General features: G+C 51.9%; 2 protein-coding genes and 1 long non-coding RNA gene across 7 annotated transcripts; 1 reads left to right on the forward strand and 2 right to left on the reverse strand.

Moving 5' to 3' along the window:
- The first annotated feature begins 22,796 nt into the window (after positions 1–22,796).
- Positions 22,797–53,338, forward strand: ASB2 (ankyrin repeat and SOCS box containing 2). Of its 4 annotated transcripts, none has more exons than XM_023205533.2 (9): positions 22,797–23,073; positions 30,592–30,696; positions 32,968–33,134; positions 33,959–34,114; positions 36,219–36,464; positions 39,962–40,133; positions 47,706–48,270; positions 49,500–49,653; positions 52,708–53,338. In XM_023205533.2, exons 1-9 carry the CDS (start codon positions 22,868–22,870, stop codon positions 52,842–52,844), a joined length of 1,908 nt encoding a protein of 635 aa, XP_023061301.1. In that variant the 5' UTR covers positions 22,797–22,867; the 3' UTR covers positions 52,845–53,338. The 4 variants fall into 4 exon arrangements, with proteins under 4 accessions (XP_023061301.1, XP_023061303.1, XP_023061304.1 ...); XM_023205536.1 differs by lacking the exon at positions 22,797–23,073 and adding an exon at positions 30,227–30,256; XM_023205535.1 differs by lacking the exon at positions 22,797–23,073 and having other exon boundaries at positions 30,030–30,696.
- On the reverse strand, positions 23,506–32,075 carry LOC111538252. 2 transcript variants are annotated; one of them, XR_002730277.1, is made up of 4 exons: positions 31,920–32,075; positions 26,438–26,583; positions 24,880–24,951; positions 23,506–23,910 (listed from the first exon to the last, which is right to left on the reverse strand). It is a non-coding gene; the product is annotated as an uncharacterized LOC111538252 (long non-coding RNA). The 2 variants fall into 2 exon arrangements; XR_004228982.1 differs by having other exon boundaries at positions 23,506–24,951.
- Positions 53,339–57,835: 4,497 nt separating the features above from the next.
- On the reverse strand, positions 57,836–62,173 carry FAM181A (family with sequence similarity 181 member A). Its single transcript, XM_023205327.1, has 2 exons — positions 62,067–62,173; positions 57,836–59,219 (listed from the first exon to the last, which is right to left on the reverse strand). Exon 2 carries the CDS (start codon positions 59,135–59,137, stop codon positions 58,259–58,261), a length of 879 nt encoding a protein of 292 aa, XP_023061095.1. The 5' UTR covers positions 59,138–59,219; positions 62,067–62,173; the 3' UTR covers positions 57,836–58,258.
- Between the last annotated feature and the right edge of the window lie 7,956 nt (positions 62,174–70,129).

A 70,129-nucleotide genomic window follows, 5' to 3' on the forward strand; every position in this document is an offset into this window, starting at 1 on the left:
ATGTGTGTGTGGTGTGCTGTCAGCTAAGCACCACCTGCGTGTGTGTGTGTGTGTGTGTGTGTCTGAATGCACCAGCTACAAGCAGGGCTGAGACCTGCCCAGGGCTCCCCTTTCCTGCTTGAAGGAGGACCCCAACCTGCACGTGGTCACTATGGCTGTTCTTTCTGTGCTGCTCAAACCACAGCCACGTGTTCCCCTGCTGGTGGCCTTCAGAGCTGGCTTACGAGCCCCATTCAGTGAATCATCCCATTATATAACAGTCACAAGGCGCTGGAAATCTGCTCAGTTCTCCTGGTGGCAGCTATTCCCGAAATCCAAAGCTACCCCTTTGTCAGCTTGGCCCAGGCCCAGTTCCACTCCCTAAGAGCCACTTCCCACTGCCCCTGCTCTTCAGCCAGGCTTCCTCCCCATGGCACTGTGGACATTTGGGCCCTAATTCTATGGGGTGGGGAGGGGGGCGCAGGCATGGGTCCTGCCTGGTGCATTGCAGGATGTTTAGCAGCATCCCTGGCCTCTGCCTACTAGATGCCAAGAGCATCCTCCCCTTTCCCCCAAGTTGTGGCAACCCAAAATGTCTTCAGGAATTGTCCCCAGTTAAGAACCACTGTCTCCAGCTGACCACCAGCCCCTCTGTCTCTGTCAGCAAGTTTAAGCTAATAACAACCTCTAACATTTATAAGTCTTTATTCTAAGGGATATATACATATATGAATATGAACATACATATATGGATATATACATATATGAATACTATATATAAATTATATATAACTTGTATTGTATACTATATATATTATATTAATATAAACACATATATATGAGTGTATACATATATAATACACATACACATATATATACACAGAATGTTTGGGGGTACTATGTCATATAATTTAATCTTTGCAAACTTCCTGTGAGCTATGGATATTATTCTCCTCCTCCCTGCAATGTATATCAGGAAACCAAGGCAGAGAAGTTAAGTAGGCTTTCCAAGGTCACACGGCTAGCAAGTGGTTGAGCTGGCAGATGACTCCAGAGTCTAGGCTCTTAGCCACTTGGTTCTGAAGAGGGATCTGGGGCAGTCACATTACCAGCAAGTCTGTGCTGGGAGTGGCCCTCAGTCTGATCTCCTGTGGTTGGGAACAATGAGGCTCAATGACATTGACACACGAGTTGCCTGGGCTTGAAGCCCCTGGCTCCTTCCCGAGGTTTGTGATCCGTTGCAAACCACAAGCTCCTCACCCCTAGGCATTTCTGGGAGTCTCCAGGAGGTAGCAGGCATCTTGAATGTGCCCATGAGGAAGTCCAGCCTGCCATCTGGGCTCAACCTTCTCCAGTGTGGTGAGGTTCCTGCCAATGTGCCCCACAACCTGAATTTAAGGTCTATGGCATGATGAGATTACCATGGGAGGAAGCTATGGAAAAGCACTCAGTGGGTTTCTGGAAGTCATGGCTCCTACAAAGGCTTGACAAGCCCCTCTTGTTCTCCAGACTCGCTTCCCCTTTCCTCAGGAAAACGATGTCGGAACATGAACTGCAAGGAGCTCCCAGATCTGACATTCCTGGCTGTTCTGCTCTTTCGGTCCTCTGCAGGATGGAGGCTGCATGGCTGGAGATCCCACCGTCACTGAGTTCAGGCAAGTCCCATGAGGGCCTCAGCTCCTCATCCGTAACATCAGGATGATAAAGCCTCCCTCGCAGGATGGCTGTGCAAGTGCCCAGATCCCAGGAGAGGGCTGGCAAATGGGCGTTCCCTGCCCCATCCCTTCCTACCTGCAGGGAAAAGGAGAAGTGGCCCAGCCGCAGGTCATCAGGACCCTTGACCCAACCCTGCATCCCAGCCCCGCCTCACACCCAGAATGCCAGCCTTCCTCACCAAGGGTCTGGCTGACACCTCTGCGATGCTCACCACTGGTCACTTGGGATTCCCCGGTGATATGGTTTGGCTGTGTCCCCACCCAACTCTCATCTTGAATTGTAGTTCCCATAATCCCCAGGTGTCTTGGGAGGGACGGGGTGGAGATAATTGACTCATGGAGCAGTTTCCTCTGTCCTGTTCTCGTGATAGTGAGTGAGTTCTCACGAGATTTGATTGTTTTATAAAGGGCTTCTTTCTTCATTGGGCACTCATTCTCTCTCCTGCCATCATGTGAAGAGGGTCTTTGCTTCTCCTTCACCTTCCATCATGATTGTAAGATTCCTGAGGTCTCCCCAGCCATGCAGAACTGTGAGTCAATTAAACCTCTTTCCTTTATAAATTACCCAGTCGGGTATTCCTTCACAGAAGCGTGAGAATACACTAGTACACCTGGGGAGCAAGTCCGAGGGTGAAAGGCGAAGCTGAGAGCAGTTACCCTCCAGCTGGAGGCACCCCCCACCCCCCACATAGGTGCCAAATGGGTAACAGCTGCCTGTCTGGAGCAGGTGAATCGTTTTGCTTCCTGCGAGCTCAGGCTCCAGAATGGCTGAGCCAGGGACTATGTCCATGAGGCACCCTCCTTCCCATCTGCCAATCACAGTTAGTGCTGGAGGAGACTGGTCTGACCTCAGCTCTGCCCACATGGCCCGGAGCTGTTGCATCCAGCAGGATGTGTAGGGTCCAACCCAGCTACAGAGCATCCCCGGCAAAGGAGGCTGGGCTGCTGCACTCTAGCCTCCTGTGGGAGAGGCCTTTCCCCCCAGCCAAAGGACAGCAGAGAGCTCCAGCTCATGGAAAACCTTTTCTCAGCAGCTAATTTGGGCCCGTGGGCCACTCAGGGTTTAATTTTGTCCCTGAGTTCCCAAGGGTGATTCAGACAGGATGAGATTGAGCCCTGGAGGGGACCAAGTGACTTGGCTAGACAATAGAGCCAGTGGCCTCCAGGAAAGTGCAGCTCAAGTCCTGAAGATGGCAGGTGGGGAGGAAGAGGTGTGATTAGTGGGTATCTACTACTGAGTCCTGGGATCTCATTTAATCCCCCTAACAACCATGAGAGAGTCATCACTCCCCCATTTTCAGAAGAGGAAGCTGAATCCAGAGAGTTGCAGGGCTGCAGCTGGGGACCCACAGCATTCAAGGAACGGACTGGGATCATCTGACTCCAGTGCCCGGGCTGGAAACGATGGGGTGGTGCTAACTCGGATTGCACATGGGTGGCATCTTCAATAAGGAAGACATCATCTGCACGGGGTTCGCCAAGCACACCCCAAGCGGGAAGCCCAGGACCAGGTAGGCACTCCCACCAGGGGCAAGGTATTCATGAGAGACAGTCCTGGGCTTCACAGGCCAGGGCTCCTGCGGTGGAGGGGTCCTTACCAAGGGCTGAAATGGGCAGGGATAGTGGCTAAATCAGACAACTTACCAGTCGAGGATGGCTGGAGATTTGTACGAGGGGCTGGGGTTTACAGCAGAGGCTTGCAAGGAAGGCTGAGGTCATAGCTCTGCCCATTTTTTCTGTCCCACTCTTCTGTCTTGGCTACTCTTGCCTGAAGGAAACCCCCAGCCAGCTGCAAACAGCCCAGTGTCCTGCAATGGACTTTGCTCCTCAGATCTGCTAACTTGGGTGACACCCTTATGAAATCCTGCTGGTGCCCCCCTCTACATGCATGTGGGTGTTGGAGAGAACAGGGCCAAGGTTAGGCCTGGTGGGGCCTGGGCACAGCAGGAGACACAGGAGGGGAGGCCTCCAATGCCACCCTGAGCCAACTGCAGGCAGCCCTTTGCCGGTCCCTAAGGGACATTGCTGGATAATGGAGCCTCACCCTAGTGGGTGTCCCCCTACATGTAGAGTGCCATAGGCTGGGAGGCTGCCCTGCCCCTTCTCTCCCATCAGAGGCATATGGGTTCTTCCCTCGCTCTGCTCTCGATAAATGGGGAACACTGTCTTCTCTCCCTGGGACCTGGCTTGGCCCTCTGAACTGGGAGGTAAGTTGGGGGCTGCTTCCTGATTGCTCCAGAGCAAAGGCCCATTTTGAAGAAGGAAGAGAGGACATCTCACTCTTTCCCTGGATCCTCTCCTCCCCTTCCATGGACACTCCTTTCTCCCTCCCAGGACCTGGGGCCTCTGTCTGGCTTCCCCCATGCCCTGCTGTCTGCCTCTGCCCATCCCCCTTCAGAACACTGCCCAGGGTGAGGATCAGACTCTTGTCTGTCCATCTTCATCTTGGTTATTTGAAACCCAAATAAACCGATAGCAAGAGGCAGCCAGGGCTGGGAGCCAGGACGCCAGGACCGCAGGGGTGCTTATTTTAGCAGATGATGTTCCATTGCTGGGTTGGAGTCCGCCCAGGACTTGGCACTGACTCACAGCTCAGCTCCAGGGGGCTCTTGGTTGGCTCTTCCTCCACCACTCTCTCCTTCCCTCCTTCTAGAAGAGGTGTCCCTGTCATAGAAACATGTGCTGGTCTTGGTTCCCCCTAGACCCGACTGGGTATGGGGCCCTGCGAATGTCCTCTCCAATACATACATGCACCCCTTTATTCCTGGGCATTCAGGCTGAAATAAACAGAGAAGGATGTCTGGAAGGGAGAGACATAAAGTGTGTGTGTGTGTCTTTGTAGCCACCAGCCAGGCTCGGGCTGGCAGGCAGAATCAAGGCCCTTCCCAATTCTGCCCCAGGGGCCATGGGCTTGAGTGTGAGCACACATGTCCAACAGTTAAGGGAATGAGCATCTCTTATGTGCCAGGCACTGCTATAGGCACCGACACACAGCAGTGAACAGAAGGACCAAGTATTCTAGATGGGAGAAACAGGCAACACACATATGGGAGATAAACATAGAATAGGTCAGCAGGGAGGATAATGCCGGGTGAGGGGGTAGAGTAAGGGAAGCAGGTTCTATTTAGGCTTGGGAGAGTGAAACCCACATTGGTGCCAGGTGTGAGTCCTGGGGCTTTCCTATGGTGGCCACATTCTTCTTCCCATTCCCTTGCAGGTTGATCAGTTGCATAGTTTCTGCCTCTGCATTTTTATTCCTCTTCTATTCCCTTTGTTTCCCCACAAAAACCCTCCCTGGAGGGCTGTTCCCAGGGTGGCCTGTGAGCCTTGTGCAAAGTTAGGGACCCCGGAAAGGCTCCAGAGATCACTGAGGCCAGGGCTGCTCAAATGTTCACTGTAATTTGTCATCAGGGGCATGCAGATTAAAACTGCAACAAGATGCCACGGACGCCCATCAGAATAGATAATATGAAAAAAGATGGAGGTTGGGTGTGGTGGCTCATGCCTGTAATCCCAGCACTTTGGGAGGCTGAGGTGTGCAGATCACCTGAGGTCAGGAGTTCGAGACCAGCCTGGCCAACATGGTGAAACACTGTCTCTAATAAAAATACAAAAAAATTAGCCAGGCGTGGTGGTGGGCACCTGTAATCCTAGCTACTTGGGAAGCCGAGGCAAGAGAATCGCTTGAACCTGGAAGGCAGAGGTTGCAGTGAGCCAAGATCTCACCACTGCAATTCAGCCTGGGCCACAGAGCAGGACTCCATCTAAAAAAAAAAAAAAGGAATCTACCAATTGTTGGTAAGGATACGGAGTGACCAGAACCCTTATGCATGGCTGATGGGAGTGCAAACTGACACAACAACTTTGGAAAGCCATGTGACAGTTTCACTCAAGTTGAACGAAGCCCTAAACTCTGACCCAGTGATCCCCATCCTAAGTGTATACCCAAGAGAAAGGAGTACGAATATTTACCAAAAGACATGTACTAGAATATTCATAGCTACACTCTTCATCATCGCCCAAAACCGGGAACCACACAGATGTCCATCAACGGTAGAATGAATAAACTGTGATATATTCAGCACGGAATACTACACAGCAATTAAAATAACAATCTCCAGTTCCATGAAACAATATGGGCAGGTCTCCCAATGTGTTGTTAAATGAAAGGAGACACAATGATATCATTCACATGAAGTTCAAAGGAACCTGTCCTGCTAGCAGTCAGGAGAGTCGTCACCCCTGGCAGGAGGTGGTGGGTGGTGCGGTAGAGGCTGGGGCTTGTGGGGAAGGGGAGCTCTTGGGGTGCTTGTAATATTCTACTTTTGATTCAGATGTTGGGTGTGTCCAGTCTGTGAAAATGTACTGGGCTGTACATTTGTGAAAGTTGTACTTTTTTGTGGGTATATTGAACTTTAATAAAAAGTTTTTAGAAATTAGTCCTGTTTGGGCCTCGACACAGATGATTTAAATCAGAATCTCTGGGGTGGGGCAGGCATAGGTAAGTGTAATATGATTCTAATGAGCAGCTAGGGCCAGATCCCAGCACAGTTCTCTTTCCGCTGGGTCACACTGCCTGCCCTCCACAGGCTCCAGTCAGGTGCTTGAACGCTGTCCCCACCTTTGTCAGGGAAGGGTCTGTGCTTTAGCACATCACCGTCTGATCCCATGGGGCATGGTTCCTGCTGGCATGGTTTTCAATGTGTGAATTATTCTGCTCCCAAATTGCTGGGTGATGTCAGAGAAGTCACAGAACCTCTTGGGGCCTGAACTAGTAAATGAGGGCTCTGAACATCAGGATAGCCAAGAGTCCCTCCAGTTAGAGGGATCACAATACCCCCGTAAGACAGAATTTCAGCCAAAAGAAGCTTCTGGTCTGATAAACCCAAGAACTGGGAAATGACTTGGGAATATATTCTTTTGTAAAGAGTGAGGTAAAAAAAAAAAAAAAAAAATCAATTTGAATCTGTTTTTCTTTTTGTAAATGGAAACAAAGACAAGTGGAAAGTCAGAAAAAAGCTCATGGATAGCACACAAGAGCTGAGGAGCATGCAGCTGAGACCACAGTGAATATTTGGTGACTGGGTTGACTATTACTACATATCAAACTATCTCAATCCCCAGTGGCACAAAACAACCGTTTTATCATCGCTTGTGGTTTGTGGGTCAGGAAGTTGTGGGTGTTTTGTCTCTGCTCCACGTGGCATTAGCTGTGGCAGCTTCAGGTGGGGGATCCACCTCCAAGAGGGCATCTTCACCCCTCTGTCTGGTGCCGGATGCTCCAGGGGTCCTGGGTGTTGCTTGCTTGGGCTTCCTCACAACATGGCAGCTACAAAGCATCTCATGACCTAGCCTTGGAAGTCTCAGGACATCATTTCCACTGCATTCTATTGTTAAATCAGTCACTAGACCACCCAATATTCAAGGGGAGGGAAGGAATACAGTCACCTCTTGGGTGGAGTTTGGGGTGTGCATGTGCGTGTGTGTGTGCATGTGTGTGTGCCCACGCACAGGCACGCATGCATGCATACATGTGAAGGGAAGGAATGGATGGCAGCCACCTTGGAGATAAGCTATTATGTTGGTGCACCAACCCAATACCAATGTAAGTTGATGAATATCTTTCTTTCCCCTGGTCTTCAACTCATCCCGGTCTTAGGAAGCTTGCTGCTGCCAGTAAACGTCCACAAAACTCAAGACAAAGACAGGATTGGCCTGTCTGTTGACAGTCACAGAGGGAATTATTGAAATAGACTCTAGGAGGACACCCTTGTGAACGATGGTCCATCTTGGTAAGAGCTGGGCCCTACTGCCCAACCAGAAACTCAAATCCAATCAATTACCTAAATAATATTGCCATTTTTTTCCACACTGTAATTGCTGAAAATTTTGAAAACACAGAGGTGGCTTATTAACAGGAAGCATTTCCTTCTAGATATTTTTCTATGCATACTTGCACAAAAGAGGGAAGCTTTGTCTTTTCCATTTAACATATTGTGACTGTTTCCCTGTATATTTCATTTTAATTTGATAAACACTCTGCTGTTTCCCCACGGATTTTGTTCCAACTTCATCACTTTGGGAAAGCCACATGTACTTTTGGATAGAGTTCGGATTTACCAGGGACTTGGAGGGGCAGTAAACGTGGGGAAAGGCTTGGTCGTGGTTGAGTAAGACGATAAACCCTATTCTCCCATTTAAGAGTGGGCATTGGGGTCCTCGATTGTGGTCACTTTTCTGATACCTCTCAGTGGCCTGTGGTTTGGCCCCTTCTGCGGAAAGGCTCGGATGGGAACGTGACTCAGTGAAGGAGGCGGGGTCTTGGCTCATCCCCTGTGGCATACTTGATCTCCTTATCTGGACACTGGGGATAACACACCCAGCCTGTCCACCTGACAGCTGCCCTCCGTCTCAGATGAGGAAAAGAATGTGAATGGGCTGGGCGAGGTTTTCATCCCTACGTGATGCACCCCGGCAAAGGTCCTTCCTGCTTGAATTGACAGCCCTGGCTGCAACCCCACTGCTGAATTATGAGCATGGGAGGAGCCCAGAGGAGAAGAGGACACGGTGATGCGGGATCCCTTGGTATGGGGACAGGGGAACAGAAGTCCTCATCCAGAGGACATGTTGTCTGCTGGTCTACAGGACAGTTATCCAGGGCACTCTTCTAGCAGCTTCTTCCCAAAGGAACCACTATCAGCAACCTAGACCTTCAGGGATTTTTCCATCCTCCTTGCGGGGTTCCTTGTTCTGCCCCTTTGGGTCGTAGGAGATATAGCTATGGCTAAAAGCAGTGGTCTTTGTGTCAGACATAACTGGGTCAGATAAGCTAAGCCATCATTTACGAATTGTGGCACCATAGACAAACCATCCAACCTCTCTGAGCCTCGGTTTCCTCATCTGTCATATGCGGTGATGCTTGGAAGGTTGTTGTGAGTGTGGCAAGATGATGCCTTCATGTTGCAATCAAAGTGTGTCCAGCAAGCCCCCATCTTCTGCTATCCACCCCCAGCCCCATGGGCATTTTCTGTGCTCTGTGACTCTTATCCACAACTTGGGTCTTGATTTTCTAAAGCTGAGTCCAAGTGTAAGACTCGGGATCTGGAGTCTGAGTTTCTCTGGCTCTGTTGACCACAAGAGCTTTGTCTGGACTGAGCGGGTAAGGCAGAGGGCAACCTAGGAAGGGCCTTGTGTGACTATGGCCCACCTTCCAGGTCGGACTGGGGAGGGGCAGGTGGTGGGCAGGAAGCGGAGGAACCTGTGTTTTGCCTCCAGCAAGGAGCCCAGGAAAGCAGCCCGGCCTCGGGGAGCTGTCTCACAGAGGCCACTGGAACGTCCTACCAGGGAGGAAATACCCCCAAAAGTAAAAAAATCTGACAGCCCCTTCTCTGCCCTTCTCCTGCACTCCCTCTGTAGCACATGGGTCTGGAAGGGACTGAACCTGAGCTAACTTTGAGGGGCCACCCAACCACAGTGGCCTGGGAAGACTGTCGTAGCTGGGGTGATGAGCAACTTGGCAGGTACCAGGGAAGCTGGGGGACTGCCTGGGGACCACTAGTGTCCCTCCTGTCTTTAGCACCAGTCATACCTCCAGAACCTTGACCCAACCCCATGGCACCTTGTATATTGAGATGTATTTCCTTATGGAATATTCGAAGTGCATGTAAAGGCATCCTGAGGTTTCCTGAGTTTTAATTGGTGAGAAATCATGCTGTGGCTGTCATAAATCCCACATCCTTCAAGGGGAATGGGCCACTGAAATGAAAATGATTCTCCACATAGAGGAACAGACCAAGTCATGTTTCTGGACCCCCAACCCTGAGGCATGAGATGTGAACACACAGGTGGGAGCGTAGGTGCCTGGCTGAGTCCCATGACATCCCGGACGCTCAGTGTGTGTGGCTGTGTGTGTGTTGTCTTTGACATTCGACCTATTCCAGAAATGGGACATTCTTCCCTAGACCAGGAAGAAGGGCTCCCTTCTGCTGTGTATCTCTGCCCAGGGCTTGCCCGTATGCCTCTCTGTTTGTTGGCTCATTTGTACCTTGGCCCTTTGTATCCCCAGCCCCACCCCACAGTATCCAGCAGCCAGACACCTGGTATCCCCAAATGCTGCCACAGGTTCAGCACCGAACCTTGATTTCTCCAAAGCCCTTTCACATCAACTCCTTCATCTCCTCTCTCCCCTACTTCCCTCCTCTTTCACTCCATCCTCTTCCTTCCTGCTGTCTTGCCTTCCCTCCTTTGTTGCCTTTTCTTCTCCTCTTCCCCTTTCTTCCTCCTCCCCTGCTCCTCACTCTTTGTCTCCCAACTCTGCGTCTCCTCATCCTCTTTCCCTGCCTCTGTCTCTGACCCACTGCATCTCTCTCCTGTTTGGCTCCCTCCTGGGTAGTTCCAGAAACATACCCATATATGGCCTCCATGTCAAGGATCACAAATGATGACATCACGTGAGGGCCAAAGCTCCGGGATCCTCTCTGAAGTGAGAGTCTGTATTCGATGCACCCAGAGGAACGGAAGGCAGGATCGCAGCTTCCTCGGTGCAACCTCCAAACAGGAAATCTGAGATGCATAACATCTTATAGTTTGGCTTGTCAACGTTGGTCATGCGGTGGCCCCAAAATAAACTCTCTGCTTCAAAGGACAGCGTTTTAGAACTGCCCGGCAGAGCAGCCAGAAGCTTGGGGCCAGGGCAGAAGGAAAACTCGGGGAGCATGTTCTGAATTCAGACACTCTCAAGAAAATCCCTTGTATTACCCCTGAATTGTACCCTTGTTTCAGAGCCTAACAGGTAATGCATGCTTTCAACTTTCTTATATAGATCTTGCAAAAGATTGTTTGGCTGGCTGGGATTTTCAGCTGCAGTACTTACTGGAAACCTCTTGTAGTCAAACTGCGATGTTGCTTTTCCCTCTCGTATTTTCTTGAGTTGTACAGCATGCTGGTGACTTTCATTTTGGATGCAATGAACAGAGACTCAGCAATTTGCACGTACTCACCCACTCTTCTGGAGGACTCTTGCTCAGAATATCACTCTGCTGTGCACTTCTAAAAATGGAAATGCAAAAGGAGTTATCAATGATGCTATTGTTGGGTCCGTGTGTAGGTCTTGGGCAGTATCTGTCAGACAAATGACTTTCAGAAATGCTTTCAGGTCAGGCGCACAGATAGAGGTTTTCATGAGTGGGAGTTAATTTAATGTAACTGTTGCAGAGTGCCTAGGCATGCATGGTATTGTGGGAGACCATAGCAACCAAGGTGCCATGGGCTCTGCTTTCAACCGTTTGGGGTTAGGAGAGGAAATGGAGGAATGTTATTTATGTGAGATCTAACAAAGCTGTGGAATGCAGGGACGCAAGAATACCATGCGTGTGTGTGCACACGCATATGCATGACGCATTTAAGGAGGCCATGGCCTTTGAAAGGATAGGTGGGATGCCTCAGGGTGGAACCAGCGACCTCCAGTTGGAGGAGCAGCTTGGGCAAAGGCAGGGAAGTCAAGGGACCTGGGGTGATGGTAGAAAGTGAAATGTGGCTCTGGCAAAGGGTCCTGCATGTGAAAAATGGGGGTGAGGCTGGAAGGGGAGGCCAGAGGGAGAGGCAGATGCTTCCAGGCCAAGCAAGAAGTTGGAACCCTTCCTGAGAGTTTTTGAGCAGAGGACAGCACACACATAGCCACACGCATTGAGTATCCGCGATATGACGGGACACAGCCAGGCACCTACACTGCCACCCGTGTGTTCACATCTCAGGCCCCAGAATTGGAGGCCCAGAAATATTACTTGGTTTCTGGTGCCTGTAGGTGGGGAATCATTTTCATTTCAGTGGCCCATTTCCCTTGGAGGATGTGAGATTTGACTTCGGTGGCTCTTCGGGAAGCCAGGGGTATGAACTGGAATGAGCAGGCAAGGAGGCTGGTGACTCCAAGGGAGGGCAGGTAAATGAGGAGGGCCTGAAGCAGGGCAGAAGCTGAGCCCCTGCACAGGACAGGAGTGCTCTTCTAAAGATAAGCTTGTTTCGTGAGGTGAGGGCTTGAGGGGGCTCCGAGGGGCGCAGACAGATCCAGCTGGGGCCAGCACCCCCGCCACAGCCCTGAACTCTGCCTGGGCAGAAGCACCATGAGGCAGCCAGTGGCAGATGCTGGAGGCACTTCCAAAACAGTTGGACGGGTCCTGACAGCTGATGGCAGGCCCATGTGCTGCACAGTGTCCCCAGAAGAAGCTGGCAGCGGCTCCACTGGGCGCCATGGTAGTTTGCATCATCTGTTCTTGCACAAACAGGCCGGGTCATGAGTGCCTTGTGGTGGTAGGGGTGGGGGACGCTGTATAATCCACCCACGGTGACCTTACAGTGACAACACAGGCCACACCAGCAAGCATTCGTTGAACACTAACCCAAGCATGTGTGCAGGTTTCTCTCATTGACCTCTGTCAAGGCAGCCATGAGTTACAGGTGATTGTTACTCCCATTCTCAGGTCTGTAAACAGGTTGTGAGAGCTTAAATATCTTGGTTAAAGCTGGACGGCCGTAAGTGTTGGAGTCAGGAATCTGACCTCTTGGTCTGCAAGGTCCACATTCAAAGCCACAGTGTCCTGTGGCCTCTCGAGGTGCTGTGGCAGTGGTAAACAGGACCATCGTGCACCCACGGGAAATGTCTCTGGTACAGTCAAGGCATCATAAGGTGCCCGTATGTTGTGGACAGACTAGATCCAGAGTCTTCCCAAAGGAGGCACAAAAATATCTCTGGGTCCGCCCAGTGTCCTTCCATTTCTTCGCTGCAGAGGGTCAGTCTGCCCACAGGAGGCGGCTGTCGCAGGAGTGGCTTGTGCCTGTGGTTCTCTTTCCTTAGCACCATCTTTTGGAATAATTAATGCCCAGGAATATAAATGAAGTTATTAAGAGCTTTGTGGTTGAGAGGAATGTTTTGGGGAGGTGGTGCTGAAATAAAAGTAAATTGATTCCTAAACTGCCTGTTTTTTAAAAGAATGGGACATAGAGGAGTAAAAAAGGAGAGAGGAAAGCAGAGACAAGAGAAGAGAAAGATTTAAATAAAGGCGGAGTCAGGGGAACTCAGAGGAGAGAGGATAAAAAAAGGAAAAAGCACCTCGCCGATTTGGGTGAGATCTAGCTTAAAAGATTTCCAGCCAGCCCTGCAGGTGAGGGGGGCGCTATGGAGGATTCCCCCTGCCCTGCCCAAGCCTTCCCGCTCTGCTGCCTGGAGTTATAGCTTCCAGAACCTCCATGTGTTGTACCACTAAGGAACCAAGGTGAGGGTTCACCGTCTTTGGGTGCCCAAGGGACAGAACAGGGCTAGGTGGGCTGCACTAGGACAGGGGTGCTGGGGAGGCTCAGAGGTGGACTGACCAGCCCCGTCCACCCCGTCACCCCCACCTCCGGTCACTGGCACAGATGACAGAGCCTGGCATTTGTAGAGCCCAGGCAGAATATGGGTCAGGGACCTGGAGTCCTGTGTCCTGAGCTGTGAGTGTCTGAGCCACACAGATGCGGGGAGGGGCCAGCCTCTGGCACCAGGAGGCAGCAGAAGGGCCCTTCACTCAGGAGGTAGAGAAGAAGGTGACCCGTGGGCCTGGAGACTCAATAGCTCAGGGACCCAAAGAAGTAAACTGGAAGCTTGGCCTTTGTGGGTGCTTTTCTTAGCTGGTGGTGGCATTTGGGCCTGTGCAGAATGGATGCTCATCGTTGCAACAGGGCACTTTCCACATAAAAACGGGAGGTTTCTCCTGAGTTTTTCCTTCTTCCCTCTCTTCCTCTCACCATCATTCTTGCTTTCTTTTTGTAGTGGCATCGTCAATGTACATCAATAAGTAAATAAACTACCAAGACTTTTCGTTAGGGTCTTAGACTATGCGGGAGAGATTCACCCAGATTTGGGTCAGCAAGAGGCGCTCCATTTCAGATGGAGCCTCAGTCTCCTCCTCTATACAATGGGCACAGAGTGTCTGCTGGCGTGGGAGCAGAGCCAGCTTTGGACAGGTTCAAATCCCCGGTTGTCACCTCCTACAGGGTGATGTAGGGGCAGTCAAACCCCCACTCCATACAGAGGGGAGAAGAGCCCTGTCTTGTGGAGTCAGCTGGGCCTGCAGCCCTGAGCGCACCTCTGGAGTTACCTCCAGCAGCCCCAGCCCAGCCTTGGAAGCCACAAGGCCCTGACTTGAAAGTCTGGAGCTTGAAATCAGCATCAAAAGGTCTGAGATGACAGAGCCAGTGGTGGTGGTGGCCAGGGGTAAACTTGGCCTTTGTGGGTGCTTTCCTTAGCTGATGGTGTGGGTCCGAGCAAAGGCTCAAACTCCTAGCAGCTGTGAGGCCCTAGACACCAGGCCCCAGGGCAGCCGGAGGCTTGAGGGCACTGCCCCCACAGCCAAAGACCCACCCTGGCTATGACTTGGCCACTCATGGGGGTCAAGGGCAAGGTGGCTGGGATTCCATTTCCCCTTCCTTACCAAGGTCAGACCATTTCTTAGCCAGAACAGAGAGGAAACCTCCACAGGGATGAGGTTTAGGGTCACAGAGGAACTGACTCCTTGCCATGGCCCTTAATGTTGTGTCAGAGGGCCTGATGAAGACGGGGCAGGCTGGCGTGGTCTCAACCTCTGTACCACATACATTCCAGGGCTTAGTCTCCTCATCTGCACCGTGGGAAGACCACTCTTCTCCCTGGTACTGAAAAAGTAAAATGAGGCAACCTGTGAAAGTGGCTTGGATGGAAACAGGAGGAGGACCCACAGGCACCAGCTTAATTTTTATTGATTAGGTTTTAAAACAATAGGACCCGGGAAGGGGAGAGAACAATGTCCTACACCCCCGAGGCCCCCAGCTGGAAGCATTTCCTTGGGTTTCCTAGGACCACTCTGGATCCTGGGGGGAGAGGCAGATCAGAAAGATAAGTTTTGGCAGAAGGAGAGAGCACTGCAAGGAAGGAGGTCGAGTGCCCTGGGTGCCAAGTAACAGCCTGGTTAATTCCCCACTCCTCATGTATCCCCAGGCTGGCCCAAGCAGCCAAGTTTTAGGATTGCCTCAGCTAAGGGTCATGTGATACTTGGGAGACCCTGAAGCTTTTGGAGTACATTTATAGAGAGTGTGTATATGTATTATAATATATAATATATGATCATATTAATTATATATTATATGATTATACATTAATAATTATGTATACTTATATATAAATTATATCACATATTATAATATATAATATATTAGTATTTTAAATATATTATAATATGATATTAAATATATATTATATGATTATATATTAATATTATATATACTTATATATTATTATTATATATTATTATGTTTTATATATTTTATATTAATATGTAATAAATTATTATGTGTATATTATAATATATATAATACACGTAGCGTGTATGTAGTCTTTTTGAATATGAATACACACACACACACACACACACACACACACACACACACAGTCTTCAGTTTGATTCTGGACTTCGCTCAAATCTTGAAAAACATCCAGAGGTTGCTATTCGTTGTGTGGGATGAAAACTTGGTGTAAAATCAGATGTAGCCTCTAGTCTCTTCCTTGTCACTTTCTCCCTCAGCGTGCCTCAGTTTCCTCATCTATCGAATAGGAACAAGAATGCCCTTATCATAGATTTATTATGTGGTTCAAACTAAAAACAAAGCTGAGAGAGAAATTCACTGCAAGGGACAGTGTTGTGGTTCCGATTCTCCCCATACCTGCTGCAGTTGGACGTAGTGACCTGAGGTTGACACGTGGCTCTGAACTGCAGGCTTTGCATAAGAACTAAAAAGGTACAAGTGAACCCTAACCAAAATACTCATGCAGCACTTGCTCTGTGCCCAGCACTGTTAAATGAATTAAATGCTCACGAAATGGCCACTCTTGTCATTTGTCGGCAGTCACCTCGTGCAGAAATTCAAGCTTCCAAAGTCTAGGGCAGCAGATGATGTGAGCAGAGAGGGCGGGGGAACAGGAGGGTTCCTGGAGAGTGGGAAATTTGAAAGGAGTGGGCAGAATCCATCCGCCACCCAGGCTGGCTTCGGGGCAGGGCGTGGAGCTCCCCTTCCTCCCCAAGCTCCAGCCCCATGATTGACCCTTGGGGCCTTTCAGCAGGCTCTGCGCACAGCCTGGGGAGCTGACAGTCAGAGCGGCAGCTTTTGACCACAGCTGTCACGTGAAGGCTGGGCTGGGGACTCATTTTCACTTTCACTCTCGGTCTTGTTAAATGGAAGAGAGCTTGTGGGAATCCCAATCCCTTGGATGGAGCCTCCTAGAGAACCGCCAGCTGGGCACGAGTTTCAGGTAGCATCCTCCCAGCAGGAACAGGTTTAGGCTGTCTCACTCACTTTCTGGGGTCATGGCAGAGAATCGCAGCCTCTTGGGACCTCTGGAATAACACGAGCAGATTTTTAGGGGCCACCGGCTGTGTGCCTGCCAGGTGCTCCGCATTTATCCTCATCACCTCATTTCGCCTGACTACACCTCCATAGGCCGATATGCCATTATTATCTTCCTTTTATAGATGAGTAAAGTGAGGCACCGAGTAACCTGCTCCCTATCACATGGCCAGGAGGTGGCAGAGCTAGGGCTGAGTATAGACAGTGGGGCACTGGGGCCGTGCTACCATCTACCACTGTGCAGTAAACTTCTCCATGACAGCTGTGCTTCCGAGGGTTTGAAACACTGTCATGATCCTATTGTTCATTCACCTGTCTGTCCAGCATTTATTCAATACCTATTGTGTACCTGGCTTTGGGTTAGTTCCTGGGGTTACAACATGAGTGCAACATAGTCCTGCTCCTCAGAAGTTTCTGGACTTTCTAAAGAGACAGGCCCATAGCAGGCAGTCCAAGCAGTAGAATGTGAAGGCGGCCCTTGGAGGCAGCAGAGGACTCTCAGCCATCAGGGAGGCTTCCTGGTAGAGGAGATGCTGGAGGTGTTTCTGGAAGGGCACCTTCAGGGCAGGGTAGGCTGATGAGTAGTTCCATCCACAAACACAGCCAAGGATGCCAAGTGGCTTGTGCAGCCTCACACGCCTGACCCAAGCCCCTGGCATGACCCAAGCCTCTGGTAGAGCTTGATGTGGTGGAGGATGGCTGCCAGCCTCCTTCTTGGCCCCACCCTCCCAGCTGTGCCTCCTCTAGCCCCCAGTTTTCTGCTAAGACATCTGGAGAGTGACCACCTTCCACCCCAGCCCCTCAAACAACCGCATAGACCCACCCCATCCACTGCCAGTTCCTGGGCAGACCCTGGCTGCCTGCAAACCTGGGTTGGTAGAGAGGGGAAGGTACTAGGAAGAAAAGGACCACTTTTCAAATGCGATTTTGATCCTCACTATAGCCCTGCCAGGCTCCGTGCCTCTTTTCCCATTTCACAGATGTGGAGACTAAGGCCCAACTTAGAAGAGCACCGGCTCTGAATGAACCAGGCACTGCTCTGAGTGGATTTACCCACGTAATATACGTGGATTAACCTAAGTAACCCTGTCACAGCCACTTTACAGATGTCACCTGGGGAAAGGTGGGGCTCCTCAAGAACCAAGGTTTGGGGTGCTGCAAAGAGGGCAGAAGAGGCACTCTTGAAGGCCCTGGGGGGCCAGGTCTCCCCTGCTCTGCACTGGCCTTGGACTAGCCCCTCCCTCTGCAGGCCCCTGGCTTGGCTGGGCAAGGCCTATTAGACTCCTGCTTTCCTTGGGAAAGGGCTATTTTTGATTCCAATCAGCCTCCCAGAGTGTCCCTTGAGGCTGCTGGCCTCCCTCCAAGACTTAGGCCCAGAAGGCTGCCCAACCCCCAGGCAGAGGCCTCAGAAATCAAGCTGAGCAGCATCTTCATGACAAGGGGAAACTGAGGTCCAAAGAGGGGCAAGGCATCACCCGAATCATTGCCGTCTCCCAAGAAATAGGTGCTCTGACCATGTCCATTTTACAGATGGAGAAACTACTATTCTGGGGGCTCTCCCGGCTAACAACCAGCAAAGCTGGGGTGTGAACTCAGTCAAGCTGGCTCCACACACTGCTTCATAACCTCCCTCTCACGCTAGGGCTGAGCAGCACCACCTGTCCCCCAGCAGATGCCACCATAGCATCCCTGACAATTGTCACCAGCCTACGATTGCATCAGTTCAGGGACGGGGAGTTTCCTGTCCTGAAGCAGCCCGTGCATTGCACACTTACTAACAGCCAGACCCATTGCACACTCACAGCCAGACCCACAGCTGAGCCTGCACACACGTGAGCCCTTTTGACTCTACCACCAACCCCATAATAACACTTGCTAACATCTCCACTTTATGCGTGAGGCAACTAAAGATGGGTAACTTACCCAAGAACCCTTGAAGGCTGGGGACCTCCATGGGAAAAGCAAGAGATATATGTAGGTCCACAGTGGGGTGGGAAATTTGCCTCCTCAAAGGCAGAGGCCCTCTTTCTCTCAAGTAAACTCCATAACAGCTGTGCTTCCAAGGGTTTGAGCACTGTTGTGGTCCTGTCATTCATTCACCTGTCCATCTAGCATTTATTAAATATCTATTGTGTATCCAGCCTTGGGTTAGGTCCTGGGGTTACGAGTGTGACATAGTCCTGCTCCTCAGAAGTTTCTGGAGTTTCTAGGGAGACAGGCCCATAGCAGGTAGTCCAAGGAGTAGACCTTCCCAAGGTTCTGTCAAGGTTAAGCCCTTCTCCTTCTGCATATACCTTCCATGCAGCAGGCAAAGAGGCTGGTGTGGTGCCCAGGGCACAGATATAGGCCAGGGGGTGCTGGGCAGCTGGGAGGATAGCTGGCTGCAGCTGGATGAGGGTGGGTCTGCTCCAAACCCATGTGTGTGCCAGTTGCTTGGGTCAGTGTTCCTAGAATTGCCAGAAGGAGCATTGGATTTGAGGTTGGAAGATCAGGCTTTGAATCCCAGCTTTCTAACTGTCTGTCCTCCTATAAACCCCTCACCTCCCCCTCTAAACTTTACCTGCCTCATCTGTAAAATGGGGCCAATAACGTAGGAGCATCAAGGTCCTTTTGGAAGGAGAGGGGCTGTAGAGGAATTAATTCAGTGAAAAAGCTTCCTACTTTCCAGGACTGTGTGAGGGTAATGACATGGATAATTGGCCAATGTAAAGTCTCTGAGTGGTGTCAACCCATGGGAGAGGCTTGGGAAGGGCCTTGTGAGTCTGGAATGAGCTGCAACATTGGTGATTCTGGATGACCATTACCTGGCTGCCTTCGCCTCCAGGAAGCCACGTGGTCAGGGAAGGGCCACTGCAGCCACGTGCTGTCTATGAGTCTCTGGCCCACACCAGGCTGCAGGGTCAGCAGCTGCCTGGAGATGATGAGGGGTCCTCCTTAAAAAATCATGTTACCCCTGGCCAGGCGCGGTGGCTCAAGCCTGTAATCCCAGCACTTTGGGAGGCCGAGACGGGCAGATCACGAGGTCAGGAGTTCGAGACCATCCTGGCTAACATGGTGAAACCCTGTCTCTACTAAAAAATACAAAAAGCTAGCCGGGCGAGGTGGCTGGCGCCTGTAGTCCCAGCTACTCGGGAGGCTGAGGCAGGAGAATGGCATGAACCCGGGAGGCGGAGCTTGCAGTGAGCTGAGATCCGGCCACTGCACTCCAGCCCTCCAGCCCGGGCGACAGAGCGAGACTCCGTCTCAAAAAAAAAAAAAAAAAAAAAATCATGTTACCCCTTACAAGCCGCCTACACATCTTAGCTCACATATGCTTCTATAGCATAGCGAAGAAGCTTGTCTCATTCCCATTTTTATTGATAAAGGAACTGAGGCCCAGAAAAGGGGAAATGACTTGCCTCAGGTCATATAGCTAGTAAGTTGCAGAACTGAAAGTAGACTTAGCGGTCCTGACCTCCAGATTCGAGATCCCTCCACTCTCCCCGGTTTTCTGTTCCCCCTTGGCCAGTGCTAAGGTGTTTTTGTCGACATGGCCATAGGGGATCCTCAGGGACAGAGAGTTTAAGGTTTAATAGCACAGAGCCAAACCAAACGTCTCGCTGAGTTGCAGACTCTTCAGAACTGAAAAATCTGCGGAAACCTTCCAGCCCCAAAGCCTCCTTTTGCAAGGAGAAAACTGAGGCCCAGAGTGGGACAGGGACTTAGCCGAGGTCACAAAGCACTTTGGCATTAGCATGGCGATTATAGCTCAGCCTATGACTCTTAGTGCAGTGCTCTTCCCCCTTGTGCCCTGGCTTTGAGCTGACACCTTTAGATGGTGGCACGAGGATGCCAGGCCAGGTCCTGGGCACCAGCACTTCCTGCTAGTTTAGCACCATGTGCACTGAGCCCCTACCTTGCACCAGGCGGTGGGGTATGTCAAGCCAAACCAGCTCTAGAGAAGAGGAGGGTGTCAAACCTCACTGGGCAAAGCCCATTCCCCGCCCCTCTGAAGGCAGACCTAGGCCAACTCAGACCTGGCAGGGACCCCAGCCACACGGATGCAGCGAAGGGGTGGGAAGACAGACCTGGGTCAGCTGGAGATGGGGCTCCACCCAGCTGCACAGGTACCTCCTGCCAGTACCAGAGTGTCAGAGGACAGGCTCTACTCTACCCTGCCATTTAACAGATGGAAAAAATGAGGATGCAAGAGAGGAAGAGAGGTGCTCACGGCTGACTTGGGACAGAAACCCAAGTCCCTTAGTTCCCTGTCCTGGGCTCCTTTGACAATAAGTAAAACTACTGCTGCTGCTGTAAATAACAGTACTCCAAGTATCAGGCATAAAATGATTGTGAGGTCATGACCCTTTCCTTCCCTTAGTGTGGACCACAGAGTGGCCACCTGACATATTAATCTCATTGAGCAGTGGTTCTCAACCCTGGCCACACACTAATATCACCAGAGAAGCCTCTAGCATTGCGGTGCCTGGGTCCCAGCCCTGAGGCTTCGAGTTCATTGATACGGGGCTGAACCAGGGCCTTGATATGTTTTCAAGACTCTCAACCAGGCCTGAGAGCCATCTGTTAAGATGATTTTAACTGTCTATAAGAGAAAACCCAACTAACATTGGCTAAACCACAAGGATCTTCAGTACCTAACAAAGAGGCTAGGGTGGGCAGAACCAGCATTGGTTCAGCAGTTCTGCAACGTAATGAGGGATCCAGAAAAACTATTACTCATTATGCCAAACTCATTGTATCAACCTGTCATTCACTGTCCCCCTCATGGTCACGAGATGGCTGCTGCCACTCCAAGCATCAAGTCTTCCAGACACAAAGCAGAGGTTGGGGCAAGGAGTCATTTTGTTCACTACTCTCTCTTTTATTAGAAAGGAAAGTCTTCTGTAGCACCACCCCAGCAGACTTTCTGTTATAACCCTTTGGATAAAACTAGGCTATATTCCCACCCCTGGACTAATCACTGGCTGAGGCGGTGAGATTGTCCCACCTGGCTTGAAGCAGTCATGACTCATCCATGGGACAGGGCACCCTGTTGCCTAGACAAAGTCAGGTTCTGCTATCAGGGAAGATGGGGGAAATGGCCGCTGGGGAGGACCATCTGCAGGATCTGCCACACCCTATGAAAATGGAGCTGTTTGGCCAGCCATGCAGTGAACTTTGACCTCCTCACATAAGGTGCTGGCCTTGGAAAGAGGATGCAGGGTCAAGTCTACCCATGAACTACTGACCACAGCTCAGGAGAAGTTCCTCTTCCCAGAAGGATTTGGGTAGGCTTCCCAGAAGAGGGCACTTTCCCTGGGCCTTGAAGAAGGAGAAGGCTCCTCTGAGGAGGTTGGGCTCAGGTGCCCGGGTGGGTTCTCTCTGGGGCCGAGGCTGAGGGGCAGCAAGCTCCAGTGGGAAGCTCTTCTCTTGGTGATGGCAGAGGAGCTAGAGCAAACCCCAGTGCACACATTTGTCATGTGTCTTCTTGACGCATGTCCATCAGCACTCATAGGCCAAGGCAAATCATGCAAACTTGAGGTCCATATCAATAGGGAAGGGTGGGGAAAGATCTGCCTCTAGGGAAAGGGAGTGAATATTTGCTGAACAAATCAAAGTAATGCACTGGTATTCAGGGTATTTTTTAGAGGGCCATGTGATTCAACATTCAACCAGGACCAAGAACCATTGACCCACACAGTGTGAGTCAGCCAGCCGGAACAAAAATCAAGCTTAGTTGATTCCACTTCATTTTCTTAAAGCAGTTGGCACCTAACTGGAGTCCATTACTCTTTGAGGCATTTTTAAGAAAAGAGTTACTGGAATTAACATGGAACATTATTTTAATGACTGATTTTAACTAGATCGTGTGATTTCAAGTAATGGGTCTGTGTTTGATTCATCTCTGGTATTCTCAGGCTGGCCACAGTGAAAAGAAATGGAAAAATGCCAGGATCTATGCTCTTGGTAACTGGTATGCAATCCTGAGTAAGCTCCATGAGGGCAAGGATTTTTGTCTGTTGGAATCATCGTTGTATCCTCAGTGCTTAGAAGAGTGCCTGACACAGAGTGGGTGCTCGACAAGTGACCTTTTAGTTAATGTATGCATAAATACATGGATAGATAGGTTATCTGGAATGGAAGAATAAACAATGGATGAGTGGATGATTGGCTGGATGAATGTATGGTGGGTGGATGTGATGATGCATGAATAAATGGATGGCTGGGTGGATAGACAGGATAATGGAGGGATGGGAGGACAGTTGGATAGATGGTTGGATGGATAGAAAGATGAATGGATGGATAAATGATGCTTAGTGATGATGAGAGAATGACAGATAAATGGTCAGATGAGTAGAGAGATGGATGGATAGGAGGATAGATGGAGGGCAGTTGAATGGGTGGTTGGATAGTTGAATATATGGATAGAGGGGTAGATGGATGGGAAGGTAGATAATATATAGGTCGGTGGGTAGACGGATGTATGGGAGGATGAATAAATGGATGGATGGTGAGATGGGCTGGTGGGTAAATGAAGAAATGAGTGGATGGATGGATATATTGATGGATAAGTGGTTGGGTGGGTCATGTGACCAAATGAATGAATTTTAAAATGAATGTGTTATTGTCAGTGAAATGCACACCCTTTCCTGTGGGTAAACATAGCTATCCTGCAAAACCGTTCATGACCAGGATGGTTTTGGTTTCCTCACAGGGTTTTCTGATTTGCTGTTCCCTCCTCCCCACTGGGTGTCTGTTCTGGAGGCCAGGGTGAGAGGTGGAGGAGGATGGCCACGCAGATCAGCACTCGGGGCAGCCAGTGTACCATTGGGCAGGAGGAGTACAGCCTGTACAGCAGCCTGAGCGAGGAGGAACTGGTGCAGATGGCCATCGAGCAGAGCCTAGCGGACAAGACAAGGGGCCCAACCACTGCTGAGGCCACCGTGTCTGCATGTGCCAACCGCCAACCTGCCCATTTCTACCCGTGGACCAGGTGAGCAAGGCGAGGCTAATGAGGGGAGTGGGGCCATCCAGGACATCCACAGACTGCAGATCCCGAATGCTGTTAATCCAAAACCAAGGTATCCTGGTCTCTAGGTTGCCTTTTGCACCTTTCTGATTTACATTTGTTATCTGAACTTACTGAGCTCTGGCTGTGCCAGGTACTGCAGTGGGTGCTATACACATTCTGCCTCCTTTCATCCGCTTAAGGACCCTCTCAGTGGGCTCTGGATTATAGACCCATTTAGAAGTGGAAACTGAAGCTTAGGGCTGAAAAACAGGCCCAAGATCACATAGCCAGTAGATAACGCTGCAGAGATCGGAGCTGCCTGGCTCCCTATCTTGCAATGCAGCCTCCCTTGAAAAACATGTCTGGTGAGCAAGGGATGTCTGCCCACATCCTGTCTCCTTCTGGCTCCCCCTCTCAGCACCACTTCATCCTCTCAGTCACAGGACTTTCTAAAGTAGCGCCATGCAAATATGACACCAGCCACAACTGCAATGCATGGATACAATTTTAAAGGTTCCAGTAGTTACAATTAAAAAGTAAAGAGAAACAGGTGAAATTAATTTTCATTGATATTTCACATCTGAAATATCACCATTTCCACCAATATATTTGTATTTCCATCAATATAAAATTATGAATGAGATTGTTACCATTTCTTTTTGTCCAACAAGTCTTTGAAATCCAGTGTGTATTTTACACTCTCAGCGCATCTTGATTCAGACCCACCACATTTCAAGCGCTCCCCAGCCACACGTGGCCAGTGACTACGTTATCAGACGGTGCAGATCTAGAAGACACCTTCTTTGTAGGAGGTGGGAGCTAGAGAGATGATGAAGCAGAGTGGTGACTGATCTTAAAATGCATTTGGAAGAGACCTATATAAGCCATAAAATTGCTTTTGCTCCCCACCACCCCCAGCCAAGGTCAAGTGTGTTTGGGCATGAATGGCAGGGCATGGGAATTGCTGTGACAATTGTGTTGATGGGCCACAAATCTCATTGTGTACAGCAGCCAGCTGGCTCCCTGTGTGACCTCAGGCAAGTCACTTAACCTCTCAAAACCTCAGCTTCCTTCTCAAATAACAACAACAATAAACACTTTTTCCGATGCGCAGTCACAGTTGACAGGGGATGAAGGTGGGTGATGGTGCATCTCAGCCCTATCCCCTAAGTGACTTTGCCCTTACCAAGGCTGGATCATCTCTGTCAGGCTGGCTGGGCAGAGGCCCAGAGCTGAGGAGCCCCTTTTAAAAGGGAAGGTGGGCAGCTGGAAAGAGTACGAAGACTCCAGGTTACTAAGCTGCCCCCGAGGGTGTTCCATTCTGAAACCCAATCTGAAAAACAGAAACTTGAAGCCAAGGACTGGGTTCATCTTGGCTTGTGCTCAAGGTAGCCCTGGTTCCTGTTCTGGCTGGTTCAGCCAAAGACAGACCACAAGTTCCTCTTTCTCAGGAGGGGGTCAGATAAAGATAGGGCATGCTGCATGAAGCCAGCACGTCCCCCCAGGTGTCTACAGCCTTCTCCCCAGCATAAGAGCCCTCTCAGGAGTCCCAGGGATGCTTGGAAACATTAGAACAAAGTGGGCCCTTGGCCTCCAGACCCCGACTCTGCCTTCATCTGGTGGGTAAGGAAATGGAGGCCCACAGTGGACCATGAACATTTATTCAACTTCCTGCGGAAAAAGCTCCCCTGGAGAACTGAGACCATTTCTCCCAGGTCAAGCAGCCCTCATCTGAGGTCCAGCCCTACAAGCAATATAGCAGAGGAGGGTCAACCTGCATTTTCTTACTCTAAGAGTGACCTGAAACCTCCTAGGTTCGGTTCTGCACCTTCGCTTCTGGAAGGAGGCTGGGCTTGGGTCCTGGTGGGAAGAAAAAGCCCTTAGATAGAATGTTTAATGCAATTCTCCTCCCCACAAATGCACATTGAGCACCTCCCATGTGCCTGCCACACATTCATTCAGTTAATGTTTACAAAAGCCACCCAAAGTGGATGCTTCTGTGTTCATTTTACAGACGACAAAACATGCCCACAGCAGGGCCAGGCATGGAACCAAAATCTGTCCCACTCTGAAGTTCAGACACTTCGCCAGGCTCTGCTGATGCTGTGAAGGCCTCTGTTTCCTTCCCCTACCCCACCTTGAGGTGAGGTTTTGACCTCATTATGTCCGTCTCCTACTCACAGAGGCCCAGGGTCCCCACATTCACACGGCACACACGCACTTGTGCCGTCACACCCAGACACGCATTACTGTGGGTGCAGGACCCGAGACGGTCCTTGTTCACTTTTATCTGTCCAAATAAATCCACAGCAAGTTTAGCAACAGGATGTCACCCTTGTCCCCAGGCAATCCACATGGCAGCTTCTTCTCATCTTTGGGTCTGAGATTAAGCGTCACCTCCTCAGCCAGTCCTGCCCTGACCACTGTCCCAGGCCAACTGGTTTTTCACCTCTTACGCGCTCTCGTGGTTGTTTCCTTGTGCCCTGACCTTGACTTACAATTCTTATTTATTTGTCTGCTTCTGCCATTGACCTATGCTTCCAGTGAAGTGCTGTGTCTGACCTGTGGCAGGCACCACATGGCTCTCTGTGAACGAGTGAATGGGTGAGTAAAGGAATAGATGAAAAGGCAGCAGAGTGGAAAGAGAAGTAGGTCTAGAGATTCAAATTCTTCCTCTATCACTGGCTGTGCAACCTTAGGTGAGTTGCTAGCCCTATCTGAGCCCCAATGGCCTCATCTCTAAAATAGCAACAGCGAAAATGTGCTGTGCTCCCCTTGCAGTATTTCTGTGAAAAGCAAATACGATGAGGCGGGTGTTGGAGCCTTCCCACATCTTGCAGCTGGTATTGACCTCCACAGCCCTGTCGGAGTGCTCCAGCACCAACCTCATGACTGCCTCTGCTTCACAGACAAGTTTCTCGGGTCTTCCTGGGACGCCCTCCTGAGAGTGTTCCCAACTAGACTGTGACCTCCTTGGGGACAGAGAGCTGAGCTGATATTGTTTATTTATTTGTTTATTTTTTAATCTCCAGAGCCCAGCTTAGAGCCTGGATCACTGTGGCTACCTAATAAACATTTTTAAACAAATAAGTACCTTTGAAACCAATAAAATGCTCTGGCAATGTAATTGGTCATTATTATATTGTGGCCAAAATGGAGTCCACTGAGTCTTTGGGATCTTAGAAATGAAAGTCAGATCAGTACCCCAAAGAAAACAGAATTCTGTTGAAAACCATTTCCCAATTTGCTTCTGTCCCACCTCAATGTAAGGGACAGAATTTGATGAGAATCAAATGAGGATCATTTGCCAAGCTTTGGTCCCCTAAGGGAGCCCGAAGAGACAGACCTAGCTTCCTGTTCCATGGAGAAGTGGTGTCCTTGAACCCATGAAGTGCAGAGCCCAAGGTTTCCATGAATGGACCAGTCAGAGTGAGTCCAGCAAGCTGGGTCTTCATAATCTTTAAACTTCCGCATTTTATTTAAGATGCATTTCTGAGAAGACAAATGAAGAAAACATGAAGCAGGAACTGGCTGAGGCTGATGTGTGCACAGCTTCAAACAATCCAAATCAAGCTACCCACACTTACTGTGCACTTATGATATGCCAAATTGTGAATCAGGGCTGGGCCCTGCTCTTCCTAAGATCACAGCCTAATGAGGGTGAAGGCCCAGGACTACCTGATAACACAGCAGGGAGAGCACAGCTTGCTGAGTTACAGAGGGACACTACAAAAGGTCAATTCACTTAGTCAAGGAAGTAGGCTTTGCAGGATGAATAGGAGTTCGTCAAGCAGACTAGAGGAAGCAAGCCTCTTTGAGCCTCAGTTCCCTCATTTGCAAAGGAAGCCAATTACATCTCCTTCACCAAGTGGACTGGGGAGTTAAATGAGATGCTTGGCGCAATGTGCCTGTTATAACAAGTGCTCAATGAATCGCAACTATGGATAGGAAGGCAGAGTCACGGCAGCTTGGAATTTATGTTCTCCTCCACATGCGATTCTTTACTGGTCAGCCCAGAAAGGATGGACTGGCTGGTGGGTGAGGGAAAAACAGAAACCTCATGGGTGGGAGGCCGATTCCAGAGACCGTGCAGGAACCAGGGTGGGGGTTAGTTACATGCTATGAGCTCTTCTGTCTACCTAAGAGGGCAGGGAACTGGCTCTCCAGGAGTATGAGATCTTAGTCCACAAACACACAATACCAAGATTGCCATATGGGGTTTTAATCCTTCAAAGACTTTTGTTTGTTTTATTTACTTAAATGTATCCAGTGCCTGTGTGCTAGGCATCATACTCTTGATATCTGGGCTTGATGTGGGTTGCCGTGAGGCTCTGGTGAGAGAACAGAGGGCTTGGCACAGTGGCAGGCATGGGGTGGACTCTCATGGCACAGTGGCGGGCGTGGGGTGGACTTATGACATGGGGTGGGTGTGGGGTAGACTCATGGCACAGTGGCGGGTGTGGGGTGGACTTGTGGCCTGGTGGCGGGTGTGTGGTGGAATCTCGATTTTGTTAGCTTCCTCCTCTATTAAGGTGCCTACTTGCCCCTGCATTCAGCCAGGCCCAGCCCAATCGCTGCCTCCCTGAGGCTGACCTGGGCTTCTTACTAACTCAGACAGAGCAGCCATCCGTTGACTCACCTGGCAACTAGGAGCACTGTCCTCCCAGTCCATTCTCTGCTCTCACTGAGCCTGACTGTGTCTGAATTCATGACAAGCTGGACTCCAGGGTCAGGTGATGGTGACACACTCTCCCCAGAACCTGCCCAGTGACACGCAAAGGACAGAGGCCCTACCTGGGGCTCTTCCAGGGCATGACCTGTACCCACATCCTGCCGAGGCCAGGCTCATCTCGCCTCTGATGACTCAGCCCAGGAGGTTTGCTCTGTTGGTAATTCCCCTGCTTGGGACCCGAGGCGAAATGGGGCCTCCAGCCTCGATTGGCAAGCGCATGAAACCCAGCCAGGGGCTCTGGCTCCCCATCCAGCCCTGAGACTCACAGCTCAGTAACTCTGAGCAGTCGCCAGCCCCAAAGCCAGTGGACGCACCCCAATCTCAGTGCTCCCAGAATGAGCCCTTCTGCCTCGATCTCACCCTGTCCTCCGTGACTCTATGGCTGTGTGTGGCCTTGTCTCCCTCCCTGCTGGCTTCCAAACATCCTCAGGATCCACAGAAAGATATATCTTAATGAGCTGCATGGCTACGCAGAGCTGGGCTCTGGGACTGAGCCAGAGCTGGGAAATCTTTGTTGAATGCAACTCAGTTTGTCTGTTTCCTCATCTGCAAAAGGGGAACAGCACACCCACTCTTCCATCAATGGTGGCAGGAGGATGGAAATGAGGAGAGGCTCAGTATGCCTTCGTGAACATTTGCCCTGCACAGTTGTCAGAAATTGTCATCATCACCATCTCCCTCCACGTCCATCAGCCTCAACATCCCGGCCACCACTGCTGCTGCTATTACTATGCAGAGACAGGTCTTTAGGACGGTGCAGTGGGCTTTTTCCCAGTGCTTTATTATCCTGCTAAAAACATTCTACCAATGGCAGGTAATCAGAGGCCACGCATGCACTAAGCATGAGGGTGGCCACGACCCAAGGATCCTGGGAGGTGGAAGCCCAGGGCCTTATCAAGACGATAGGGCTGGAGATAACCGAGGTGAGCCTGGCCCCAGGCTGCCTCCACCTGCCCGGCTCTCTCTCCTTCTCAGGACCAGGCACTAATGCAGAGGACACTGAACCCAGCAGCTGTTAGGGCTAAGGAGGGGCCCTGGCTCTGGGATCTGTTGGTCGCTACAGAAGTAGTGAGGACACCCCCAGTCTGGTCCTGGTCCCACTTTTCCATTTTGCAAATAAGGAAACTGAGGCACGGAGAGGGGATGGGGCTTGTTCAAAGTCGCAGGGCCAGTCAATGTGGAGGTCGGAGAGCTAGAGAAAGGATGAAAAGGCAGGAAGAGGCCAGGCTTTCAGAGGACAGAGTGTCATCAGGAGCTGGGCAGACAGTGGCAGTCTGAACCTCTGCTCCATGCTGCCCCGCTGCAGGTGACCCTGCGCAGTTACGTCCCCTCTCACAGCCTCCGTGTCCTCATCTGTAAAAGGCACCCCCATCTACGGTCGATGGATGCGGATAAATGAGGGCACGTGCCCCAGTGTGGGTCAGTAGAAGGCCAGGAGCAGGGGATGGGAGAAGGAAGGCGGGAGGAAGTGACGGTGGCGAGGATGAGGAAGGCAGCCAGGCCTGCAGCCAGCCCTGAGAGGGTGAAGCAGAGGGGTGAGCAGGTTCCCCTCCTCCCGCTACCCTTGCTCCTCTCTACCACACCCTGGCCTTGCCGGGGTACCCACAGAATCTGTAGGCTCTGGCCCGGCCAGAAAGAGTGTGCATGCTTCTCAGGGTCATAATTACCCCATGCCCCGCAGGCTGTGAGTCACTAGCAGCAGAGTCCCCCCCAGTCCCCTCCAGAAGAGTGTGGTGAAAGGCCAGGGCCACTAGGGTGTCGAGAGCGCCAGGCCTGACCTACTGGGGGTGGGGTCAGTAGGGGCCACATACCCTGTTTTCACGACAACCTCAGGCCAACTCAGATTTGTGGAGTGGCCATCCCACCTCCTTCCACTCTCACAGAGCCTGGTGGGGTGGGAAAACTGAGGCCATAGAGGCCAAATGATGACAAAATGAATAGTTAGCACGTGTGGAACACCCTCTGTGCCTTACACTCCACTAAGCTCCTCACACAATTCGCTTACTCAGGCCTCACCGGCCATCGAGCACAGGCTCTTTTCATGCCACCTTGCAGATGGGGGGACTAAGGCACAGAGAAGGTCAACCTGTCCCATGTCACACAGCCAAGGAGTGCCAGAGCCTGGATGTGAACCTGTGTCTGCCTGACTGCAGCCCTGGTTCTGACACCCTTCCTCGTGCATCCTACAGTAACACTATAGAGGTTACTATAGCGTCTGCTCCCACCCCTGGGACAAGATCCCCTAATGAGAGGCCGGCAGGTGGGCGTGGGGGGCAGAGGCACAGCTTGGTTTCTCAGCTTTGCTCCCCTATCCTCTGCTTCCCCATGAATCTCTCATCCAGCCCTGCAGGCATCTGCCTGGCCAGCGGTGAGCCTGAGGCCCTTTCATCCGGGGACCTGCCGACCTGCCGTCCATGGCTCACATCCTCCTGGGTGAAGAATGTCACCTTGCTTCCTATCTGCCTCTCTCGTGGTTGGCTGGGGAGGGGGACCAGGGGGTGGAGTGAGGTTAACCTCATTGTTGTCTTATATGGTCATTTAAATCTCCCAGGGCTTCCTCCAAGGGCCAAAAATAATCCAGAGACACAGCAGCTGTGTCCAGCACACAGAGAGGACCCGGCCATCTGCTTTGGTTCAGAGCCCTGTGTCTGTCTGTCAGTCAGTCTCTCCCCGGCTCTCCCTCCATCCTCGTTCCTGCCTGAAGCCATGACCCGCTTCTCCTATACAGAGTACTTTTCCCTCTTTCACTCCTGCTCTGCACCCTCCAGGTCCACTGCACCTCCTGAGAGCTCGCCAGCCCGGGCCCCGATGGGCTTGTTCCAAGGGGTCATGCAGAAATACAGCAGCAGCTTGTTCCAGACCTCCCAGCTGGCGTAAGTGACTCCTGTCTGGCCCCAGGACCATCCAAGTCGACTCCCCTAATGGGGATGGCAGGGAGGGTGGGAAGCAGGCCCACAGCCCCCAGGAGGGCAGAGGGCACTATGGAGGCACCTGCCATGCAAGCCCCTTCTAGGGGCGTCCCCTTGGGGCCCAGCTGCTCCTGCTGAGCTGGGCTTGGTGGCCACAGACTTTGGTCCTCAAGGAACTGCCAGCCAGGTATGCTGGTGATCCTCCCTCAGATGCCCCCAGCATGGGACCAGAGTGCTGGAGGAGCCCCATGGGGCTCTGAAACTGGGGACCCAGCACGAGGGAAATTGGGAAGATGGCCTTAGCACCCCAGAGGCCCAGAAGAGCTTGGAGTTGAACTTGATGAGTTGGCTGCACCCTTCTGTTTGTCCCAGTCTCACTTTCCTCCATGCCATCAGTCTGGGTCCATCCAAAATGCCCACACCCACAGCCTTTGTTTTGTTTTGTTGTCCTTCTTTGTGAAGTGCCAGGTGCTAAAATCCAGAAATAATCTAAGCTGCAGGGGTTCTGTTTGCCTGGCACCAGGGGCAGGGCTAATGGGTTCCTTAGAAAATAATTCTGCCTCCCTCCCCTCTCTGTGCCGCTGGAATAGTGACCCCGGAAGCAGCCAAAAGCAAAAGAGGGGGCCCCATCACTGGAACTGCATTTCCTCACTCAGTTACATTGTAGAGAAGGGAGGAGGCAATTGGTCAGTATTTTCTTTCTCCTTCCCAGCCTTTTTCAAATCCTGCCGCCCTCCACTTCCTTGGTGTGGTGGGTGTGTGGAGTGGTTGACAATCTGGAAAAGGGAAACCCAGTGCCGGTCTCAGCTACTGCCACCTCCCACGTGACTGCCTGAGAGTCGCTGGCTCCTCTGAGTCTCCCTTCTCTGTAGGACACAGCAACCTGACCTCTAGGGTCCCGTCCAGCTTATTACTTTCTGATGGCCTGACACCCCCAGCACCCTCCCCCACCCACAGGGTGGAGACTTTGTCTGAGGTCACAGAGAAGCTGTGAATGTGTGGGCTAAGAGCTCCAGGGTTCTTGCATCACAGTTGGAGAGACCTAAGCTGGGCGGCAGGTCCTGAAAGTGTTCTCACGACACTGCACCGCACCCTGCTTGCCAAGGCCACGAGAAAAGCCAGCCCTCCTCCCTTCCACTTCAGCTGGGGTCCCATTGGAGACCCTCCAGGAAAAGGGGGGCACATACCCGCACTGGGCTTTTCCTGATGCTGACAGGGGCTGCTCTGGCTGCTCCTAAGTGGAACTCGTCAAGGTGACAGTGACGGTGTTGATGGGGACTTCAGGACTTATCTGGTCAGTTTCCCATCGTCCTTGCTGGGTCTGTTGCTTCACCGGCATCTGTGCGCTGATACTATTAATAACCAGAGAGCCTGAGAGCAGGAAGACGTGCTGCTCACGCTGGAGGAAGTGGCTGGGAGGGTGCAGGGGCTGGTGGCAGAGACCCCCCGAGCCCATCCTAGCCCAGCATGGTGTGGGGGTGCTGGAAATGAGGCTTGCCTCCAGCCTCACCTTCTGCATCTGGGAAATGGGACTATTGATGCAGAACCCTCCCCAAAAGTGGATCTGAGAGCCATAGCCATCGTGGTTCTCATGGACTCTCCAAGGATGGGGCAGGGAGCTCAGTGAATGAATGAAGGAAGGAAGGAAGCAATGAATGAACAAAGGGACTTTAACAAGCCAAGCAAGGAACGGCTTCACTTTAGCCCTGAAGTCTTTTTGACATTCAAAAGTTTTAAATTGTGAAGGCTTCGAATTTATTAATCCTTCCAGTAAATTTTTTTTTTCTGCAGCTGGATGTACTGGGAGTGGGAATAAGTGACGGGGCAAGGAGAGGAGTCGGAAGACCCCAAAGAGATGCTCAGGGTTAAGAGGGGCCCCCGAGGTGGGAATGCCTGGTAAACGTTAGAGCGCTATACTCAGGGAAAGCATTTAATTATCACAAGTGCCTGGCATGTGGGTGGTTAGCCACCCCTTAGGAGGCTGGCACTGTGTGCCTGAATCCTCTTGGTAAAAATGATCTTGGCATGACATTCACTGCAGCCATGGAAAGCCACAGGGATTAAGGGGTCCCCCAGTCCTCTTGCAGCCACTGGGCTGCAGGGGGCTGAGTGCTCATCCTAGAACCAGCGGGGACGAGGACCAAGTGACCCCACTGCCAGCACTCCCTGGGAGAGAGGACCCTTGGTCTGGCCTCGGCCTGACCTTGAGGACTGACCCACTCCTTGCTTTCGCAGGCCTGTGGATCCCTTGATAAAGGCCATCAAGAACGGCGATGAAGAGGCCTTGAAGACCATGATCAAGGAAGGGAAGAATCTCGCAGAGCCCAACAAGGAGGGCTGGCTACCACTGCACGAGGCCGCATACTATGGCCAGCTAGGCTGCCTGAAGGTCCTGCAGCGAGGTGAGGGTTGGGCTCTGGATGTGGCAAGAGGTGGGAAAGGGACTGGGGGAAGGGCTGCTGCTCCTGGGGCTTCATGTTCTTTGCCCACAACCACCTTGGTGAGAAGGGCAGGCAAGGCTGTCACCTTCGTTTGTCAGTTAGTCACAGAGTTAGGAGAGGGGAAATGAGTTGTCTCCACCCCCCGACAGATACCCCCTGCTGCCACCTCTCCAGGCCTCTGAGGACAGGAGAGCCTAATTCCTAGAAAAGGAATGAGGGAGGGCTGACTTTTAGGAGAGCTGCTGCCAACTTGTTCCAGAATGTCCCAGGGGCTGATTTGGTGTGAAAAATACTGCAGCTGTGCCTGTACCCGGCCAAGGCTATCCCCCACCTGCTGTGGGGCCCTGGGCCAGCCATGCCTCCTCTCTGAGCCCTGTCTTCCTGCTGAGCCAGGCTCAGAAGGACAACTCCTGCAGGCAGGTGTCACCTCTGCCCTGAAGCAGCACAGACCCCAAACGGTCCCCCACACTCCAAGAAACTACAGCATGTAACAGCGGGTTTCCAGCAATGACTGGTGTGAGTTCGAGGGAAGGACAGGAGTATTCGAAGAGGGAGGGGCTCAATTAGGGAAGGCTTCTCAGAGGACATGGCATCTGAGCATGGACTTGTACAACCAGGAAGCTAAAATGGCCCTGTGAAAGGGCCAGATGAATGCAGTCTGTAGTTGGTAAATTTCAGAGGATGTCACACATTGTTCTTGAAATTGGGAGGCGATCTGGAAAGCCTCTGTGTCGCGGGGCCGAGTATCTTCTTCCTACATGAATTTCCCGGTGGGCCCTCCCTAGCGTACCCAGGGACCATCGACCAGCGCACCCTGCAGGAGGAAACAGCCGTTTACTTGGCAACGTGCAGGGGCCACCTGGACTGTCTCCTGTCACTTCTCCAGGCAGGGGCAGAGCCGGACATCTCTAACAAATCCCGGGAGACACCGCTCTACAAAGGTGAGGTCCCCATCCCGGAGTGGGCTTTCCTGAGGAAGAATCCAGAAGGTGGGTGGGCTACAGGGAATGTTGCTCCCATAAGTGCATAACCCCCAATGTGGCCCTGCTCAAATTCACAATTTATGTAACTGAATCATTCATTCCTGCATGTATTTTACCAACATTTTCCAACTGCCTCCCATGGGCCAGGATGCTGAGGGACACTAAGGGCTCGGAGCTGAAAAACTATAGTCCAACCTGTGCACCCTCCCAGCCCAGTCGGCACCCACACACAGACAGCAGTGAAGAGCTTGGCAGGGGGTATTGTGGGAGCATGGGGGAGGGGCACCCAGGGGAGGGGTGCCTGAGCTGAACCTCAGAGGAGGAATTACCCACTGGCCAAGCAGGGGGAACCGCACAGGCAAAGGCATGAAGGTATGCAAGAGCATGTACCTCTGGGACATTTGTTTAAGAAAAGCAAGGCCTCCTGGCTTACTCAGTACATCATCCACGGACATTGGTTGGCTGCCCTAGCAGTACCAGGGTCAAAATCTAAATAATCACAACAGCTAGCATTGATCGGGTGTTTAGTATATGCCAGGCACTGTTCTCTTACGGAACCCTCATGTCCATCTACATATGAGGTAGGCACTGCCAGTATCCCCTTTCACAGATGAGGACCTAAGGCACCGAGACATGAAATGAGTTGCCCAGGATCACACAGCTAGTGAGGGGTACCCCAGTGGTTTAAACTCAGGGAGGTGGATGTCACACTGCACTCAACCACTTCATTCTAAAGCATCCTGTCCATGCCTACATGCTGAAGCAATCAGCTGGGGTATTGCAAAAATGACCAGGCCTTTGTACTTGGAAAAATTACAGATATCCTTGATTTCCCATGTGTCTGCTATCCAGTGCTTGGAACAGCTTGGGCAGCAGGAACTGACTAGTAGGTCTTTGGATCCACTGCAGACCCACTGTGGAAGTGTCTTCCCTGGAATCCGTGCCTGCCAGGGCACCATGGCTGTCACCTGGAACCTCAGCTGTCCACAGGGAGCGCCCAGGAAGCTGGGCAGCCCACAGCCAGAGCTTGGCCCTGGTCTAGCAAGCACACCTACTATGTGTCAAGCACCATGCTCATGCCTTACACACAGTCTCACTCCCATAGCATCCACTCGAGAAGGTTTTATTCTCTCCATTTTACAGGTGAGAAAATCAAGGCTTAGAGAGGTAGAAGGCTTGTTCTATGGTCCTGTTTGAAACAGTACACATGCAGCCCTCCTCCTGCTGCTACCAGTCTCCCTGACCCATTCCTCACTCCTCCTCCCACTGACACACAGAGAAGCTTCCAGGGCTGGTTAATTTGGACAAGTGCCCAGGTGACTCCAATACCACCTGCAGCTCCTGGTGAGAACTCTGGGGCCAGAGCCAAGGGTACGTTTGGGGTCTAGAGAGAGATGAGGCTTATAAAGGAGGTTAGAGTGGGTCAGGAAAGACTTGCAGAGCTGTACTCACAACCTGCATTTTACCCTGAACTAAATTAGTAGCCTTTGCTGGAGCAGGGGGAAGTTCAGTAGGACGATGACACTGTCAACTCCTCATCTAGAAAGACTCTCCCAGTGTTGGTAATGTGGAAGACTGAGGCAGGTACCATTGGAAGGGGAAATGATAGGGACATCCTGGGACATCCCAGGGGACAGAGACCTTCAGCCTGACTACCTGGGTTTGAATTCCAGTTCTGCCACTTAGTATCTGTGTGACTTTGGGCAAGTCACTTACCCTCTCTGTGCCTCACTTTCCTTATCTGTGAAAGGGGATAACATCACTACATCCTTTAAGGGAATTTGGGAGGATTACATTAGTTAATCCTGTAAAATGTGCTTAGAACAGAACCTGGCATAGAACCAGTACTATATATATGAATCAACAAGTATTCTTGCTAATATTAGTATCAGTATTACTTTTAGTCGTCTATCCCAGGTTCAGTGCACAGATTGGAACTTAATACACATGCAGTGGAAAACTGAATGAGTGGATGAGTGAATGGACAGGTGAATGAAAGCAATCTCTGCTGGCCAGTTCCTGCCAGGCCCTGCTGACCATCCCTGCTTCCCCCTGAGCACAGCCTGTGAGCGCAAGAACGCGGAGGCGGTGAAGATTCTGGTGCAGCACAACGCAGACACCAACCACCGCTGCAACCGCGGCTGGACCGCTCTGCACGAGTCTGTGTCTCGCAATGACCTGGAGGTCATGGAGATCCTGGTGAACGGAGGAGCCAAGGTGGAATCCAAGAATGCCTACGGCATCACCCCCTTGTTCGTGGCCGCCCAGAGTGGGCAGCTGGACGCCCTGAGGTTCTTAGCCAAGTACGGTGAGTGGCCAAGGGTCCCTAGGTCATAGAGTCCCCAAAGGGCACACGGGAAGGATGTCAGAGGTCAGCTCTAAGGGAAGGCGAGTTAGGGGTCATCTTGTGGGCACACTGATGGAGTGAGTTTCCTTCTAGAGTACTGTGTTGAGAAAGATCCCAAGGCTGTGTCCAGGCTCAGTGGGAAGAGCGTCGGAATCCACTAGTGACATCTGCCACTAGCACAAATATGGGGGTGTGGCCCACGAATCACCTATTTGCCATTTATAATCTAGTCCAACATTTTCATTTTACAAACGAGGAGTCTGAGGCACACAGAGAGGAAGTGACTCATCTACAGTCCTATAGCAAATTAGTTGTAGAACTAGCTAGACTCTTGGTCTCCTGACACCCCAACCGCTTCTGTTTCCACCACATCACACTTCAGGGCCAGAATGAACCTCAGGCAACATTTAGATCACCTCCTCCTTTTATGGGTGATGAACTCAAGGACCAGGATGGGAAAGTGATTTGTCCAAGGTCACACAGCAAATTAGTGGCAGAGTTGGGACTTGAATCCAGGTCTTTGCCCTCTTTGCCTGTGAAATATCTTAATGGGAGAAAATAACACAATACGGCCTGCATTATGATGGCCCAGTAGCAGAAGACCCCGAGACATGGCAGACTTGCTTTTGGTTTCAGAATATTATATCCTCATCTTCCCCAAGAACGCCTTTGATTTCTTTTCTCTCTCCATGGGAAGTAACCTTCTCTCTCTAGCAACAGAGAAGCCAGAGGTAATCCAGACACGGAGGCTGAACTGTAGTAATCTGTTGAGGACTTGCTAAGTGTGAACCCAGACTGGGTCCATGGAGCTTTCCCCATAGCCCCATATGGTAGGTAGTGTGCTCGTCCCATTTTATAGATGAAGAGACTGAGGTTCAGAGAGGTTAACTAATTGGTCACAGTCCGAGCCTGGATGCTGGCCCACTGCCATCTGACTCCAAACTGCACACGCTTTGTGGTCTACCAGCCACCTTAGCCTGTGAGAGTCAGCAGCATGGGACTCTGCCCAGGTAAGCATCCATGCACTCAGCACATGCCCAAGCAGTGGGGAACATAGAGGCAGGCCCTTCCCTGCAGCCAGGAACAAATCTGGGCTGCCCAGCGTAAGAACAAAGGGGCACAGGCAGGGTCCTGGGAGCCCAGGCCGGGAGTCCTGGTGAAGGACAGCACGCTCAGCGGGCAAGGGTGACCTCACTAACTCCAAACATCTGTCCAGGTCTCCCGCCGACACTCTGAGTCAGGGTCTGTTCACTTTGTGGGCTGAGTCTATTTTCCAACCCAAATATTTGTCTTGTGTGAGCACGCGGCTTTGCTGGTGGGGTCCAGGCTCTCCAGGGCACCTGCCTCTGAGAGCCCAGCAGAGGGTGAGGTCGGCTCACTGGCTCTCCCTCAGGCCAGAGGCAGAACGAAGCCCTCTGCCCAGCTCCTTCTATTCTGAGCAACTGGCATTTGCTGAGCAGCTTCCCTGTGGCAGGCACAGAGCTGAGAAATGTGCTTACATTATTTTGTTTACGCCCTGCAGTAATCCCAAGGGGTAGGTACTATTATTCCTGGTCAACAGATGAGAAAACTGAGGCTCCTTAAGGCTTTCTGAGACTGCAGAGCTTGTGAGCCATGAAACAGATGCCTCAAGTGATTCTCATCTGGTGCCAAAGCCTGTGCTCTTTCCACTAGACCAGAAACTGATCACACCATCATCAAAAATAAGAAATTACCAGAAAGCCTGAGATAGCAACATGCTTAGAGAGATGACCTGCGGTTAGCAGACGCTTTTGATTTTAGTCCAACTGACATCTTCCAGCATCTTAGTTCCATGTCCTTCCAGAACAAGGAAGGACTGCTGAACTCTCTTGGTGCAGAGAAAGCTGTGTGCACATCGGTTCTCTCCCTCACCCCCCAGGAAATGAAGCAGGTGTAGAAGATTAAGCTGAAAGCAGATTGTCACCAGACCTGATTCCTCCTCCTAGCAGCATGGATTAATGTTTTCTGGGTTTTGTTTGTTTTTGTTTTGGTTTTGGGGACAGGGTCTCACTTTGTTTCCCAGGCTGGAGTGCAGTGGTGTGATCTCGGCTCACTGCAGCCTAGATCAACCTTCCAGGCTCAAGTAATCCTCCCCTCACACGTCAGCCTTCCAAGTAGCTGGAACTACAGGCATGCACCACCATGCCTGGTCAGGGGCTACTCAGTAGGTGTAGAGAACAAACAGAGTCTCATTAGGTTACCCAGGCTAGTCTTGAACTCCTGGGCTCAAGTGATCCTCCCACCTTGGCCTCCCAAAGTGCTGGGATTACAAGTGTGAGTCACTGCACCTGGTCTAGTATTTTCTTGGGAGGAGACAGAAAGTAATTCTCTTATTCCTTGAAGTGAAAGGCAGAGAATTAGCAGTTAGCGAGCATGCAGGGAATACTTCCCACAAAGAGCACTAATGATAAGAGCTAGAAGTTATTGATAGCAAGAACGATCAATATTAATAGCATGGCAATATTAGCAATAATAATAGCAATATTAATAGCAAATTGCAATTAATAACGTTTTGGGGATTTTCCTTTATTAGGGGTTCTGTGCTGTCCTAGACCTGTGAGGCCTCTCTCAGGGCAGAGCCCAGGGCCTCTCACGTGGAGTGAGGGTTAAGAGCATGGCCTCTACCATCAGTACATCCACCATGGCCTCTGCCATCAGACCATCTGGGTTCAAGTTTGGCTCCATCTTTATGAGCTGGGAGGTCTGAGACAAGTGGTCTAGGTGTTCTGTGCTTCACTGCCCCCGTCTGTAATCTGGAGATAAGAGCAGTACTGACCTCACAGGGTGACCACCCACTGTGAATTCAGATATAGTCTGTGGAAAGCACAATGCTCAGCACGGAGTAGGTGCTCGGGAAACGCCAGCATCATCATGGCTGCTTGTATCCTCTCGGAGGTCTCTGTTCGGGCTGGCAGGCCCCTGGATTTTTTTTTTTTTTCCAGATGGAGTTTCACTCTTGTTGCCCAGGCTGGAGTGCAACGGCCCAGGCTGAAGTGCAATGGCACAGTCTTGGCTCACTGCAGCCTCCACCTCCTGGGTTCAAGAGATTCTCCTGCCTCAGCCTCCTGAGTAGCTGGGATTATAGGTGCCCACTACCATACCCAGCTAATTTTTGTATTTTTAATAAAGACAGGGTTTCACCACATTGGCCAGGCTGGTCTTGAACTCCTGACTTCAGGTGATGTGCCTGCCTCGGTCTCCCAAAGTGCTGGGATTACAGGCGTGAGCCACTGCGCCTGTCCAGGCCCCTGGGTCTTGATGTTGTTGAAAGAAGCTGGGGGTGGCCCCGGGTAGACTCCTCCTTCCTAAGGGTCGTTGTTAAAGATCCGACGAACTACCGTGGTTAGCACTGCAGGCCCACCACGCGGTGGCGCTACACGGAGTACAGCAACTTCCTGGTCACTTGGTCACTTGGTGATCTGCTTCTCCTTCCCCAGGTGCTGACATCAACACACAGGCCAGCGACAGCGCGTCTGCCCTCTACGAGGCCTGCAAGAATGAGCATGAGGACGTGGTGGAATTTCTACTGTTACAGGGTGCCGACGCCAACAAGACCAACAAGGACGGCTTGCTCCCACTGCACATCGCCTCCAAGAAGGGCAACTACAGGTCAGCCCGGGATCTGCCAGCACCCAGGCAGCTCTCCGGATACCCACAATGGGAGTAGTGGATGGGAGGGGTGGGCCTGCCCTGAATGTCCCACCCAAATAGCTGGAGAGGTCAGAATGGACATCACCTTTCTCATGGAAAAGAGGGAAACCCCTTAGCAAGTTAGCAAGCATGGAGTGAATGCCTATAACAACGGCAGCAGCAATGATAATAGCAAACCCTTATGCAGCACTTACCAGAACTTCACATCAGAAACTTATTTAATCTGCTTAACAGCTCATGGAGGTGGATATTATTATCTCTGTCGTTTAGATGAGGAAGTAAGACACAGAGAGGTTGAGTGACTTGCCCAAGGTCACACAGCTCATAGGTGGGAAGTACTCATCTGCTCCAAAGGTCACATCTACAGGAATTCTATCGGGGGGGCAGATATGAGTCTGAACTAATGAATATTTCTGGGGGTACAGGAATGCAAAGATAACCTCCCAGGCAATTAGCGAGCATGCAAGGAAAACCTACAATAACACAAAAACAGCACCAATGATAAGAACTAGCAGTTATTGAGCAATTACTATGTGCTAGATACTCTGAGCGAGATGAGAGAGGCTTGAGTTCCCAAGGAGCAATCTGGAGGAAGGGAAGAAGCACAGATACGTGAATTAGTGACATCATGCAAGAGCATGCCGAAGAGCTGCATGGCTCCTGTGGAGAGAGATGAGCCGGAGCTATAGGCAGAGGTGTGCTAGAGCCAGCTCGTGCCAGTTCTCATGAACCTACTGCACACCTCTTCCCAACTCTGTGTTTGTTGACCTCACATTGGTAGCTTAAATTTGGTCATGGGGGAATATTTATAGCATGGAAATTGGCAAATGCTACAAACCAGGGCCCTTTCCCCCTTCTCTGCCCCTGCTTGAGTCAGTTTTTAAACATTCCCAGCAACACTGCTACATGGGGAAGCCTGGGCCACAGTCGTGGAGCTCCAGCTGCCCTTGAAGGATGGACAGGGCTTGGTCATTTCCAGAGTGTGACTCATCTGCCTCTCATGTGGGCCTCACGCTGTGCTGTGGGTATGTGGGTCAACCTGGATTTTCATTTTACGGGACAGGAAGCTAAGACTCTGGTAGTCAAGAGACTTGCCCCTTGAAAGCCCCGTCCCCAGGGCTAGGACTTAAATCCCAGCACCTGGCCCTTTTTGCTGGCCAGTGCTTCCCAAACTTTGTCCATTCACAGATTTTCTTCTTGATTTTAAATATCTATACTCTCATTGTTTAGTATTTTTTTCCTTTAAATAATGTTTTTACTGACAATGAATTTATTTTGAAGAGGAAATATTTATCACACTAGTATGTTATCCATTTACGATCAATTGTTAAAAACATTTCACTTAAAATCCCATCTCATGTACCCTGATGACACTTGGGAAAACACACCCCAGTCTTCCAGACAGGGAGGAGAGTGAGAAGCACGGATTGTGTGTGTTGGGGCGTGTTTGTTGTCTTCACTAAGGTAGAGGGAAATGGGGTAAAAGAGACATTCCAAAGACTGAAATGAAGACTCAAGGCTTCAGAGCTGGCCCTTAAAGCTCCGGCACCTTCTGTGCGGGCTGCCAGCACCAGACCAACCAAAGATGCCGTCCCCACTCCCCACCCTCAAGTACATACACAGAGGAGACACGGCCTTTTCTGGACAGCATAGCTGTCCGCAAGGCTGACAGATCTGGGTGTGAATCCCTGCTGAGGCCACTGGGAAAGTTGTTCAACTTTGCTGAGCCTCATTTTCCTCATTTATAAAATGGGAAATGGTTACAGCCGGCTCATGGGGTTGTCAGAGGACCAGTAAAATGGATATAATGGATATGGGCGGATATAGAATGGAAGTAAAGCACCTAGCAGAGCGCCTGCACCCAGTGTGTGCTCAGGCATTCTACGCTCACCCACTCTTACTTAGGGAGCATGCATGCCATGGTTGTGCAGTTACAGCTCAAGCCAGGCAGTGGGCATGGGCAAGATGGCTCCTTTCTCTTCAGTTCCACAAATCATCAGGCATCAGTCAGAGTTGGGCAAACACAGTTTACCTTGAGCCTGACCCCAGAGAGATCCAGAGTGAACACGCGGGAAATGTGTGCACTCTGGAAATCTCCTGGGCCACTGCCCCCCAATTCTAGCCTGCACATCCATGTCCCTCTGGGCTATTTTTAAAATGCCATATCAGATCCAGTGAACCAGAATCTCCAGGAGAGAAGGAGCCCCACTGTCTCTTTGAAAAGCTCCCAGAGAAAATCAGATACAGCCTGTCCATAGCTGCAGGGGCCATTGATCTAACTCAGGCCCTGGTTTTACAGAGAAGGAAGCCAAGGCCAGATATGGAAGTGATTTTTGAGATAGCAGCAGGGCTGGGAACTTCATCTGGGCTGCCTTCAAGTGAACCCAGAGGTGCTGGCAGTCTGGCCCCAGTGGGAGGAGAAGCTGAATGGGCCCTAGGCGGCCTTGGGGATGATCAGAGCGCAAGGCGCGTCCTGCCTGTATACATGGTTGATGTTCCCCTAAACTCACCTACCTTGGATTCATGCAGATTCCCAGGGTGATTTCCCTGATTATTCAGCCTCCACTCTTGGGCCCCAATTCCCTCTGTCCCTCAAGGCTCAGAGGGCCTGGGCCACTCTTTAGGGCTACCCAACAAAGGGTTAAAGCCTGGTTCCCAGCAGCCTGTGCCACGGGGCAGGGCCCATGGCCAGCAAGCCCCGAGCTCATCACTCCCTCCCTGGGCCTACAGCATTAAAGGCCCTCTGCTCGGGGATTTGATGTGACATTCCATAGGCATTCTGCATTCTGCCACCTGTCAACACAGCCTGGCCGGCCCAGGCATAGAAGGCAGCACCAGGAGCCGAGGGCTGTTTGCCAGATGGTGTCTTCTCGTCAGTGCACTTAACCACAGGGGGTGACATGTGGGTGTGCTGAGAAAGGAGCCCTAAAGTCCCGATGTCCCAGTCACCTCCAAGACACACATTTTCCTGTTGTTCATTTCCAGTTCAGCAAAGCCACTGTATGAAATAAAAGATCAACACCAAAGATAGATTTATTCAGAAACTGTATGAGATAGCCCAGAGCAGACGGCCCAAGAATAGCTCCCAAAACAGTAGTTTCCAACCTTGGCTGCACTAGGAACCCTGATGCCTGGGCCCCACCTGACAAGATGGTGCTGCCACTGGTCTGGGCTGTGCCTGAGGCTTCAGGGTGTCTAAGAGCTGCCCAGGAGATTTTACTGTGCAGCCTGAGTAGAGAATCAGGATCTCAGAGCCTCTTCTGTGGCCAAGAGAAAACACAGACTTGTGTTCTGGGCCTTACTTCTGACTCCCTCGTTTTTAAATATTCCTTCTCTTTTAACTCCAATATATAATACTTTTGCTGTATTGTATCAATCTTTGCAAGCCAGTTGAAATTCTTTCTGGAATAAGGCAAAATAGAGAACACTTAATACATTAAATTAAAAGGCAGTTTATAAAGTACATTGACAAGCAAGTTAATATCCCCATTAGTTAAAAGAGAAACTGAGGCTCAGAGCTCAAGACTTCATAGAAAACAAGTCAGAGTGGCACAGGGAAGCTCAGAAGTGTTGGCAATGGAGCCGTCTGTGGACAACCAGTTCCCATGTCAATCCTCCAGCCAGTTTGTTGTTGTTGTTTGTTTGTCTTTGAGACCAAGTCTCTCTCGTCACCCAGGCTGGAGTGCAGTGGCACGATCTTGGCTCACTTCAACCTCTTCCTCCTGGGTTCAAGTGATTCTCCTTCCTCAGCCTCCCAAGTAGCTGGGATTACAGGTGTCCACCACCACACTTGGCTAATTTTTGTATTTTAGTAGAGACGGGGTTTCATCATGTTGTCCAGGCTGGTCTCGAACTCCTGAGCTCAAGTGATCCACCCGCCACGGCCTCCCAAAGTGCTGGGATTACAGGCGTGAGCCACCGCACCTGGCCCTCCATCCAAATTTACACTGAACACTGACAAAGGTCACACCACAGTGACCTGGTGACTCAGAATGCCTCTGTGTTTAGGGTCGCAGGGGCAGTAGGCTGTAGTCATTGTGGTGGTCAAGATACCAAGAGCACTGTTTATTCACTGCCGACCATAGGCCACTCAGATTCATGCGTAAGATCTCATTTTATACTCAAAAGCAGCCTTGGTGAAAGGTTATTACATTGTGCTTTGTAACCTGGACCTGGGATTGTAAGCAGTCCTACCTTGCTGGCCTGTTATGAGTAAATGAGTAAATGAGATTAAATTCTTAGCTCTGAGGGTCATGCTAGGATTAAATTAAGTAAACAAATGTGAGCACCCCTTTAAATGGTACCTGGCACATAGTAAGCGCTCAGCAATATTAGCACAATTATGACTTAGGAAGGTAAGGGGTAAAGTGCTCACAGCAACCCACTGGAGCTCAATAAAGGGTAGCTATAGCCATCATCATCATCATCATCACCACTATTACTACAATTAATTACCCCTCTGCTTTAGGTGTGCTTCAGAGAGGTTAAGTGACATGCCTGTGCTGGCCCAGTGCTGAAAAGCAGAGCTGGTGTGTAACCCATGCACCTCTGACTCTGAGCCTCCTGGTTTCCCCACTGCCCATGCTGGGCCCCTCTCTAGCTAAGCACAGCTTGCGTTGGCTCAAAGCTCTCTTCCCGTTCCCCTGCTGTTGGGCTAGATTCAGGAAGGACATCAGAGCCAGGGCCAGGTGGCATGGCAAGGCTGCTGCCTTGAGGAAACTAGAATCCTGGAGTGGGAGCCCGGGCCTGGGGCAAGGATGTCAGGCTTCAGATACTGGTGAGTCCCGGGAACAAGACAGGAGTCCAGTGATTCGGAATGTGGTCCAAGGTCAGAGACAGCTCAGCACCTGCCACACTGCCGCACTGGGCCTTTCTGGAATGACCCTGAGCTGGATCTGCTCTGGTCTCGGGGCCTAGACAGGCAAAGCTAAGCTGGTAGGTGTGGCCTCTGCATTGGGGAGGGGACAAGGAAGGGGTAGGGAGCCATCCTTCCAGATACCTACGGCTCTATCAGGCAATGGTCACCTTTGCTCCTCTTCATAAGGTGCCGCCTGAGCAATTGTACTCTGAGATCCCAAAACATGCCTGTGGGAGAAGTGGGGAGTCAGACTGTTTGGTGGGGTCACCCCCTTGTCCTCCTGTCTGTCCTCTGCCCCACAAAATGGGCTGGGCAGAGGAGTGATGATGTGCAGTGGGGCTACCAACATGGCCGCTCCCATGGTTGGGAGGAGTGGGGCATCGTAGAAGGCCTGACCCTGGGCATCCAGAGACCTGCATTTTGCTGTTGTGCACCACCCACCTTCTGTCCAGCCTCACTCTGTTCCTCACCCCAAGCCTGGGCTTCAGTTTTACCCTCTGTAAAATGGGAGAGCTGGACACACTGGTCTCCAGAGCCTGTCCGGCATTACACGTTTACTTTCTGATTGACAGAGTCCTGCCACAATAATATGATTCACTGCATTACTGAGACAATGCTCAAGTTCCCACATTTCTGCCACTTTCCCTTGGTTCGTGAATTGCCAGAGACCAGCTGTGACCTGCCAGAGATACCAGCCCCATCTGGCCAGCGGCCCCGGGGCAGCCCCTCTCACTGTTCTTTTCCGTGCTTGGGCACGTTACAGCTGTTAGCGGAGCATTTGTTGGCTGTGGCTGCCATCCAGGGTGAGGCCCAGGCCTGCCTTTGACCAGCACCTCTGCAGAGCAAAGTCAGGCCTCCTGTGCCTACACAAATAGAAATTAGGAGGCAATTAGCCTCCCTGGGTGTGTGAATTTCCTTTTGAGGTTTTAGAGTCAGATTTTAGCCAAACACAGCATCACTAACAATAATAATAGTTTCCACTGAGATCCCAGCAGGAGGTCACTGGCATCAGATTTCCAGGAAGCTGGCGTGCCAGGAGGCGAGAGGCGTGGGAATGGGCCTGGTGGCACCTGCTTCTCTCCCCTTCACCCCCCACCACCCCCTGCAATGGCCACCGCCTTGGAGCCCCACAGGAGGCTGTGAGGTCACCCGTCAGCAGGGATTGGACGGATTAGGGTCTGGAATCATATTGGTGGCAGGAGCTTGTTCTTGCAGGTGGCAGGGGTCTAGGAGAAGAGAGCCAAGAGAAGGGGTCAAGAGTCCTGGGATTGAGTCCCCAGAGTTGTCTTATGACTCCTGATTAGTCACCTCAGCTCTCTGAGCCATATCTGTTAAAAAGAAGGCCACAGGCCTGCTCCGGCCACTCCCACCCAGGGCTGCAGTGAAAGTAAAATGGGCAGGCAAGTTAACACATTGTGAAGACTGCAAAACCCCATGATATGTTAGCTGTCACCCTGACTGCTGCACGAGAGGTAGGGGAGTTGTTAAGAGTGTAGCTTTGGGGTCAGACTGCCTGGGTTCAAATCCTGGCTCCATCACTTACTGGCTGTGTATCCTTGGAGGAGTCACATACCTTCTCTGGGCTACTGTCTCCTCACCTCTGAAGTGAGGATATTATAGTACTCACTTCAGAGGGCTACTGGGAGGATTTAATAGATTAATAGAGGGAAAGTGCTGAGATCAGTGCTCGAGTTTTAGGAAAGAGAGGAACTGGTGGTTGCAGGGAGCTCAGGCTTCAGCAGTGGCTGACCAAGTTCTCCACATCCAGAAGGTGAGGCAGAGAGACTGGGAGAAGCTAGCGTCAGCCTTCATGGGAGGAGGCGGTGAGACCCACAGGAGAGGACTGTAAGTGACCTCATGGTCACAGTGGGCTGGTTGGGGCCTGGGGCAGTAGTAGTTGGGGCCAAACACATTTGCCCCCTTTTGTCCTCAGGATCTCGTGGCTCCACTGGGGTCCCAGGACAGCAAGATAGGGATGTAGGATAGCTCAGCCCTGGAGTCAGAGGAGGGCACACACCCTGGTTCCCCTCTTCTGACTGCATGGCTGGGCAAGAATCTTCTCATCTGCAAAATGGGAATGATGAGCCTTGCTTTAGGGGTTATTGTAAAGATTGAACCCAATAACACTTGTAAAGCCTTTAGGAGCCTTCTGGCACATAGTGGGCTCTGGGATCTGGCTGTCCCTGTCCGTCCTCCCCTAGAGAGAGCAGGGTCTGGTTCCAAACTTCGCCACATTGGATTTGGGGGCCTTCCAGTCAATTCCTCCAGATAACTGTGATGGCAATGGGCAACAGCGGAGAGCCTGAAATAAATCAGTGGGAGTTTCTTGAAACCCTGGTGCAGTACGACAGGTTTTTAAGAACTCAGACTTCGGAGGCCAAGGGTTCTGGGTCTGAAGCCCAGCGCTGCTCCTTACTGGCTATGTGACTTTGGGAGGGTGGCTGAAGCTCTTTGAGCCTCCGTTTCCTTATCTGTAAAGCAAGGACGGCAGCTGACCCACCTTCCCCAATGGGGTGAGAATGGTTGACCCGTGGCGCCCCCTGCCGGTAGGACCCGCGCCGCAGCCCGCGGTAAGGGCGAGCAGCCAGGCCTGGCTCCCGAGCGCTCCCTGCTGGCGAGGCCTGCCCCACCCCGTCCCTCTCCTCACCCGCGCCCGCTCCTCAACCTGGCAGGATCGTGCAGATGCTGCTGCCGGTGACCAGCCGCACGCGCGTACGCCGTAGCGGCATCAGTCCGCTGCACCTGGCAGCCGAGCGCAACAACGATGCGGTGCTGGAGGCGCTGCTGAGCGCGCGCTTCGACGTGAACGCGCCGCTGGCGCCCGAGCGCGCGCGCCTCTACGAGGACCGGCGCAGCTCCGCGCTGTACTTCGCGGTGGTCAACAACAACGTGTACGCCACCGAGCTGCTGCTGGAACACGGCGCTGACCCCAACCGCGACGTCATCAGCCCCCTGCTCGTGGCCATCCGCCACGGCTGCCTGCGCACCATGCAGCTGCTGCTAGACCACGGCGCGAACATCGACGCCTATATCGCCACGCATCCCACCGCCTTCCCCGCCACCATCATGTTCGCCATGAAGTGCCTGTCGCTGCTCAAGTTCCTCATGGACCTGGGCTGCGACGGCGAGTCCTGCTTCTCATGCCTCTACGGCAACGGCCCGCATCCGCCGGCGCCGCAGCCCTCCAGCAGGTTCAACGACGCACCCGCGTCAGAAAAGGAGCCCAGCGTGGTGCAGGTGGGCGGCGCGCGCCGCCAGTGGGGGGCGCGGCTTTTGGCTGTGGCCCGGGGACGCGCGCGCATGGGCGGCGGTGGGGCCGGGTGGTTCGAGCTCCTCGGGAGCAGCGTGGACTAGTGATTAACACCCTTGGGGGGAAGTGTGGACAGCTTCGGAGGCAGCAGAGCACGGTGGTTAACCCGCGTCCTGGGTAGTGTGGGTTAGCGGTTAGGGCGCTTTGGAGGGAGCTTTGGAGGGAACTAGAAGTTAGCACACTTTAGGGGCCGCAGAACTTAGTAGTGCATTGGAACTGTGAAATCCTTATTGTGGTCCACTGCGTTGGGGAATTTAAGGAACCAATAGCGGAGCGGAGAACTCTGCCAAACTAAGAGGCTTGTCACCTCCAGCAAACCTACACCTGGAATGCGATGTGAAATAAGCACGATCCGGAAAGGGATGTCAAGAGCAGGCTGGTGTAGGGTCAGGTCAGAGCAGAAACCAGCGACCCAGAGGCAGGACATGTCCATGTTGTTACTTTAAAAGTCAGAATTGGGCCGGGCGCCGTGGCTCACGCCTGTAATCCCAATACTTTCGGAGGCCCAGGCGGGCGGATCACGAGGTCAGGAGATCGAGACCATCCTGGCTAACACGGTGAAACCCCGTCTCTACTAAAAATATTAAAAAATTAGCCAGGCGTGTTGGCCGGCGCCTGTAGTCCCAGCTACTCGGGAGGCTGAGGCAGGAGAATGGCGTGAACTCGGGAGGCGGAGCTTGCAGTGAGCCCAGATCGGGCCACTGCGCTTCAGCCTGGGCAACAGAGCAAGACTCCATCTCAAAAAAAAGAAAAAGCAAAAAAAAAAAAAAAAGAGTCAGAACTTAAAAGGAAGTTAGACACACTCCTCTCCTGGAGATCATTATTTTAATGGTTAATGGGGATCATTCATGAGCTGCCTACTGTGTGCAAAGTTTACGCTCATGTTACCTAATTCTCATGTTAAATCCCCTTGGAATTGGTTTCATATACCTGTTTTATAGACAGGGAAATTGAGGCTCAGAGGTGATGTGACTTGCTCAAGTTGCCCATCTTCCACTTGGGGCAGCAGAAGCCTGTGTTGAGGCGACATGGTTCATGGGATCCTAGCCTGGGTATGCACAGTGTCTGTGCTTAAACACATCCCCTGTCCTTCCTGGCCGCAGGCTCCTGCTGGTGGAATGAACTCACTTCTTGGTCCTGGCGTGTTCTCTTTCAGTTCTGTGAGTTCGTATCTGCCCCGGAGGTGAGCCGCTGGGCAGGGCCCATCATCGATGTCCTCCTGGACTACGTGGGCAATGTGCAGCTCTGCTCGCGGCTGAAGGAGCACATTGACAGCTTTGAGGACTGGGCCGTCATCAAGGAGAAGGCAGGTAGGAACTTAGTGCTGCTGCCGAGGCTGGCAGATCTCCCTGCCTGACTCAGAGTCCCAGGCCTCAGGGAATGCTACTGTTCCTAAACCTGTGACCACCTGCTCCGTGCCAGGCTCTGTAACTCCTTGAATGAAACATGAGGAATCTGCTCCTCACAGAGTTGTGCCACCTGGGCCAAAGTCACAGTTACTGGCAGAGCTGGGATTAAAACCCAGGTTTGACCAACCCCAGAGTCTCTCCACTACATCTTTCCATGATGTTTTAAACAGCTACAGCTCCCTGAGGGGTACCGGGACCTTCAGAGTAGGTTGTGAACGATTTGGGGCCACCAAGAGGCATTGTAGGAGGGGAGAGGGAAGGATGGTGGTCTAGGGTGTCTGAGACTAAAGTGCACATGAAGCACCTGGGTGTCCTGTTAAAAATGCAGCTTCTGATTCCACAGGTCTGGGGCGGGGCTGGGGAGTCTGCATTTCAACAGGCTCCCAGGTGACGCCAAGGCTGTTGGTACACAGAACACCCTGGCGTGGGAGACAGGCCCCTGAACCCTGGAGCCAGCCTTGCCAGGGCCTTGCTGGGTGAGGCCTCTCCCCACCTGAACAGACGTGCCTGGGCAGGATCATTGTCCAGCCCCTTTCAGCTCTACCCGCCTGAACTGTGCCAGGCACAGTGAAGTGGGGTTCGGCCACTGTCCCTCTGATGTGTGCAGAGTAGATGGGGCTGCCTGGCTAAGTCAGACTGAGGAAGCCAGAATCCCTCTTAGGCATTTATGGAGCTCACCTGGGCAAACAGGATTTCTGCCACCGGTGACAGAAATGGGTATCTGTGCAGTGGCATTCCAGCTACCCTAGGGCTTTCTCTGGCTCTGAGGGCACAGTCCTGCCCTGGCCGAGTGTTTGTCAAAGGAGGCTGACCTGCAGCAGGTCATTGTCATTCCACCACTACTGCTTCTGTCCCTAGGTGAGACTGTGCAGCCTCGGGGGCCCACCCCTGTGCCCTAACTCTGACTCACCACGTTCCTCCTTGATCCCCACACCCCTGTGATCCCAAATGGGCTGTAGGAGTTTTCACTGGCACAGGTGCCTGGAAGGCACTTGAACTGAAGCCTTTGATAAAGTTTCTGGGGCAGTGATGGGGAGGGAGGCGTCAACTTGCCCATTCACTCAGGGCCTAACTCTAGATGCATGATAAACCTTCAGGGAATTAATGAATAATTGGTTGCTGTCACCACGATCCTTGGCCACTAGAGGGTGGAGCAGTCTATGCCTAGATATCAGTCCCACCCGTTCTGTTACCTTCTCCTGCCTTCCTTAGAGAAGGGTGATCCCTCACAACTAAACCATGCCCCAGGGAAATCCCTGCAGAGACCTTAGTGTGCAGTACACCTTTGTTAGCCAGTAAAACAAATCGTTCTTAAGCAATACCTATTTGGGTTACTTTAAAGCCCACTTTCCACCTGCAAGATGGTCCCCACGAGCTTGTTTGTTTAATGCGACAACATCGACATCCTTATTCTGGGAAGGAACCACCCAGAGCCCATGGATTGGCCAGCCCAGCCCTCATGCTTCCATGTCCTCTGCTCACCAACAGCCTGTGCTGAGTTTCCCAGAGGGGAGGTTATGTTCTAAGCTTGTTACGTAAGGGTTTTCCCCATCTATTTTCTGGACTGTTAAAAAAGTGTCCTAACTGGCCTCAATGCCTATAATTAATTATTCCAATTCAGCCATTAAATGAATATATATTCAAGACCTTCTATGTACAAGGTAACCATGTTATTTTTTTATCCAGACCACAGCATTTAAGAGATAGAAATTGGAACTAACCAGACAAGATGCCTGGACAACAGGAATGATGCTTCCCTGCTCTTTGGGGTACTATGTAGTAGAAAAATCTGAGCTCAGAAGGCAGTGAACTCAGAGGGCAGCTCAGAGGGCAGTGAACTCAGAGGGCAGTGAACTCAGAGGGCAGCTCAGAGGGCAGTGAACTCAGAGGGCAGCTCAGAGGGCAGTGGAAGTGTCGGAAACGCAGTGATGGGTGTGTGGATGCTTCGCTAGGCAACGCTGCAGCTGTCTGGCCCTCCGCCTTTGCTCCACATCCCACCTGCCCCTCCAGCCCCAGTCTTGCATGACTTCCTTGCCTTGCCACTTGCTGTTTTCCCTGCTTAGAATGTCCCTGTCTCCTTTCCGTACCTGGAAATTCCTGCCCTCACCCCTCAGGACCCCACTCAAAGGGCACCGTCTCTTGTGGAAGCCTCCTCTGGAGCCTGTGGGCAGGCACCTCTGCATATCTGGCCCGAGCACAGAGTCAGGTGCAGCAGAGGGGCTCAGCGTGTGCCTGGTGAATGAATGAATGAATGAATGAGTGAAGGAATGAGTGAAGGAATGAATGACATTCTGTGATTCTACAAGCCCTTTCTTTGTGTCCGACCCTTTGCTCAGGATTGAAATAAATTACTCCATTACTGGATGCATTTTCATCCCCTGCTCTTACCTCTACCCACTCCCCAGCTCAGAAAACTTCACTACATGGCTCCTGGGGGAGGCAGCCAGGTGGGATTCTGGGGCCTGAGGGGAGCTGCCAGTCTCTGCCCCCTTACCCTGGCCTCTCAGCACCACCGGGAGCTCCAAGTTGAATTCCACATGTGGGAGCACTTAAGAGGTCAAACCCTCTGGCCCCATTGCTAAGGCTGTGTTTGGGGGCCCAGCTTGTGTGTGAAGAGGAAGAGGCTCAAGAGGAGGGAGACACCACCACTAGTCCCAGGAGGGATCCTGGGCAAGGCTCAGAACCTTGCTAAGCCTCGGTTTCCTCACCTGTGAAATGGGTGTGCTAACCATGCTGTCAACTGCTTGAGCTGTGCAGATCAATGAGGGGTGAACGGTGGGAAGGTGCCTTGCTGGGTCTCTTTAGTTGGCAGGGACTGGGGTGACCAGCAGCGGGCACCCCCTCTCTTACCCATCCACATCAGCTGGGCTCCTCCCATAGGCTGGGGTCACAGATGCAATCCCTTTGCTTATTGCAAATGATAAATCAGCCTCTGCCTTTCCCTCCTTTTTTCAGAACCTCCAAGACCTCTGGCTCACCTTTGCCGGCTGCGGGTTCGAAAGGCCATTGGGAAATACCGTATAAAACTCCTAGACACCTTGCCGCTCCCAGGCAGGCTGATTAGATACCTGAAATACGAGAACACCCAGTAACTGGGGCCATGGGGAGAGAGGAGTAGCCCCTCAGACTCTTCTTACTAAGTTTCAGGACGTCGTTGTCCCCAACTCCAAGGGGGACCTGGTGACAGATGAGGCTGCAGGCTGCCGCCCTCTCATCCTGGACAGCTACCAGGATCTCACTGGGTCTCAGGGCCAGAGCTTTGGCCAGAGCAGAGAACAGAATGTGTCAAGGAGGAGAAGAATCATTTGTTTACAAACTGATGAGCAGATCCCAGACCTCCTCTGCCTTCGGGAATGGCAGAAACCTCCATTCCTGGGGCCAGGGCAGAGCTTGAGGTGTTCTGGGGAAGGCGGGCTCAGAGCCTTCCCTGTGCCCCTCCACTTGCTCTGGAAAACTCACCACTTGACTTCAGAGCTTTCTCCCCAAAGACTAAGATGAAGACATGGCCCAAGGTAGGGGGTAGGGGGAGCCTGGGTCTTGGAGGGCTTTGTTAAGTATTAATACAATAAATGTTACACACGTGACACCTGCCCAGTGAAGTCCCTCTCATCAGACTTCCTGACGCCTGAGGTCCTCAGCCTTGCTCCTGGCAGTAGTGGGAGTGGGGCAGGTGTGGGGATGGGGCACAAGGACCCCTGAATGTGTCACCTTTGTTTGGGCTCCTGAAAGACCCAAGAGGCTGTGTTCTTCACTCCCCAGGCGAGACCCGATGATGGCCCAATGGGTTTTCCTCTCCTCATTCAATCACCATGGAAACAGGCACACCATCACAAACAGTCTCAGGACCCACATGTCTCCCGACACCTGGGGTTGTCTTACACGTGTTTCCTGGCACGCTGTGTTCACACCCTGCTCACCCCTGTTTTGCTGGCTGTTGAGAAACTAGGGGAAAACATTAAATACTGGCCACCGTGAGCAGCAGTGCTAGAGTGATGGCCATGGTCAGCCCTTGCAAAGGCACCAAGCCTGAGAGTGCATGGAGCTCTGGCCCCTGCGTGACTCCCTCTGTCCTCATGTGGCCCTGTGGGTTGAGCAGAACAGGAATTGTCATCCTGTTTTCGGGCGGTGCAGGGCAGAGCTAAGGCTTGCCACCAGGCACTCTCTGGAGATCTCTCCAGGCCCCGAGGGCTGAGCTGTAACAGGCCCTATTTCCATGGAAGCTGCAGTAACTCATTGGCGCTCCCTTTACAAGTGTGAGTGAAGCCACCGAGTCCAGGCTACTCTGCAGCAACACTGGAGCAGTCCACCTGGCCCAGAGCCTGTACCAGGCCAGTCCCAGGATCTAGTAGAGTCTCAAGCAAGGTCAAAGGTCGTTTCTGGCCTTTGGAAATTAAGCAGCTAGATTGATGGAGGGGAGCACTGGTTCCAGGCTCAGCCTGCCATTGCCTTGCATCGCTGGGGCCTCAGTTTCCTCATCTGTATGGTGAATCATGATGGCCCCTTGCTGGCTCTGACACACTGGGTTTCTTTTCCTTTTTTTTTTTTTTTTTTTCGAGGCAGAGTCTCACTTTGCTGCCCAGGCTATCATGCAGTGGCATGATCTCGGTTCATTGCAACCTCCACCTCCTGGGCTTATGTGATCCTCCCGCCTCAGCCTCCCAAGTAGCTGGGACTATAGGGGCATGCCACCATGCCTGGCTAAAGACACACTGGGCTTCTATGGAATCAGTAACTCCCAGAGAAAACGTCTTCCAAGCAGCACTTTCTGGCCACAGGTCAAAGGGGGCTCAACCTGGTCTTGCCCACTCCTTCATGATACAAACGAGAAACTGGCCCAGAGAGGGGAAGGGACTTGCCTGGGCACACACAGCAAGTACCTGTGGTTCCAGCTCAACGGTGCTTGGCCACAGTCCCATGCGGCCTTGCTGTTCACCAGGCAAAACCTGCAGGGATCCTGAAGAAGCCCCAAAGGAAACCCGCATGCTCCCCCACTGGGGATGCTCAACCCCGAGAGCCCAGGGTAAGTTGCCAAGGAGGGTTCAGCTCCCAGGGGAGAATCTGATGGAAGAACGCCTTTGCTGACCCGGAATCCAAAGAGAGGGCATTTGCATCTCGGGTGACTGCTGGTCATACTGACCCAAGGGGTGGCAGGTGGTGATGGGATGAGGCACGCAGGGCCAGTGTGCGAGTTGTTTGGTATGTGTGGACTGAGATGGGTATTGGGCAGACTCTTAACCTACATCATCTCATGGACCACATTATGTCCTAAGGCAGCAGCCACAAATCTCCCAGCCCAGAGACCCAGGCACTGGGCAGGGCAGTGTGCCAGTCTGAGGGAGGTGCCACCCTGGGGGAGATGAGGCTGAAGGGGTGAGTGGGAGGTATAGGGGAGGGCTTCGGCCACTGTTTTCTCTATAGTCGCCATTTGCAGGATGTGGCATCTCCTGGCCTGGGACGCACCGGTGCTACATTTGGTTTCTTAGAATATTAATGTACAAGCGTCCATGCCACTTTGTCAAACACTGCTCAGGACCCCTCCCTGCAAGCGCCATGCCTCCTTAGGTCCCTGCCCCCACCTCCCCACAACCCAGCAACTCAGGGGTTCATTCCTGGCCTGGGACTGCTCTGGTGGGTTGGTTCCAGTTGGTCAGTGCTCACATTGTGCCATTCGTTATGCATTTTGACCATCACTCCTGTGTGGAGCACTTTACAGCCACCTCCCTGTGCAGAAGCGGCCCCTCCTGCAGCCACACCTACCCAGCCCCAGGAGGTTTGCAGCCTCAGGGACGTCTCACAGCATTGCAGACACAACCCTGAAAGTCTGGCAGAGATTTCCCTTCGTGAACTTGACCCAGTGGTGGGTGTCGGGGATGGTGAAGGGGTGCGGGGGGTGAGTGCCTGGACTGGCTCCGGGTTTTACTTTGAACCAGTGCCATTCACTTTGTGATTAGGGGAGTATCTGCTGTTGTTACTGCAGCAGCATTTAAAACTGATTTTTAATACTAAAGCTTTCCTAAATGCATGCTTTCTGCCTACCTCGCTTCCACGTGGAGGCATCGTGTTGCCAGGGACTTCTGTCAGGCCATGTCTGGGTAGAGGTTTCTGCTTCCCAACTTTTGAATGAATGAGTCATCAGGTACCCACTGGGACTGCGAGCAGGGACAGGCCAGTCTTATCAGAGAGACCAGAGCTTTCTCCCCGAAGACTAAGATATCTTAGTCTAAGACTGGCACTCAGGTCCTCCTCTAGCGGGTGTGGTTGGTTGTGTGGTCCAGGCACATCATCCCCTGGGCAGCACAGCCCATAAACAGTATTAAAATGTCAGCGTGACAGGACCTACAGACACCACCAGATAACTACAAGAGGTGACTTGTCGTTGGTGGAGCTTTTGAGCATCTGGGTAGCACAGTGGACCAGGCACTCACATTGGCCTCACAACAACCTATACGGCAGGTCTATTATCAATCACATTCTTCAAATGAGGAAATTTCAGTACGGAGAGGTTAAGTAACTTGCCCAAGGTTGCACAGCTGATTGATGGCAGGCTAGGATGCAGGCATTTAAACCCCTCCTTTGCAGTTTGCAGGGAGCTGAGGCTCATCGACATGGATCCAGAGGGCCTGTGTGATGCCACACAGAGGGCAGAGGAGGGTACCCCATCCTCCAGCCCCTTGCTGCTCTTAAAGACCAGAGCAGTCAGAGGCTGAGGGTCCAGGTTGAGGACTGTCCCCATCCCACAGGCCAGATAATGACTCTGAACAGCTCTGCCCGGGCCATTCCTGTTTCTGTGGCTCTGAAGTCTTCAGAGGCCACTGGACAGAAACCACTGGCTGGCTTCCTGGTGAGGGGGCTGCCCCTCCAGGGGACTCCCCACGCCAGGGGAATTCTGGAGTAAAACAAGGCAAGTAGGAGGGGCCCTTGGTGACCACCGATCCTGCGGCCTGTATTAGTGAGGAAGAATCAGAGGCCATATCCGGGCTCCAAAGGAGGGAGCCTGTGACCAGCCAACACTTGCCTGGGGTGCAAAAGAGGTAGATGCACCTGTTTCCTAGTCCTCCATTGTACAGATGAGGAGACTGAGGCATAGAATGAGGGTTAACTTGTCCAACATCACGCTGCTGATGAGAACACCATATTCCCCAGCCAGGACTGGCCCGACACACCCTTCTTAGTTGTGAAAACTGTGTTCTGATAAAATAAGCAGCTCGGCGGGCCAGCAGGCCCACCCTCTCTCAGCCATGGAGCCACGTCCACAGCAGCAGAGAAAACCTGGGCCTGTGTGCAGGCGGAGGCCTCTCAGGTAGCTTTGCTAGTAGAACACTAACAGCAAAATCCAGGGCCACTTCCTGCTACCGGTACTCCCCTCTGCACTGTCACAGGCAAAAGGCCTCAGCATTCCATTGATGGGGCACCTGGTATGTAACAGGCCCAGGGAGAGACCCATCGGCAGGTAACCCGGAATCGGAATTAGCTAGAGAGGATCCTTTTGTATGTGCCAGAGAGAACGAGGTTTAGGGGAATTCGCTATTATTTTTAAAATTGATTTATTTTGCCCGTGGACATAGACTCCAAGACCATGATTTGGAGAAACAATTTGGTCAAACCACCTGTTTTGTCCACAAGGGACCAAACTCCTGTTTGGCCTGATTTTATCTCTCACCAGAGTTGGGCACAATCACCTTGGCACAGAGGCTGCCCTGAGGCTGTGCACAGAGCAGAAGGCACTCTCTGTGTCTCATTCTCCTCTCATTGTCCTGCAGGTGGGGCAAGGAGACTCCCAGAGGAAGTGTCCGGCCCCACAGCACAGGGCGGCGCTGGACTGCAGCCCCACCTCCCCTGGTTCCAGCGCCTGTTCTCCGGAGCACGTTGGACGCCCTGGAGGGGTCCACGCCAGCATGTCTTTCCCTAGTGGCTTCTCTCCTCCCCTCCTCAACTTCCTTCCGTTGAACCAGGCTCTTGGCCCCCAGCGCCCATTCCCAGATATCTCAGAGGTTTCAACCACTCCTGGCCTCACTGAAACCAGCCAGCTCTGCCAGCAGCCCTCAGCCTGGGGCTCATTCAGCTTCATGATACCCAAGATATGGAAACTCCAAAAGAAATGTTTTTATTCTTTTAACTTTCTCAATATTTACAAAGAACAAGAAGAACAACAACTGAGATTGGCTTGCAGAGTGGGTGGCAGGTGGACAAATGTGTCACTCTGGCTTCCGGGGTGTCTGCAAGCAAGGGCAACATCCTAGCACCTATGGTCTGCACAGGGACAGCAGGACGAGCTGCTAGGCCCTGGCCTGCTTGGGGAGGGGCCAACCAGCCCCCCAGCTTCCCAGGCTGCAAGACTGCAGGGTGACTGCTTGAGGAGCCCCGCCCCAATCCTGCCCTCCACTCCCATACGCACACAAATGGAAGAGGCCACACTGTGGCCCAGCCACCTCCTCACAGGAGAGCACCTCGGGGACCTTGACACTCCTGCAGGCCAGAGGTGGGGGCTGAGGCCCTCTCAGCCCGGCTAGAGGTAGCCAAAGACATTGAAGATGGGTGGGGGCACGGCTGGCTTGGTCGGAATGGGTTTCAGCACCACAGGCCTGCACACCTTCTGCCCCAGGCCGTCCGCATCCTTGCAGAGGTGCGCCAGCTCCCCGGGAAAGGCTGGACTCTTCTTCCACAGGCCCAGGCTGGGGACAGGACTCTGAGGCAGGGCCCCCAGAGGGGCCGGGTAGATGGGCTGTCCATGGTACTGGAAGGGGCAGCAACTCCAGGCATTGACACGGCCCACCAGGGAGACCCCAGGCATCTTGAGTGGCTCCTTTTCAGCCAGGGCCCTCGGAGACATGGGCACTGGGACAATCTCAGGCCCCAGGGGCTCCAAGCCCTTGCAATTTTTCTTACCCTCGTAGGGAGGTCCCTCCCTGGGGCCCAGTCCCCCCTCCAGCCCCACATGGTAGCTGTGGGTGGGCCTCGGCTCTTCCCAGAAGGAAGCAGGCAGCTGTCTTTTCCTCATGGGCACCTGGCCAGGCTGGGCAGCTTCTGGATGCTGCCCCTGTGGGAGCTGCTCCTTAGCAAGACATTCCTCCCTGTAGGGGTTCCTCAGCGCCTTCTCCTTGCAGCCCCCACCCCCGCCAGGGCTAGAATCAGGGCCCAAATCGAGAAGCAGCCTCCCGGGCTGGTCCTCAGACCCCCTTTTCAGGTAGGGCTCAGCGGCTCTGCCCGGAAGTCCCCGCGGGAGCCGGGAATACTTCTGGGAGAAGCGCTTGAGCTGCTTCTGCAGGTACTTGCGATGGTCCACGGAGCGGCGGCAGGGCGCGGACTTGTCCAGGGCTGCCTTGATGTCGCTGGACGCCAGGTTCACGAAGTTCAGCAGCATCTTCACATCACTGTCGGATGCCATCACCAGGGGGCCACTGCACGAGGCTTTCCATGAAGAGGGTGGGCTCTGCTGGTGGCCGGCAGCTCCAAGGAAGGGCACCAAGCTGACCCGGGGGACAAAACAGGCCATTGGAGTCTCTCCGAGCAACCACACCCAACCTTGCCAAAAGACCACAGCACCTGTCTGCAAACGGTGTCCCCACCCCAGCACCCCTCAGCCTTAAACAGAGTCCTGGGTAGAGGGATGTGGGTGCAAGTGGCTGAGCACTTCCTGCACACCTGGGATGCAGCAGGCGCCAGCAAAGCTCACCCAGCCTGCTTGGATCTGGTGCCCTCTTCTTGCAGCCAAGGCTCAGAAAGGTCAAGCAACTTGCCCAAGGTGACCCAGCTACAGGTGGCATTGCTGGGGCTGGCACACACTCCCAGCCTGCCCCGTCTCCCACACACCACGCTGCCAACTTGCCAGCGAGGTGTTTATTCTTTGAGCTGAGGCAACTGCTCCACTTTAAAGCAAGGCCAAGCCCCCTTCCTCCCTGGTGGTAGCCTCCCCCTCCCACCACTCCCGCCCCCGGCATGAGGAGCACCAGCCCCCCTCCTCAGTCCCCACGCTCCACCCCCAGCTCTCACGCAGGACCAGGCAGGACCCCTGTCTGGCACTTAATCGAGACCTGCCTTGCAGGCTGATCTCAGGCTGTGGGCAGCAGGGACTCCCCCGAAGAAGCATCTGCAGCAATTTCATGCCTCCTCGGCCGCCACCCACGGCACCTCGCCCCTCCCCCAGGCCCCAGCCTGCTCCACACCCGCCACCCAGTCGGGTCAGAGCCACCGGGCCTCCACACTGACCGAAGGTGCGGCCAGGACCCAGCCAGCGTGGCCCGGCAGGTTCCCCACTGCAGACCTGGGACAGGCCCCGGCGCAGCCGGCCGAGCTCCGTCCGGCTGGAAGCAGTTGTGCAACCCTTGAGTGGGCTGAATGGAGGACAACTCCCCGGAGCTGGGGGGCCCCTCAGGCCAATCAGGAGCGCCTCTCCAGATACAAAGCATCCCAATCAGGCGGCGGCGCCCCGTTCCCACATTCTTTGCCGTCACAAATTGTCACCATGGGGACCATCACAAAAAAGACAGCTCCCAAATGCAATCATTTCCCGGTAAATTTCTACCCTTCAGCCCCACTCTCCTGGGCCTCCACGCTCCTCCTCCCCTTGACCTCGGTTCCCTGGTTTCTCAAGGGGGTAGTGTGTGTGTGTGTGTGTGTGTGTGTGTGTGTGTGTGTGTGTTTAAAATGTCCAGGATCGAGAAGGGGCTGGGCCTAGTAGAGACAGGCTTGCAAACCTCCCCCAAAGACTCCAGGCCTACAGCTGCCATGCTCCAGTGCGGACAGACAATCGGACGGGGTAAGCTGGGGCGGGCTGCTTTTCCCGCTGTCCTTGAGTGTTGAGTGGCTCTCTCTCTCTCTCTCACTCTCTCTTCTCCTGTCTCTCTGTCTCTCCGTCTCTGTCTCTCTTTCTCTCTCTCTCTCCCCCTGCTACCCCCACCACCCTCCCTGCCAGGATCCCCAGGGATAGGGGATGGAGGGCCTTCGAGGTCAGGAGGTGCGCTGATGCCTGTCGGAAAAGGTGGCCAAGGAAGGACTCTCTAACGAGGTGCTGGGATATCCATGGGAAGGGAGCTGGAGCTCTCAGGAATCTTGTCTTTATGTTTGCTTCCTCAATTGAGCTGCACAAAGCCTGAATTGCCCATTCAGCGCAGCCGGACAAAAGGTTGGCGTTGCACGGTCCCCTTGCATTTGTAGTCAAACAGTTAGGGACTTAAATCGAGTCGTCATGATGGAGAAAGAGGTGGACAAAGCCCATAGAATTGCCATCAGCAAACATTTTCCTGTGTCATATTAGCCAGTTTCCATGGCTCCCCCTGGCCTGCGGACAATGGCACAAGTTTGCACACTTGGCTACTGTCACCGTGCCAACGCCGGCGGGGCTGCAAGCAGGGCCGCTCTGAGCAAGCAAGGGAGCCCAGAGCCGGCGTTGGCCCTGCCCACCAACTGGCCAGAGGGAAGGTGAGGCTGAAGGCGAGGGCGGCTGCCTGGGAAATGCTAATGGTCGTGCCTCCATGCCAGCCCAACTCACGGGCCCCTTTCAAGCCTCATCGTTTTTCTGTCCAGGCTCAGCCTCCTCTTCCCTCCTCCTCTCCTTTCCCTTTCTTTCCTCTTCCCCTTCTACTGCCTTCTCCTCCTGTCTCCCTCATCAGCCAGATGGCTGATGGTCTATGCGCCAACCCACGCCTCTGTACTGCAACCTAAGATTTGGCATCTTAGGTTGCAGGACTCCTCTCTGGAGTCTCCCTACCCAGACTGGGGGCATTGGCAGGGCGGGGGCATTGGCAGGGCAGGGCCAGGGCCTGGGCCTCCATCCAGGAAGGATGGCCCCAACTCCTTCCCACTGGCCAATAGACAGCTGCTGTGGTCTGCCTCCAAGCCATCTCCCCTACCCCCAGCCTGAGGGTCCCTACAGGCAAAATGAAGCCCATGCTGACAAGCTGTAACTCAATTTAGGCCTTGAAAGCCAGCACTGTATTCTCCATGCTCCTACCCTGCTGTGGGGTCGGGGAAGTGTGGACTGAGACAGAAGCGCCGCTGGACTGATGCATCCTAGATTGTCGGCCACTACGTGCCCTGGAGAGTTGCTCCTGCCTGTGGCAACCTTTGCACGGGTGACAGCCAAACCATCATCATTTTAAGTGCCAGAGATTTGAGGGCTATGTGTTTCTGCAGTAACTCCCAGCCCACCCTGACTGGTACAGGCAGGAAATATCCTTTCTGCTCCAAAACACCTGGCACACGTGGCTGAAGAGAGTGCCCTGAGGGCCTGTGGCCACCAGGGCCAGCTCCCTACTGCCTACTGCAGGAAGCCGGTGTGCACAGCCAAGAGTTCGAACCTCTCTGGCAGCCAGCACCTGACCACATAACCGCCTGCTTTGCTGTGCCCTGCCTTTTTCTCCCTGGGCCTTCTGTGCTTTCTGTAGGCTGCATTATTCCTCTCTCCAGAAGATCTTTTCTCTTCTAAGGGCGTCAAGACATTTTAAAGCCACTCAGCTCAGCTCCCAGCTTCCACGGCACCTGCAGCCCTGCCGGCCCACTCTGCACTGCCAGATCATGAAGATCCTCTCATTTCTTAGCTAGTAGTGAGTCCCCACCAGGCCCGTGGACTCCATGGGAGGTGAGTCGGTGTCTTATGAAAGTCTTTCCAAAGCTTTTAATGTGGGCTGTTCTTCTACCAAACACTTTTTGAGGAAAGAGAGAAGGAAGAAAAGAGGGAAGAGAGAAAGGAAGGGGAGAGAAAAGTGGAAGAAAATGGATTCTTTGCGGACACTCAGCATGTGCCGAGAACCACATGAAGACCTCACCTGACCCTCGGGGCAGCTCCGTCAGGATACTGTTTCGGTTGCCCTGACAAGTGAAGTGAGGTTGAGTTACTTTCCCAAGGCCTCACAGCTGTTAACCAGCAGAGCTTGAACTTGAAGCCAGGCTGTCTGTGTCCAAAGGCTGAGGTGGATCTGCCCGGCCACATTGCCTCCTGGAGCTCCCATGAGCACCAGACACTGCCTAAACGCTGCTGGCCAAGACCACATTTTCTCCATGCGTCCTGGGTTCCACTCTTCTAGCCCAACGCTGGACCTTCCTGACTCAGGAATACGGGAGCTGCAGCTTTGGGAAGTGAGGAGCAGAGAGAGGAGGCAGCTATGGCTTGAGGCCAGACCTCCCGGTGCCTGTGACCCACACAAGGGAAGGCTCCTCTGTGTTTTTGTGATTGGCCATATAGGCAGGTGGAAAGACAGCAGTAATCATATGAGTCTGAAGGCTCTCCCCGTGTTTTCTCATTATTGTCCTGTGTCTGGGCAGAGGGGATTATTTTTCCCATTTACAGTTGGTGACACACTCACAGAAGCCTCAAACCTGATTCTTGGGCCCAACTCAGCCAACCCTGTCCTCTCAGCCGTTGTTCAAGGCCCAGCTCAAACATCCCCTCCTCCAGGATCCCTCCGGCCAACTCCTAGCATTGTTAATAATGCCCTCTCACACCCCTGTGTTCCTAGAGTCAAAGATGAAGTCTAACCTCCTTAGCTAAACGCAGAAGACCCTTTGTAATCTGACTCCTACTAGAGCCTGGCACAGAGTAGCTTCTTACTAAATGTGTTATGAATTAAATGCTCTGCCCATTCCACTGAGCGGGACTTTTCCTGTGGACCGTAAACAGCTGCTTCCTGTTTGTTTGTTTGTGTGTTTTTTAATTTTGTCTGTTTATTGTTTGCCCCACCCAGGTGAGCTCCAGGAGGGAAGGGAGGTCATCCACAGGTTTCTCTCTGTACCTCCTGTGACTCGAATGGACTCAGCACACAGCAGGCCTGAGTGAAGGATGCTTGTGGTTGCTATAGCTTACGCGACAAAGAATTGTCTGTGATCCTACAGGACTATGGCGCATGAAGTTGGAAGCGCTTCTTCCCGACTGCATTGCCCAGCACCAGAGCCTGGGTTCTGTAAAGCTCTGTTAAAGGCACATGAGCTGTGCTGGCTTCAACTGCCGTGAACTCAGATAAGCTGGGCCGCTGACGGCCCCTTTTCAACCAGTTGTTGCTGCCTTGATTTTCCGACAATCCACTGTGCTGACCCTGCTGCAGGGACTCCCATCTTTGCATCAACTCCATTCAACACCTAATGTGTGCGGGGAACAGAGGGTGTGGAGGTGGCATTCCCTGCTTTATCTTGATAAGTAAACAGCTATCTCCCGCCCACTGATCAGTGAAGCAGAACAACTCCCCAGCAGTATCCTGGGAGCCACTCCTCCAGAACCTCTGATGTCAACAGACATCATCTACTTCTAGGATTCAGCCAGCACATGTGTAGACTGGAGCTGCAAGTGAGAAGAGGCAGCTGGCAGGGCATGCACAGGCCAAGCCCGAGGGAGCCAAGGAACTCATCTGGGGCAGTGGGCTTTCAAATTGCTTTGAAGCAGAGATGCCCACTTAAAAATATGTGGAGAATCAGCCAGGCACAGTGGCTCAGGCCAGTAATCCCAGCACTTTGAGAGGCCAAGGTGGGCCGATCACCTGAGGTCAGGAGTTCGAGACCAGCCTGGCCAACATGGTGAAACCTCATCTCTACTAAAAATACAAAAATTAGCTGGGAGTGGTGGCGGGCACCTGTAATCCCAGCTACTCAGGAGGCTGAGGCAGGAGAATTGCTTGAACCTGGGAGGCGGAGGTTGTAGTCAGCTGAGATTGTGCCACTGCACTCCAGCCTGGGGGACAGAGGGAGACTCCATCTCAAAAAAAAAAAAAAAAAAAAAAATGTGGAGATTCAATGTGTAAAACCATGACAGCCATGGGCTATGAGTACAAATTTATTTTACATGCTCAAATGCATACCTTCTACTTATTTACAAACAACGCATTAGAACAAGGAGTCTGTTCTGATGACATAAAACTTTGAAATCAGGAGATATGGATTATGGTCTCACATCAGCCATACTTTGTTTTGGTTGCAGAACATTTACAAAATCTCGGTTTATAGAGAGAAGCAGTTGAGATGTCAATTTTTTTTTAAAGTTTACCTTTTAATTCATTTATTTTTTGAGATGAAGTCTCGCTCTGTCACCCAGGCTGTAGTGCAGTGACACGATCTCGGCTCACTGCAACCTCTGCCTCCTGGGTTCAAGTGATTCTCCTGCCTCAGCCTCCTGAGTAGCTGGCATTGCAGATGCATGCCACCACCCATGGATAATTTTTGTATTTTTAGTAGAGACGGGGTTTCCCCATGTTGGCCAGGCTGGTCTCAAACTCCTGATCTCAGGTAATCCGGCTGCCTCAGCCTCCCAAAGTGCTGGGATTACAGCTGTCAGCCACCATGCCCAGCCTAAAAAAGCTTCTCTTATGATCTTAGGATGGTCATCAAATGAGAGGAGTCCCTGGAGAAACTACTACCTGGTCCCCAGAGGAGTTAACCTGACTGCCCAAGTTCTCCAGTCAGCAGCCTAGCATGTCACCTTGTGGGTTAAAATGCATTTGAATGTATTTGTTTGTTGGTACATGTTTGGTAACGTTTTAAATTGCCAAAAATACATGTTAAAGGAGATTGTACATTTTCCCACCTCTACAGAAAATTCAGTCCCAAAAGATGGGCCAACTTCTCATTTTAGAAATGAAGACAGAGAGGTCCAGAGAGGGGCACTGATTCATCCAAGGCAGAGCCAGGCAGAGCCAGGCAGAGCCAGGTAGGAGAAGCGCCCGGGAGGGAGCTCTGCTCTGCCCGCCACCCTGTGCTCTTTCTCACACCTGATCATACGAGTGTAAAGTCCTACTTGATGGAAGTATGTGACATATATTGTCATTTGTTCTTCCCAGGTGCCATGATTACTCTCTTTAATGGGTGAGGAAGTTGAGGCACTAACTGGGCTAGGAAACTTGCTGAAGGTCCCATGGGCAGTAAATCACAAAGCTGGGGTGGGACTGATCCTAGGATGCTGCTCCCACCGACAATCGTGAACCAATGCAAGGGCCCCGTCTCCCTCCCAGGGGCCTTGCTAGCCCAGGGCTGCAGACTCTTCCCAGCCACCCCTGCCCTGGAGAGTTAGGCCCGACCAACCACGCCAGCTCGGGAAACATACAAAGGCCACGCGGAGGACAGAGTGGCCCGGCAGTGCCCCTGTGGACGTGCGATGCAGACATCACAAGATGATTTATGTAACTTCTTACATAATGGCAGTATTTCTATCAAAGACCAGCCCGCGGCAGGCTGTTGTCAGCCGTAATCAGAGCGGACGTGCTTCTTGCTTCCTGGGAACAGGAGGCATCAGGTCAAAGCCAACCCCTTTGGCTGCCAGGCCGAGGGCTTCCTGCACTGGTGAAGTTGCCTGGCATGGCTGTGCCCTTAGAGGAGGCAGAGATCTTGTAATGCCCCAGAGTAGTCACAGCCCGGCTCAGCCAGCCCCAGCTCCCCTGGCTGCATGCAGTCCACCTCCAGTGACAGAGACCACTGTCAGTGAGATCAAGTCCCACATTGGAAGTGGTTTCAACCATATTATTGTACCATGAAAGGGAGATTGGCTTTGGAGATGAGATCTTTGAACTTTGCCCCTACCTGGCTGTGTGATCTTGAGGTAGTCACTCACCTTCTCTGGGCCTCAGTTTCCTGGTTGAATTACATCATCAATTCTTGACCTCTATGCTGCACACATGGATATTGACATGGTGCTATCATGTGATATGGTGCTATATGATAGCGTGCCACAAGTCAGTGCTACTTATCTTTGGCAAATGATTTGCTTTTTCCTAATATAAATCAGAGCAGATTCAATATCATAAAATCAGGTAAGCCCACTTGCACTCCCCTGTGCATTCTTGAAAGGAATATGAATGAGTGGGGTTAGAGCTGGTGAGTCTGAGGACTCAAGCCCCAGGAAAAGAGGAGAGCTCAGCCCACCTTCACCATGTGGAGTCTCGAGAGGGGTGGGGTTCAGGCAAAGAGTTCTGTGTTGAAGAAGAGTGGTGCAAGCAGACCTCTGTGTCTTGTTCCTGATTTTAGGGGAAAAGCTTTTGGTCTTTCACCATGGGATATGATGTAGCTGTGGGAATTTTGTAGATCCTCTTTATCAAGTTGAGGATACTTTCTTCTATTCCTAATTTTCTGGGAGTTCTTGTCATGAATGGATGTTAAATTTTGTTAAATGAATTTTTGGATCAATTTATATGATCATGTGTTTTTTTCTTTAGCCTATTTATAATTTTTATTATGCTAAGATATAGCATCATAACATTTACTATTTTGCCCTGCCTTTCTGTCTTTCCCTCCCTCCCTCCCTTCCTTCCTTCCTTTCTCTCTCTCTCTTTCTTTCTTCTTTTTCTGAGACAAGGTCTTGCTTTGTCACTGCGGTGCAGTGGCACAATTGTGGCACACTGCAGTGTCTTGACCTCCTGGACTCAAGCAATCCTCCCACCTCAGTGTCCCGAGTAGCTGAGACTACAGGTTCATGCCAACACACCCAGCTAATTTTTAAAAATTTTTTGTAGAGAAGAGGTCTCACTATTTTCCCCAGGCTGGTCTCAAACCCCTGAGCTCAAGCTATCCTCCCATCTCAGCCTCCCACTGTGCTGGGTTTACAGGCGTGAGCCACCACACCTGGCTGCATTTCACTTCCGATATCGTAATCTATGTCTTCTCTCTTTTGGTCAGTCTTGTTAGAAGCTTGTTAATTTGATTGATCTGTTTAAAGAACCAGCTCTTTTTTATTTTATTTTTTTTCTATTTCTTTTTCTGTTTTTAATGTCATTGACTTCTGCTTTTATCTTTATTATTTCCTTTCTTCTTCTTGCTTAGGGCTTATTTCACTTTTCTTTTCCTGAGGGCATGGCTTTGATCATTGATTGAGATCTTTCTTGTTTTCTAATGTAGGCCTCTTAGTGCTATAAAATTTCCTCTCAGCACTGCTTTGGCTGCATCTCACAAATTTTGATATGTTGTGCTTGCATTTTTGTTTGGCTCAGTATATTTTCGTTATTTTCTTTGAGATGTCCTCTTTGGCAACAAGAAGACCTATGTGGGACTTTTCTGGGGAGTTGATAATGCTCAACAAGTGGGTCCAAAGCATTTAATGAATACCTACTATGTACAGGATATTCTCTGAGATGCTGGGGATAGCAAAATGAATATGAAATCCATGCCAACAGCCTTGAAAATAGTTTACTGACCTCTTATTAAATGCTAATAATGGGGCCGGGCGCGGTGGCTCAAGCCTGTAATCCCAGCACTTTGGGAGGCCGAGACGGGCGGATCACGAGGTCAGGAGATCAAGACCATCCTGGCTAATACGGTGAGACCCCGTCTCTACTAAAAAATACAAAAAACTAGCCAGGCGAGGTGGCGGGTGCCTGTAGTCCCAGCTACTCGGGAGGCTGAGGCAGGAGAATGGCGTAAACCCGGGAGGCGGAGCTTGCAGTGAGCTGAGATCCGACCACTGCACTCCAGCCTGGGCGACAGAGCGAGACTCCATCTCAAAAATAAATAAATGAATGAATGAATAAATAAATAAATAAATAAATAAATGCTAATAATGTTTCAAAAACTTCCTCTGTATTAACTCCTTCATAATGAGGTGGATATTGCTATTATGCCTACTCTACAAATGAGGACACTGAGGCACAGGTTGACTAAGTGACTTGCCCAAGACCCCACAGCCAAAAGAGGTGAAGCTGGAGTGTAACCCAAGCCAATTTCTGTGATTAATTTTGTGATTAATCATCATGATCAGTAAGCTCTGAGCCTCCTATTCCTCACCCTTGAAGTGGAGCTAAGACCAGTTCCCTGGCAGGGTTGATAATGAGGATTAAGATATCAGCCATGAAAACTCAACAAACACATCACCTGGTTCATAATCAGTGCCCTTCCCTTGCCTTCACCTCTCCCCTGGGCTGGATATAATGGCTGCCCAGGTGAAGCCATAAGGAAGGGCTAGTGGGACAAAAGTGACATGATAGTGGCGTCTGTGCCCTGCGGGGCATCCCCAATGGACCACCGCCCCCATATTCACACCCCTGCTCTGCACGTTCCCCCACCCCCACACGTCCATCACCTTGACTGTGTCCTCCAGCACTGGTAGGCCTCGTCACTCACCCAGGCACCAACTAGGAATGAAAAGTCTGTTTGATCTCAACCGTCATCTCGGGTTTGATTAGTGATGACTGGCAGGTGCCCTGTGGAGAGATTCCGAGGGCTCAGCAGATAGAACACTCTGATCAACTAGTGATGTCTTCCTCTAGGGAGGATGGAGATGAAGCTGGCTGTGTGCCAAGTGTCCCTGGCTCCAGTTCAGAATCACAGGATGGGAAGCCAGGGATGTCAATACTTGGCATTCTGGTGATCCAACCCTGCAATTTTAATCAAGGGATTGGAGCCCCTTGAGAAAAGCGGTGACTTATTCAAGCACATATTCCTGTGACCAAGATTCAAGTTTCCCACCTCCCAGGCCAGAATTCATCAGGTCCTTTCAACAGACATTTGCTACTAAGTTTCAACTCCAGGCTGGGCACTGACTTAGCCATAATGGATATCTTACACATCTCATAGTATTTATTCTCACAACAGCCTTCTGTGATAGATCCTAATGTCATTCCCATCTGGCAGATGTGGAAACTGGGGCTCATGTAGACTAAATAACTTAACAGCTAGTGAGAGGTAGAGCCAAGATTCGGATGCTTACCTCCTGACTCTGAACCTGGGATCTTTCAGACATGCTACTTTGTTTCATGGATGAGAGGCAGCAGTGATGGCAACAGCCATAGCTTGAGTCAAGGCACTGAGGCGGAGAGTGTTAGGCATTTTGGAGAGCGGAGACAGTGAGAAGCTCAGTGCAGTGGGGAGAAGAGGTCACTGCAGGGAGTGAAGTGGGATAAGGTTAAGTAGAAAGGTTGAATCCCCCAATGTATCTTGGCATGCAGCAGGCACGTAACACATGCTTAATGACTGACTGACTGAATGCATGAATGAATGAAAGAATGAATGAATAAACAAACCAGAACATAGACTAAAATGGTTGGTTGGCTCCTGAGCCATTTTAGGAGTTCCAATAGCCAGTTGTAAAACAATCTGTAATCAGCAAGTGCATGTCAGTGCCTGACTCCCACCCCTCCTGCCACACTGTCCCTCAGGTATGTGGCACAAACAGCACACCCTCGTCGTCAGAGAGGATCCCTTGCCTCCTGAGATGGGGGTTTCCAAGGGAAAAATGATGGGGGCAGGGGTCTAACTCGCATTGAATACTGCAGTGCCCCATGAGTTAGATATTTGCCATCTCATTTAATCCTCACTAAACAAATAAATCAATGAGTCAATAAAACCTGAAATGGGCATTGTTCTTCCCATTTGACAGATTCAGAAATGAGGATCAGGGAGATAGAACTCTCCCCTAGTCACTGAGATAGGTGGCAGAGGAGGTGGGGTTTGAGCTCAGCCAGTGTCTACAGTGCCC

The sequence above is a fragment of the Piliocolobus tephrosceles genome, chromosome 6 (genome assembly GCF_002776525.5).
Source record: "Piliocolobus tephrosceles isolate RC106 chromosome 6, ASM277652v3, whole genome shotgun sequence".
Lineage (NCBI taxonomy): Eukaryota > Metazoa > Chordata > Mammalia > Primates > Cercopithecidae > Piliocolobus > Piliocolobus tephrosceles.

Bases quoted from the DNA above. Each gene is read 5' to 3' on its own strand.
- FAM181A (XM_023205327.1), bottom strand. From the start codon at position 59,137: ATGGCATCCGACAGTGATGTGAAGATGCTGCTGAACTTCGTGAACCTG.
- ASB2 (XM_023205535.1), top strand. From the start codon at position 30,149: ATGAATCTCTCATCCAGCCCTGCAGGCATCTGCCTGGCCAGCGGTGAG. The intron at 36,465-39,961 runs GTGAGTGGCCAA...CTCCTTCCCCAG, and splicing joins GAGGTTCTTAGCCAAGTACG to GTGCTGACATCAACACACAG. The intron at 48,271-49,499 runs GTGGGCGGCGCG...GTTCTCTTTCAG, and splicing joins AGGAGCCCAGCGTGGTGCAG to TTCTGTGAGTTCGTATCTGC.